The 72,089-nt window shown below is 45.6% G+C and overlaps 1 protein-coding gene across 4 annotated transcripts; it reads right to left on the bottom strand.

The window, feature by feature from the left end:
• Positions 1 to 25,952: 25,952 nt before the first annotated feature.
• Positions 25,953 to 64,230, bottom strand: LOC140458853 (uncharacterized). Of its 4 annotated transcripts, XM_072553540.1 has the most exons (8): positions 63,658 to 63,750; positions 63,512 to 63,557; positions 63,200 to 63,404; positions 53,629 to 53,757; positions 42,515 to 42,625; positions 33,417 to 33,576; positions 33,228 to 33,325; positions 25,953 to 27,572 (listed from the first exon to the last, which is right to left on the bottom strand). In XM_072553540.1, the coding sequence occupies exons 1-8, from the start codon at positions 63,665 to 63,667 to the stop codon at positions 27,408 to 27,410; spliced, it is 924 nt and encodes a 307-aa protein (XP_072409641.1). In that variant the 5' UTR covers positions 63,668 to 63,750; the 3' UTR covers positions 25,953 to 27,407. The 4 variants fall into 4 exon arrangements, with proteins under 4 accessions (XP_072409641.1, XP_072409642.1, XP_072409644.1 ...); XM_072553541.1 differs by lacking the exons at positions 63,512 to 63,557; positions 63,658 to 63,750 and adding an exon at positions 64,127 to 64,230; XM_072553543.1 differs by lacking the exons at positions 63,512 to 63,557; positions 63,658 to 63,750 and adding an exon at positions 63,791 to 63,944.
• Positions 64,231 to 72,089: the final 7,859 nt, after the last annotated feature.

Below are 72,089 nucleotides of genomic sequence, written 5' to 3'. Positions count from 1 at the left end.
GCTTTCCTGCATTGTTCTGCAGGCAGATGAGGCACTGTGACAGCAGGGCTAAGGCAGCGGCAGTGAGTCCCGGTGCATACCAGGACTGCGTTACAGTTTGTATCATGCCCCTCTTGCCCGTGTAGCCATTGCCGTGGGCTGCTAGGGCCAGTGAGTAGGTGGGCTCTTGGGTAGAAAATTTCTTACATCTAAGATAATGTGGGAAAATGTGAACTTGCCTCCCTTGGCAAGAAGAATCAAAAAGCAGATTTTTATCGAAAGAGAACTTGCAGAACTTAGAGGCGCAAAGGGGTCTGGATGTCCTGGTACATGACTCACAAAACAGCATAGAGTCTCACCAGTTCATGCCAACCATAATCCCAAATTAAACTAGTACCACCTGCCTGTGCTTGGTCCAGATCCCTCCAATCATTTCTTCTTCATGTATATGTCTTGAAAATGTTGTCACTGTCCCCACATCCCCAACTTTTTCTGGCAGTTCATTCCATACACAAACCATTCTGTGTAAAACAATTGCCCCTCATGTTATTTTTAAAATATTTCTTCTCTCACCTTAAAAATATGCCCTCTAGTCTTGAAATGACAACATAGAACAAACAACAAAGAAAATTACAGCACAGGAACAGGCCCTTTGGCCCTCCAAGCCTCAGCCGATCCAGATAGTCTACCGAAACCTGTCACCTATTTCTAAGCATCTGTATTCCTCTGCTGATTGCCCATTCATATATCGTTCTGGATACATCTTAAATGATGCTATTGGGCCTGTCTCTACCACCTTCGCTGGCAACACGTTCCAGGACCCACCACCCTCGGTGTAAAGAACTTTCCATGCAACTCCCTTAAACTTTTCCCCTCTCACTTTGAACTCGTGACCCCTAGTAATTAAGTCCACCCTTCTTGCTATCCACCCTATCTATATCCCTCATGATTTTGTAGAGTTCAATCAGGTCCCACCTCAACCTCTGTCTTTCTAATGAAAATAATCCTAATCTACTCAACGTCCCCTCATTGTGAGCACCCTCCATACCAGGTAACGTCCTGAAGAACCTCCTCTGCACCCTCTCCAAAGCATCCACATCCTTCTGATAATGTGGCGACCAGAACTATATGCAGTAATACAAGTGTGGCCAATCCAAAATTTTATACAACTTTAGCATGACCTACCTACTCCTGTACTCAATACCCCATCCAATGAAGGAAAGCATGCCGTATGCCTTCTTGACCACTCTGTTGACCTGCGTTGCTACTTTCAGGGAACAATAGACTTGAACACCCAGATCTCTCTGTGCATCAGTTTTTCCCAGAGCTTTTCCATTTCCATAGTTCGCTCTTGACTTGATCTTTCAAAATGCATCACCTCACATTTGCCCGGATTGAACTCCATCTTCCATTTCTCCATCCAACTCTCCAATCTATCTCTATTCTGCTGTATTGTCTGACAGTCCCCTTCACTATCTGCTACTCCACCAATCTTTGTATCATCTGCAAACTTGCTAATCACTTATACCTTCCTCCAACTCATTCATATTTATCTCACAAACAACAATGGTCCCAACACAGACCCCTGTGGAACACTACTGGTTGCAGTTCTCCATTTTGAGAAACTCCCTTCCACAAATACTCTGTCTCCTGTTGCCCAGCCAGTTGTTTACCAATCTAGCAAGGACACCCTGGACCCCATAGAACATAGAACAATACAGCACAGTACTGGCCCTTCCCTCAACCAAGTCTCAGTAATAGCAATAACATCATACTCACAGGTACTAATCAAAGCCCTAAGTTCATTTGCCTTACCTACTACACTTTTTGCATTAAAACAAATGTACCTCAGACCACCAGTCTCTTTGCGTTCATCATCTGCTCCCTGCCTACTTTGACCCTTAATCACGCTGACTTCATTATCTAGTTCCTTAGTGGCTTTAGTTACTACCTCCTTCCTGTCCACTAACCTCTTCATTTGGTTCCCATCACCCTGCCACATTAGTTTAAACCCTCCCCAACAGTGTTAGCAAAAGCACCCCTTATGACATTGGTTCTAGTCCGGCCCGGCCCTGGTATCGACCATTCAATTTCTAATAATTCTACCTCCCCAAAACCCGGTCCCAATGTCCCAAACATCTGAACATCTCCCTCCTGCAACATTTCTCAAGCCAGGCATCCATCCTATCTATTCTTTCATTTCTACTACATGGCATTGATAGCAATCCTGAGATTACTACCTCTGAGGTCCTACTTTTTAACTTGGCTCCTAACTCCCTAAATTCTATTTATAGGACCTCATCCCATTTTTTGCCTATATGCACCACTTCTCCCTTCAGAATGTTCTGCAGCTGATCTGAGACACTGACTCATGCATGTGGGAGGCTACATACCATTCCAGAGTCTCGTTTTCAACCACAGAACCGCTTATCTACTCCCCTTACAATTGAATTCCCTATGAATATACCCCTTCCACTCAAAAATGGCAAAAATAAAAAAAAGACACCTGCCATTCACATTATCTGTACCCCTCATGACTTTATAAACCTCTTAAAAAGTCACCTTTCCACCTCCTACGCTCCAGTGAAAAAAGACCCAGCCTATCCAATCTGTCCTTATAAGTCAAACCCTCCATTCCCAACATCTCTTCTGAAGCCTCTCTAGGATACTCCAGAAGAGGCCTCGGTAATATCCTGTACAATCTAAACATAACATCCCAACTCCTATACTCAGAGGTCTGAACAATGAAGACAAGTGTGCTAAATTCGTTTTTAACCACCCTATCAATGCTCAATGGTTAGCATTGCTGCCTCAGAGTGCCAGGGACCCAGGTTCAATTCTAGCCTTGGGCAATTCTCTGTGTGGAGTTTGCACATTCTCCCTGTGTTTGTGGGGGTTTTCTCTGGGTGCTCTGGTTTCCTCAAACAGTGTAAAGATGTGTGTTAGGTGGATTGGTCTTGCTAAATTGCCCATGGTGTTTAGGGATGTGCAAGTTATAGGGTAGGGGGATGAGTCCACGTGGGATGCTGTTTGGAGAGTTGGTGTGGACTTGTGCAGTTAAGTTGCCTCTTTCCACAATGTAGAGATTCTGTGCACATGTGATGCAAACTTCACTGAATTGTGCACTTGAACCCCTTGGTCTCTCAGTTCTACAGCACTACCCAGGCCCTACGTTTAATTTTTTAAGTCCTGCCTTTGTTTGTTTCATCAAAATATAATAAATATAATCAACATTTATCCAAATCAAACAAATTTAATGAGTGATTAAGAAGTCAAATGGGATATTGCAAAAAGAATTAAATGTACAAGGAAGGAGGTTATGTTTCAGTTATACAGGATATTGGTGCGATCACATCAGGAGTATTATGCACAATTTTGGTCTCCCTTATTTAGAAAAAGGACATAAATATATTAACAGTTAAGAGAAGGTTCACTCGATAAATGCCTGGGATGGGAAATGTGGTTATTTTATGAAGAAAGGCTGAACAGGCTGGACCTGTGTCCTTTGAGGCTTAGAAGAATGAGAGGTGATGTTATTGAGATGTACAAGATTCTGAAAGACTTGACAGGGTGGATGCTGAAAAGGTGTTTCCTCTTGTGGGAGAGACTAGAACTAGGGAACAGCTCTAAAAATAAAGGAACCTTTCATTTAAGATAGGGGTGAGGAGAAATGTTTCTCCTAAGAGATTCAGGAATTTTAGGAAATCTCTTTCCACAGAGAACAGCGGAGGTGATGTTATTAAATATTTTCATGGTTGGGGTAGGTAGATCCTTGACCAACAAGGGAGAAAATGGTTACCAGAGGTAAGAAGGAGCATGGAGTTCAGACTGAAATCTCAACAGCCATGATCTCATTGAATGGTGAAGAAGGTTAGACTGGCCAAATGGCCTACTCCCGTTCATACACACCAGTTGGATGATACTGCCTCTCCATTTTGCTCTCCCAAGTGTGTCACTTCAAATTGTAATACTTTTCCTTGTTCTTTCAAGGGGTGTGGGTGTTGCTGAAGTCCTTAATTATCCTCAAATTGAGTGGCTAGCTAGGCCACTTCAGGGGAATGAAGAGATATCCATATTACAGTCAGAGTCCTACAGCACGGAGACTGGCCCTGTGGCCCAAACTGGTCCATGCTGACTATGCTAACCCCATTTTCCTGCACTTGGCCCGTACCCTTCTACACCTTTCATATCCATGTATCTGTCCAAATGCCTTTTAAATGTTGTTAATGTACCCGCCTCAACCACGTCCGCTGGCAGCTCATTCCATATGCGTACCATCCTCTGTATAAAAAAAGTTGGCCCTCAGGTTCCCTTTTATTCTTTCCCCTCTAACCTTAAACTGATGCCCTCTAGTCCTTGATTCCCCAATCCTGGGAAAAAGACTGAGTGCATTCACCCTACCCATGCCATTATGATCTTAAACACTTCTATAAGGTCCCCCCTCAGTCTCCTACGCTCTAAAGAAAGTAGTCCTAGTTTGTCCAACCTCTCCCTACAACTCAGACCATTGAGTACTGGCAACATCCTTGTAAATGTCTTCTGACTCTTTCCAGTTTAATTACATCCCTCCTATAGCAAGGTGATCAAAAGTGAATACAATATTCCAAATGTGGCCTCACTAACATCCTGTATAACTGCAACATAACTTCCCAACTTCAATACCCAATGCTCCAACTGAGGAAGGCCAGTGTGCCAAAAGTCTTATTCACTGCCCTGTCTACTTGGGACTCCAGTTTCAGAGAACCGTGCACCTGAACTCCAAGGTCCCTCTGCTCCACTATACTCCTTGAGACCCTACCATTCACCATGAAACTTCTACCTTGATTTGACTTTCCAAAATACAAGACCTCACACTTGTCTATATTAAACTCCATTTGACATTTCTTGGCCCACTTCCCTAGCTGATCAAGATCCTGCTGCAATTTCTGACAACCTTCCTTGCTATTTTAGTGTTAACTGATTAGTGTTACTAATCATGTCTTATACATTCTCATCTAAATCATTGATATAGATAACAACAGCACTGGGCCCAGCACCGACCCCTGAGGCGCTCCACTAGTCACAGGCCTCCAGTCCAACAAGCATTCATCAATTGTTACCCTCTGCTTCCTGTCTTCAAGCCAAATGTAAATCTAATTTGCCAGCTCTCCTGGATTCCATGTGATTCCTTCCGGAGAACCTGATCAAAGGCCTTACTGAAATCCATATAGACGACGCCTAGTTCTCTGCCGTCATCAAAGAACTCGAAAAAATTTGCGAGGCATGATCTCCCACTCAGAAGGCCATGCTGACTAATCAAACTCTGTCTTTCCAAATGAATTTATTTCTTATCTCTCAGAGTCTTCTCAAGTAACTTACTCACCACAGAGGTGAAGCTTATTGATCTATAATATCCAGATTTTTCTTTGCAGCCCTTCTTGAATAAGGGCACAACATTCGCTCCCCTCCAGTCTTCTGGGGCCTCACTTGTGACAAACAATGATGCAAAAATATCAACCAGGGCTTCCACAATTTCTTCTCTAGCCTCTTGCAGTGTTCTTGGATGTATCCAGGACAAAGCAAATTGCTTGATTGGCACCACATCTACAAACATTCAATCCCTCCACTACCGATACTCAGTAGCAGCAGTGTGTACTATCTACAAGACGCACTGCAGAAATTCACGAAAGATCCTTAGACAGCACTTTCCAAACCCATGACCACTTATACCTAAAGAACAAGGGCAGAGGTACTTGGAAACACCACCAATTGCAAGTTCCCCTCCAAGCCACTCACCACCCTGACTTGGAAATATACCACCATTCTGTCAGTTATTGGATCAAATTCCTGGAATGTCCTCTTGGCATTGTGGGTCAACCCACAGCAAATGGACTGCAGTGATTCAAGAAGGCAGCTCTCCACCACCTTCTCAAGGGCAAATAGGCATGGGCTATCAATGCTGGCCAGCCAGCGACGCCCTAGTCCCACAAATGAATAAATAAAAACACTGATTTGTTTCAATCAATTGGTTCTTCAATATGTATTGAATTTCCCTTTTTAATTTTGGAGAAAGTGAAGACTGCAGTTGCTGGAGAATCAGAGCTGAAAAGTGTGGCACTGGAAAAGCACAGCAGGTCAGGCAGAGTCCAAGGAGCAGGAGAGTCGACATTCCGTGCACAAGCCCTTCATCACTTTAGCTTAACCCTTTGGGCCTAACCAATAAGATCTTTGTTTTATCAGGTCCAAGTGACGTCTATTGATGTTATGTTTGGAAAGTGAGGTATATCCAAGTGTATCTTTGCAAACTTCTTTGTTTTTTTTGAGCAATTATAATATCTCTCTGATCTCTCTCCAGTTATGAAAATAGTGTCTCAATTTTCTGAACAATTTTCTGAATTTGTTATTCCAACCGTAAAAAAATTGATTTGAGGAATTATCAATTCTCTTTGGCCCTCATCTTTTTTCTCATATCCTCCTCTGCTATATTTACAACTTGACAAACCTATACATTCTCATTGTCTTCATAATAGTACTGTTTTAACATTTTCAAATGATACAATCAGTTATTTTTCCTATCATTAGGAGTATCAATTAAATATGTCACCTTACTAACCCTTTTAACTTTGTCGAGACTACTAAACTTTGTTTTCAGTGGTTCACTTTGTAAAGACAATAATACTAAAACTTCATCTCCTGCTATAAAATTTCTGGCTGTTACATGTTTACCTGCACACTCTTTTTCACTTTGTTCTGGAACGTTATTAAGTGTTCTTGTGCAACTCTACATGCTCCTTTAATCTTATGAAAAATGTGGCCACATACTAGAACATTGAAGACGTATTTTCTTGGCTTGGCAATTTATCTCCAATCAGTTTTAATTGTCCTCTTATTTCATGGCTGTAAATTCATTCAAATGGCCTGAAGACAGTGGATTAATTTGAAGAATCTGGTTGCAAATAAGAAAAAAATCTAATACTTTGTCTTAACCTTTGCATACTCATAACAATAAGCTTTAATCAAGGATTTGAGAATTTGGTGATACTTCTCCAAAGCACTTTGATGTGCAGTAGATTTAAATTGTTTAATCTCTAAACTGTTTGTGATATTTTGAAAAAGTTGTGAAAATCATAATGAGTGATAAAGTGCCTGACCTTTTCAAATACCATTTTAACTTTGATTGTTCTGAATGAATAGCTTCTGGAAATCGAGTAGGCATATAGATGGTGGCAAAGATATGTTCATTTGTACCTTCTGTTTTAAGTTGTAGTCCTCCTCAGCCCATGAGTATAGGTAGTTCTCCAATCATGTATTGGTTGCATTTCTGTGTGACACATGTTATAGAAAATCACACAACAGAAATGACGAGACCTATGGCAAATACAAGGTTGGGGTGAATCACCAAAAATATCAGTAAAAATCAAGTAGTTAGCCTCACAAAAGCAATTGTACAGTCAAAGTAAATTTTAAAACATGTATTTTAATGAAATAATACAGTAGGTTTAACACTTTAACACTAAAATCACTGACTACAGCACTGTACCATTCACGACGCCCTTCACCAGAAAGCGCGCAAACCAACTGACCACATGCCGCCAACGCAGAATCCATGCACCGCGGCACCTCGTGTCAGGGATGGAATTCAGGATCTGCTCTTTGAGCTATAACTGGGGACATCATACCAAACATTCCACCTGGATTATCTTCAACTATCAGGAAAGTTTCAGCTGTCTATTCACTTGCTTATAGTGTGACATCAACACTTACTGATGGATTTTGTTTGCCCTGAGAGACTTTTTCTGCTCTTATCTACCTGTCAACATTGTTTTGTTTAACTCTTTCAAACTCAGTATAAGTTTTCTTGGCTGTTTCTGTAAGTTCCTAACCCTCTGCCTCTATGCTTCTGGAGTCCATTCATATGTGTGTAAAATGGCCCTTTTCACCTTACCAGAATCCTCAGAATATTCTGCTGACAGAGATGCATAAATTTCTTGTGCTTTTTCAGTTAATTTACTTTGCATACTCCAATCTGCTTTTGCCGTCTCATTTATGTTGCTATATATATCCTTCTATATCCTTCTCTTCAAAGCCTACACTACCTTAAACATATCGTGACTGATTATGATTAGAACCTTCCTCTTTCACATTTTCCCAAACCTCTGCTTCAGCTTAAGCTGTAACATTTTCAAATTAAATTCCACATCTCTCTTTCTGACCTTTTTGCATTTCTTCCCTTTCTCTCTTTCTTCCCTTTGGAATTCCAGTTATTTTAAGTTCCAACTTCCTTAAGCAATCCATTCTTTCCCTCCCTTTGGAGTTCCATCTCCAATTCTTTTCCTTAGGCCATACCTTCCAAACCCATAACAACCATCCAGAAGAACAATGGTGCCACATGAGCGGAAATACCACCACTTGCAAAATCCTCCAATTCACTCACCAGTCTGGTTTGGAAATATATTGCCATCCCGTCACTGTCAAAATCCTGTAACTTCCTCACTAATTACACTGAGAATGTACTTACAGCTTATTTACTGCAGAGTTCAAGAAGGTAGCTCACAATTGGCTTTCCAAGGGCAAATAGTGATGCACAAGAAATACTAGTCTGGCAACTCTACCCACTTGATATGAATGAACAAAAAAAAGATGTTTTAGTGTCATGGAGTCATACAGCACAGAAACAAACCCTTCACTCCAACTCGTCCGTGCCGACCAGACATCCTAACCCAATCTAGTCCCATTTGCCAACAATTGGCCCATATCCCTTTAAACTCTTCCAAATCATGTACCCATCCAGGTGCCTTTTAATGATGTAATAGTACAAGCTTCCACCACTTCCTCTGGCAGCTCATTCCTTACACTTTCCACCCGCTGTGTGTAACGGTTAACCATCAGATCCTTTTCATATCTTTCACCAAACACCTTAAACCTAAGCCTTCTTGTTTTGGACTCCTCTATTATGGGAAAAGGACCTGGCTACTCACCATATCCAGGGCCCTCTGATTTTATAAACCTCTGTATGGCTCGTTAAAGGAATTTTTCCATGATGAAAATCCCTGATTACCTTTGTGGTCTTGACTAATGAGCTGATTTTGTGAGAGCCAGTACACAGCTCCAAATTTTATTTGAAGTGTGGTTCTAAAAGTAATAGCTTGTGGAGTATGCTAAATAAGGGTATTTTTCTCACTGCATCAGTTTTTACATGTTTCATAACATGTAAAAATTAATCAGACTTGAGCCATCCACAGCTTTCCAAACATTTTTTTTATTTACATTTCCAAGAGACAAATGGTGTGTTAGGTTTTGTGACAGAAAGTTTGGGCTACCAGACTGCAGTAATCTTACAATTGTACCTAGATGAAATCACCATTGGAGTAATATGTGTAGTTTGGGTCCCTTTACCAAAGGAAGGACAAACTCACTCTAGAGGAGTGAATGGTTTTTCCAAAGAGGGAACGTATAGACCTACATTCGTTGGAATTTAGAAGAATTAAATGAGAAGCATTCTACTTGAAACAAAACATTCTTGAGGGGTTTGGCAGAGTTAAAGCAAAGGAACATTCCCCTTGGCTGAGGAACTTAGAACACAGTCTTACAATCTCAGAATAAGTCAATAATAAATCAGTAATTTTGGACAGGGTGAGAAGAAATTTGCTGAAAAGAGTTGTGTATCTTGGAATTTTCTAAAACTGAGAATGGTGGATGTTCAAAACAGATGTCAGCAGATTTTTAGCCACTAAAGAAATTAGACGTTAAAGGGGTTAGTGCAGAGGGGCATACTTACAGGTTCTCCCAAATGCTGGAGCAGGCTCTCAGGGCTGATGGCATGCTCCAGAACCCATTTGTGGGGATTGTAATGAGGCCAGCCAGGTGGACCTCATAGAATCTGAGTTCCCTGTTTGGAACTGTTATCCTGGTCCAATCAGATATAAACAGGAATATCAGAGGTTCTGTTCATTCTGAGAGCTTGCTCTGAGCTAGCTGGTCACTGCCCAGTATACTGAATGGAGTTGGTCAAAAATCACACGAGACCAGGTTACAGACCAACAGGTTTATTTGAAAACACTAGATTTCACAGTGTTACACCTTCATCAGGTGCTGGAGAGGGAAGAGATATCAGATAAAATTTATAAGGGAAAGATCAAAGAGTCATACAACTGATGAAAATGTATTGAACAAGCCTAAAGTGTCTGACTCCCTCCCATTAAATCTTTAGTCAGTTAGAAAGGAGATATGAGTTTTGATTGATTAAAATGCAAATCTCAGAATTTCTTTCAAGTCACCCCCAGTATAACTAAAGGTTATATCAGTGTATACAAGAGGTGACATCCCAAGTCAGACAATGCATTTCAGGTGTGTGGCCTTGTTTAGAATCTGTATGTGTTTAAATGTATGGGGTAAATTTGCATTGGCAGGCTTGCATTTGCAGGTACATTCTACTTTGTTCAAAAAATATGTAGATAAGGTCAGTCAGTGTGGTATTTTATACATTCCTGCTTTGGAAACAAAACCAATCACTCCAGGTTAAATCACAGACAGATTTGAAATGGCTCCCCCCCTTCCCCCCTCGTCCCCGTCCCCGTCAATTCCCAATGACTGTTTCGACCCCCTCGTCCCCATTCCCGCTGTTACCTATGACTGTCTCTCTCTCCCCCTCCCCCCATTCTCAGTGTGACCCAGTGACGGTCTCTCTCTCTCTCTCCCCCTTTCCCAGTGTGACCCAGTGACGGTCTCTGTCTCTCCCATTCCTGGTGTGACCCAGTGACGGTCTCTCTCTCTCTGTCTCCCCCCCCATTCCCATTGTGATCCAGTGACAGTCTCTCTCTCTCTCTCTCACCCCATTCCTGGTGTGTGACCCAATGGCGGTCTCTCCCTCTCTCTCCCCCCATTCCTGGTGTGACCCAGTGGCAGTTTCTCTCTCTCTCTCTTTCCCATCCCATTCCCAGTGGGACCCAGTGACGGTCTCTCTTCCCCTTCACCCCATTCCCGTTGAGACCTAGTGACAGTCTCTCTCTCTCTCTCTCCCCAATTCCTGGTTTGACCCAGTGACGGTCTCTCTCTCTCCCCCCATTCCCGGTGTGTCCCAGTGACAGTCTCTCTCTCTCTCCCCCTTTCCCAGTGTGACCCAGTGACAGCCTCTCTCTCTCTCCCCCATTTCCCGGTGTGACCCAGTGACAGTCTCTCTCTCTCTCTCTCTCCCTCCCCATTCCCGGTGTGACCCAGTGACGGTGTCTCTCTCTCTCTCTCTTCCCCCCCCCATTCCCGGTGTGACCCAGTGACGGTGTCTCTCTCTCTCCCCCCTTTCCTGCTGTGACCAAGTGACAGTCTCTCTCTCTCCCCCCCATTCCCGGTGTGACCCAGTGACGGGCTCTCTCTCCCCCCATTCCCAGTGTGTCCCAGTGATGGTCTCTTTCTCTCTCTCCCCTCATTCCCGGTGTGTCCCAGTGACGGGCTCTCTCTCTGCCCCTCCCCATTCCTGGTGTGACCCAGTGACGGTGTCTCTCTCTCTCTCTCTCTCTCTCTTCCCCCCCATTCCCGGTGTGTCCCAGTGACGGGCTCTCTCTCCCCCATTCCTGGTGTGACCCACTGACGGTCTCTCTCTCCCCTCATTCCCAGTGTGTCCCAGTGACGGGCTCTCTCTCTGCCCCTCCCCATTCCTGGTGTGACCCAGTGACGGTCTCTCTCTCTCCCTCTCTCCCCCACCCCCCCATTCCCGTTGTGACCCAGTGACGGTGTCTCTCTCCCTCCCTCTCACTGCCATTCTCGGTGTGACCCAGTGACGGTCTCTCTCTCTCTCTCTCTCACCCATTCCTGCTGTGACCCAGTGATGGTCTCTCTCTCTCTCTTCCCCCCTATTCCCGTTGTGACCTAGTGACGGTCTCTCTCTCTCTCTTTCCCCCCCCCCCCCCCCACTTCTCGGTGTGACCCAGTGACGGTCTCCCTCTCTCCCCCCCTTTCCCGGTATGACCCAGTGATGGTCTCTCTATCGCCCCCCCCCCCCCCCCCCCCCAGCCCATTCCTGGTGTGACCCAGTGACGGTCTCTCTCTTCCCCCCTCCACATTCCCGGTGTGTCCCAGTGACGGTCTCTCTCTCTCACCCCCTCCCCATTCCCGGTGTGTCCCAGTGACGGTCTCTCTCTCTCACCCCCTCCCCATTCCCGGTGTGACCCAGTGACGGTCTCTCTCTCTCTCTACTTCTCTCTCTTCTTCGCCCCCCATTCCCGGTGTGACCCCGTGACGGTCTCTCTCTCTTCCCCCATTCCTGGTGTGACCCAGTGACGGTCTCTCTCTCTCTCTTTCCCCCTCCCCCCCATTCCTGGTGTGACCCAGTGACGGTCTCTCTCTCTCCCCCATTCCCGGTGTGACCCAGTGACGGTCTCTCTCTCTCTCTACTTCTCTCTCTTCTTCGCCCCCCATTCCCGGTGTGACCCCGTGACGGTCTCTCTCTCTTCCCCCATTCCTGGTGTGACCCAGTGACGGTCTCTTTCTCTCTCCCCCATTCCTGGTGTGACCCAGTGACGGTCTCTCTCTCTCTCTTTCCCCCTCCCCCCCATTCCTGGTGTGACCCAGTGACGGTCTCTCTCTCTCCCCCATTCCTGGTGTGACCCAGTGACGGTCTCTCTCTCTCTATATCCCCCCATTCCCGGTGTGACCCCGTGACGGTCTCTCTCTCTCCCCCATTCCTGGTGTGACCCCGTGACGGTCTCTCTCTCTCCCCCATTCCTGGTGTGACCCAGTGACGGTCTCTCTCTCTCCCCCATTCCTGGTGTGACCCAGTGACGGTCTCTCTCTCTCTTTCCCCCTCCCCACCCATTCCTGGTGTGACCCTGTGACGGTCTCTCTCTCTCTATATCCCCCATTCCCGGTGTGACCCCATGACGGTCTCTCTCTCTCTCTCTCTCCCCCATTCCTGATGTAACCCAGTGACGGTCTCTCTCTCTCCCACCCCATTCTTGGTGTGACCCAGTGACGGGCTCTCTCTCCCCCATTCCTGGTGTGACCCAGTGACGGTCTCTCTCTCCCCTCATTCCCAGTGTGTCCCAGTGACGGGCTCTCTCTCTGCCCCTCCCCATTCCTGGTGTGACCCAGTGACGGTCTCTCTCTCTCCCTCTCTCCCCCACCCCCCCATTCCCGTTGTGACCCAGTGACGGTGTCTCTCTCCCTCCCTCTCACTGCCATTCTCGGTGTGACCCAGTGACGGTCTCTCTCTCTCTCTCTCTCACCCATTCCTGCTGTGACCCAGTGATGGTCTCTCTCTCTCTTCCCCCCTATTCCCGTTGTGACCTAGTGACGGTCTCTCTCTCTCTCTTTCCCCCCCCCCCCCCCCCCCCACTTCTCGGTGTGACCCAGTGACGGTCTCCCTCTCTCCCCCCCTTTCCCGGTATGACCCAGTGACGGTCTCTCTATCGCCCCCCCCCCCCCCCCCCCCCCCCCAGCCCATTCCTGGTGTGACCCAGTGACGGTCTCTCTCTTCCCCCCTCCACATTCCCGGTGTGTCCCAGTGACGGTCTCTCTCTCTCACCCCCTCCCCATTCCCGGTGTGTCCCAGTGACGGTCTCTCTCTCTCACCCCCTCCCCATTCCCGGTGTGACCCAGTGACGGTCTCTCTCTCTCTCTACTTCTCTCTCTTCTTCGCCCCCCATTCCCGGTGTGACCCCGTGACGGTCTCTCTCTCTTCCCCCATTCCTGGTGTGACCCAGTGACGGTCTCTTTCTCTCTCCCCCATTCCTGGTGTGACCCAGTGACGGTCTCTCTCTCTCTCTTTCCCCCTCCCCCCCATTCCTGGTGTGACCCAGTGACGGTCTCTCTCTCTCCCCCATTCCCGGTGTGACCCAGTGACGGTCTCTCTCTCTCTCTACTTCTCTCTCTTCTTCGCCCCCCATTCCCGGTGTGACCCCGTGACGGTCTCTCTCTCTTCCCCCATTCCTGGTGTGACCCAGTGACGGTCTCTTTCTCTCTCCCCCATTCCTGGTGTGACCCAGTGACGGTCTCTCTCTCTCTCTTTCCCCCTCCCCCCCATTCCTGGTGTGACCCAGTGACGGTCTCTCTCTCTCCCCCATTCCTGGTGTGACCCAGTGACGGTCTCTCTCTCTCTATATCCCCCCATTCCCGGTGTGACCCCGTGACGGTCTCTCTCTCTCCCCCATTCCTGGTGTGACCCAGTGACGGTCTCTCTCTCTCTTTCCCCCTCCCCACCCATTCCTGGTGTGACCCCGTGACGGTCTCTCTCTCTCTATATCCCCCATTCCCGGTGTGACCCCATGACGGTCTCTCTCTCTCTCTCTCTCTCCCCCATTCCTGGTGTAACCCAGTGACGGTCTCTCTCTCTCCCACCCCATTCTTGGTGTGACCCAGTGACGATCGATCTCTCTCTCTCTTTCCCCTTCCCCCCCCCATTCCTGGTGTGACCCCGTGACAGCCTCTCTCTCCCCCCCCATTCCTGGTGTGTCCCAGTGACGGTCTCTCTCTCTCTATCCCCCCCATTCCCAGTGTGACCCAGTGATGGTCTCTCTCTCTCTCTCCCCGCCCCCCCCGCCATTCCCGGTGTGACCCCGTGACGGTCTCTCTCTCTCTCTCTCTCTCTCCCCCATTCCTGGTGTGACCCAGTGACGGTCTCTCTCTCTCTCTCCCCCATTCCTAGTGTGACCCAGTGACGGTCTCTCTCTCTCCCCCATTCCTGGTGTGACCCAGTGACGGTCTCTCTCTCTCTCTCTCTCCCACCCCATTCTTGGTGTGACCCAGTGACGATCTCTCTCTCTTTCCCCTTCCCCCCCCATTCCTGGTGTGATCCCGTGACGGTCTCTCTCTCTCTCTCCCCCACCCCCCATTTTTGGTGTGTCCCAGTGACGGTCTCTCTCTCTCTATCCCCCCCATTCCCAGTGTGACCCAGTGACGGTCTCTCTCTTTCTCTCTCTCCCCCATTCCCGGTTTGACCCAGTGACGGTCTCACTCTTTCCCCTCCCCCCCCCATTCCCAGTAGGACCTAGTGACAGGCTCTCTGTCCCACCCCATTCCTGGTGTGACCCAGTGACGGTCTCTCTCTCTCTTTCTCCCCCCCCCCATTCCCAGTGTGTCCCAGTGACAGTCTCTCTCTCTCTCTCTTCCCCCCATTCCCAGTGTGACCCAGTGATGGTCTCTCTCTCTTCCACCCCCGCCCCGCCCCGAACAGCTGCCTGAACTGCTGTGCTCTTCCAGCACCACTAATCCAGAATCTGGTGTCCAGCATCTGCAGTCATTGTTTTTACCTTGAAGGTAGGAAGCAGAGGGTAATAGTGAAAGGATGCTTGTCAGACTGGACTTCAGTAAGGCGCTTGACAAGATTCCCCATGGGAGACTGGTTAGCAACTTTAGGAATACAGGGAGAACCAGCAATTTGGATACAGAACTGGCTCAAAGGTAGAAGATAGGGGGTGGTGGTGGAGGATTGTATTTCAGACTGGAGGCCTGTGACCAGTGGAGTGCCTCAGGGTTCGGTGCTGGGCCCACTGCTGTTTTTATCGAGATCAATGATTTGGATGAGAACATACAAGGCATTATTAATAAGTTTGCAGATTACACTAAAATAGGTTGTATCATGGCTAATGAGGAAGGTTATCAGAAACTGCAGCAGGACCTTGATCAGCTAGGGAAGTGGGCTGAGAAATGGCAAATGGAGCTTGATATAGACAAGTGTGAGGTCTTGCATTTTGGAAAGTCAAATCAATGCAAGAGTTTCATGGTGAACGATAGGGCCTTCAGAAGTGTTGTGGGGCAAAGGGACCTTGGAGTTCAGGTTCATGCTTCTCTGAAAGTGGAGTCCCAGGTAGACAGGGCAGTGAAGAAGGCTGGCGGCACACTGGCCTTCATCAGTCAGGGCATTGGGTATCGAAGTTGGGAAGTTATGTTGCAGTTGTACAGGACATTGGTGAGGCTGCACTTGGTGTATTGTGTTCAGTTTTGGTCACCTTGCTAAAAGAAGGATGTTATTAAACTGGAAAGAGCGTAGGAGAAATTTACAAGGATGTTGCAAGTACTCAATGGTCTGAGTTGTAGGGAGAGGTTGGACAAAGACTACTTTCTTTAGAGTGTAGGAGATTGAGGGGGGAATCTTATAGAAGTGTATAAGACCATGAGAGGCATGGGTAGGGTGAATGCACTCAAGCTCTTCCCCAGGGTTGGGGAATCAGGGACTAGAGAGCATCAGTTTAAGGTTAGAAGGGAAAGAATAAAAGGGAACCTGAGGGGCAACTTTTTTTACACAGAAGGTGGTACGCATATGGACTGAGCTGCCAGCGGAAATGGTTGAGGCAGGTACATTAATAACATTTAAAAGGCATTTGGACAAATACACGGATAGGAAAGGATTAGAAGGATATAGGCCATATGCAGGGAAATTGGGGTAGCACAGATGGACGTTTTGGTTGGCATAGGCCGAAGGGCCTGACTCCATGCTATAGGACTCTATGACTCTATCTTGCTGTGTGGAATATTACCTTACACCAGTGACTGCAATTGACAACTTCCTCACTGGCTGTCACAATGGTTGTGGACGGTGCTGTGTCAATGCAAACCTCTCTTCTTGCTTTTTCACGTTGTTTAGATGTTGGATTTGCTAATGCTTCTGTCAGGTACTTCGGGATGTTTTACTGTGTAAATATAACTGTCTGTTGCTGTTCTCCTCTGTTCCTGTGCAGTTTGCTATCCCAGTATAAACCACTCCCATTTGTCCCAGGCCTACACTTTCGATCTGTCTGTGATTCTTTACCTCTTAGATTAAACTGTTGGTCCTACAAGAATATGTAGGTTTCTGATGAAGGAAATTAAACTTAGCAAATTCTACTGTTCTCTAACAGTCTCTAAAAATAATGTTGTAAGGAAATATTTTTGTGTAATTTTTAATAATTCAATATGTGTTGTTTTATAACAGTGGAATGTTTTAGTCAAGGAAACGTATGTGACATTATCCAGAAAAAAACTAGGCATTTCCAACTTTGAAGGTACTCTGTGCATTCTATGTCTTCCCTCTCTATTTGTGACTCAAACTATTTTTCTGTGAGATCCCGATGATATGTTGCTATGGATACCCACATGGAGCCAGCTATTCCTGACTCATTGTGGGATATGCCCAACCTGGAAATGTGTTAAAGGCAAGTTCAAGAGAGGCACTCCAGAGGGCTTTTAATGTTTCTGTGTAAATAACCAATATGCAGGTTATGGGGAAAAGGCATAAACTCATGTTGCTCATTTGGAGAGTCAGTGGTGTCGCAATGGGCCGAATGGCCTCCTTATGCACTGTAGCAATCCTGTGGTTCTGTGATGTGAAGTATTTCTTCTTCAATTATCACTTGTTCAGATCAGTTAATGGCGATTAGTTCTGCCTGCTGCCCTCAACATGAACGAGAAAATTTAATTGACTTTGATTCCAGTTTCTTCTCTTTCTTTCCTTCACTTGGTTCATCTCTGATTCTTCCCTTTCCTTCATTCATGTCTTTGTCTGAACTCCCAGGGATAAACTATTTACTAATATTCAGCATAAGTCTGGGCATTTCCACTTACCTTGATGCACAGAATTGCAGAGATGTACAGAACGGAAACAGACCCTTCGGTCCAACTCGTCCATGCCAACTCAGATATTCTAACCTAATCTAGTCCCACCTGCCAGCACCCAGCCCATATCCCTGCAAACCCTTCCTATTCATATACCCATCCAGATGCCTTTTAAATGTTACAATTGTACCAGCTTCCACCACTTCCTCTGGCAGCTTATTCCATACACACACCACACTCTGCGTGAAAGAGTTGCTCCTTAGGTCTCTTTGATATCTTTTTCCTCTCAGCCTAAATCTATGCACTCTAGTTCTGGACTCCCCCACCCCAGGGAAAAGACTTTGCCTATTTATCGTATCCTCACCCCTCAGCCTCCGACGCTCCAGGGAAAACAGCCCCAGCCTATTCAGCCTCTCCCTTTAGCTCAAACCCTCCAACCCTGGCAACATCCTTGTAAATCTTTTCTGAACCCTTTCAAGTTTCACAACATCTTTCCTATAGGAAGGAGACCAGAATTGCAAGTAATATTCCAACAGTGGTTTAACCAATGTCCTGTACAGTCGCAACATGACCTCCCAACTCCTGTACTCAATACTCAGACCAATAAAGGAAAGCATACCAAACGCCGCCTTCACTATCCTATCTACCTGCAACTCCACTTTCAAGGAGCTATGAACCTGCACTCCAAGGTCTCTTTGTTCAGCTACACTCCCGAGGACCTTACCGTAAGTGTATAAGTACTGCTATGATTTGCTTTCCCAAAAGGCAGCACCTCACATTTATCTAAATTAAACTCCATCTGCCACTCCTCAGCCCAGTGGCCCATCTGCTCAAGATCCTGTTGTAATCTGAGGTAACCTTCTTCGCTGTCCAATACATCTCCAATTTTGGTGTCATCTGCAAACTTACTAACTATACCTCTTATGCTCGCATCCAAATCATTTATGTAAATGACAAAAAGTAGAGGTCCCAGCACCGATCCTTGTGGCACTCCACTGGTCACAGGCCTCCAGTCTGAACAACAACCCTCCACCACCACCCTCTGTCTTCTACCTTTGAGCCAGTTCTGTATCCAAATTGCTGGTTCTCCCTATATTCCTAAAGTTGCTAACCAGTCTCCCATGGAGAATCTTGTTGAACGCCTTACTGAAGTCCACATAATCACATCTACCACTCTTCCCTCATCAATTCTCTTTGTTACTCCTTCAAAAAATTCAATCAAGTTCGTGAGACATGATTTCCCACGCACAAAGTCATGTTGACTATCCCTAATCAGTCCTTGCCTTTTTAAATACATCCTGTCCCTCAGGATCCCCTCCAACAACTTGCCCACTACTGAGGTCAGGCTCACTGGTCTATAGTTCCCTGGCTTGTCCTTACCACCCTTCTTAAACAATGGCACCACGTTAGCCAACCTCCAGTCTTCCGGCGCCTCACCTGTGACTATTGATGATACAAATATCTCCACAAGGGGCCCAGCAATCACTTCCATAGTTTCCCACAGAGTTCTAGGGTACACCTGATCAGGTCCTGAGGATTTATCCCCCTTTATGCATTTCAAGCATCCAGCACTTCCTCCTCTGTAATATGGGCATTTTGCAAGATGTCACTATCTATTTCCCTACAGTCGATATCTTCCATGTCCTTTTCCACGGTAAACACTGATGCAAAATGCTCGTTTAGTATTTCCCTCATCTCCTGCGGCTCCACACAAAACGACCGCCTTGCTGATCTTTGAGTGACCCTATTCTCTCCCTAGTTACCCTTTTGTCTTTAATGAATTTGTAAAAACCCTTTGGATTCTCCTTAATTCTATTTGCCAAAGCTATCTCACATCCCCTTTTTGCCCTCTTGATTTCCCTCTTAAGTATACTCCTACTGTCTTTATACTCTTCTAAGGATTCACTCGATCTATCCTGTCTATACCTGACATATGCTTCCTTCTTTTTCTTAACCAAACTCTGAATTTCTCTATTCATCCAGCATTCCCTTCACCAACCAGCCTTCCCTTTCACCCTAACAGGAATGTACTGTCTCTGGACTCTCATGATCTAATTTCTGAAGGCTTCCCATTTTCTAGCCTCCCTTTTCCTGCGAACATCTGCCCCCTGTCAGCTTTCGAAAGTTCTTGCCTAATACCATGAAAATTAGCCTTCCTCCAATTTAGAACTTCAACTTTTAGATCTGGTCTATCCTTTTCCATCGTTATTTTAGAACTAATAGAATTACGGTCTCTGGCCCCAAAGTGTTCCTCCACTGAGACCTCACTCACCTACCCTGCCATATTTCCCAAGTCAAAAATCACACAACGCCATATAGTCGAACAGGCTTATTTGGAAGCACTAGCTTTCAGAACGCTGCTCTATCAGGTGATTGTCAGATGAGGAGCAGCGCTCTGAAAGATAGTGCTTCCAAATAAACTTTTTGGGCTATAACCTGGTGTTGTGTGATTATTAACATTGTACACCCCAGTCCATCACTGGTGTCTCCAAATCATTATTTCCCAAGATTAGGTTAAGTTTTGCACCTTCTCTGGTAGTTACATCCACATACTGAATCAAAACATTTTCTTGTACGCACTTAACAAATTCCTCTCCATTTAAACTCTTAACACTCTGGCAGTCCCAGTCTATGTTTGGAAAGTTAAAATCCCTGACCATAACCACCCTGTTATTCTTACAGATAACAGAGATCTCCTTACAAGTTTGTTTCTCCTTACAATTGTTTCCCATTGACCATTAGGGGGGTCTATAATAAAATCCCAATAAGGTGATCATCTCTTTCCTATTTCCCGGTTCCACCCAAATAACTTCCCTGGATGTATTTCCGGGAATATCCTCCCTCAGCATAGCTGTAATGCTATCCCTTATCAAAAACACCACTCCCCCTCCCTTTCTATCCTTCCTGTAGCATCTGTATCCTGGATCACTTGGAACCCGATGTACCCCTCATTCCATTACAGCCTGAAACTGTTTGTGCTACATTCCCCTGAGAATCCATCACCCCCTACATTTTTCAAAACAGCATACTTGTTTGAAATGGGGGTAGCCATGGAACTCCTGTACTACCTGCCTACCTCTCTTATCTTTCTTATAGTTAACCCACCTATGTGACTGTATATGCAGTTATTCTCCCTTCCTAAAACTGCCATCCATCACATTCCCTTGCTCTTGTAAATTCCTCATTGACTCTAACTGACGTTCCAACTGATCAATTCGATCTGATAGGATTCGCAACCAAGAGCATTTGTTGCAGTTGTAATCCTCAGTAACACGTAAACTCTCCCTAAATTCCCTCAACCGACAAGAAGAGCATATTACTCGACTGAAGGCCATTTACCTGATAAAGGAGCAACGCTCTGAAAGCTAATGCTTCCAAATAAATCTATTGGACTATCACCTGGTGATGTGTGATTTTTAACTTTGTACACCCCAGTCCAACACTGGCACCTCCACATCATGGATCGCAGCAGCAGTAACAGCCAGCACTTCGCACTTGTTTGAATCCATCTCCCCTCTTCCAGGACAGAGGCCCTTCAATCTTTATGTACGATAGAACCGAATGTTAATATATGTAAGAACTGTGTATAAAGGGCTCTTATAAGAACTGTATTTTGCGATTCTATTGCTGCCTCGAACTGTGCTGTGATTGCTGAATAAAGAGGCTATTTTTGCCACTCATTGATCCCAGTCATTACCTGAACATAATCCCACAAAGGGTTTAGCGGGATATGGGCCAAGCATAGGCAGTGGGATTAGTTCAGTTTCAGAAAACTGGTTGGCGTAGACGAGTTGGGCCGAAGCGTCTGTTTCCCTGCTGTACGACTCCGATTCACTATGAGGTGATTAATCCTGTCTCTTTGCACATTATTAGCCCCTTCTTTTTGCTGTTATATTTGATTCTAGTCTTGACATGCCTTTTTTATTGAATAAAGATTGATTCCTCAGCTTGATGGTAATCATTGAAAGAGGATATGTTGGGCCATGAGATTACAGATTGTGGTTGGATACAAGTGCACTGAACGTCCAGAGTGTGTCACGTAGGATCTACAGATGTGTTTGGAAATGAATAACAAACAATGAGTTCATACTGTCAAGTTAGCTAGCTAGAAGCCAATAATATCAACATCACAATCATACTGAGCCATAACCCACTGTTACTCAGGCTTGCTCAGGATGCAAAGTGAAACCAGCCTCTGATTTCCATCTCAAATAAAGTCACGCTCTGGATAGGCATCTGAGATGCTGGATGTAAAGAGTGACAGTCAACCAGTACCTCACTCAGTAAGGGGATCGAGGTGTGAGGGTCACTTGCTCACTTAGTGAGGGGATCGAGATGTGACGGTCAGTCACTCAGTGAGGGAATCAAGGTCTGAGAGTCACTCGCTCACTCAGTGAGGGGATGAAGGTGTGAGGGTCACTCAGTGAGGAGATTGAGATGTGTGGGTTAGTTACTCAGTGAGAGGATCGAGGTGTGAGGGTTACTCAGTGAAAGGATTGAGGTATGAGGGTCACTTACTCAGTGAGGGGATCGAGGTGAGAGGGTCTCACTCAGTGAGGGATCAAGGTGTGAGGATCAGTCATTCAGTGAGGGGATCGAGGTGTGAGGGTCAGTCATTCACTCAGTGAGGGGATCGAGGTGTGAGGGTCACTCAGAGAGGAGATCGAGATGTGTGAGTGTCACTCACTCATGGAGGGGATCGAGGTGAGAGGGTCTCTCACTCTGAAGGGATCCAGGTGTGAGGGTCACTCACTCAGTGAGGGGATCGAGGTGTGAGGATCACTGAGTGAGGAGATCAAGATGTGTGGGTCAGTTACTCAGTGAGTGGATCAAAGTTTGAGGGTCACTCTCTCAGTGAGGGGATCAAAGTGTGAGGGTCACTCACTCAGTGAGAGGATCAAGATGAGAGGGTCTCACACTCAGTGAGGGGACCAAGGTGTGAGGGTCTCTCACTCAGTGAGGGGATCAAGGTGAGACGGTCTCTCACTCACGAGATCGAGATGTGTGGGTCAGTTACTCAGTGAGGGGATCCAGGTTTGAGGGTCACTCACTCATTCAGTTAGGGGATTGAGGTGTGAGGGTCACTCACTCAGTGAGGGGATCAAGGTCTGAGGGTCACTCACTCACTCAGTGAGGGGATCAAGGTGTGAGGGTCACTCACTCAGTGATGGGATCAAGGTGTGAGGGTCACTCACTCAGTGAGGGAATCGAGGTGTGAGGGCCAGTCACTCAGTGAGGGGATCAAGGTGTGAGGGTCACTCACTCAGTGAAGGGATTAAGGTTTGAAGATTACTCAGTGAGGGGATCGAGATGTGTGGGTCAGTTACTCAATGAGAGGATCGAGGTGTGAGGGTCACTCACTCAGAAAGGAGATCAAATTGTGTGGGTCAGTTGCTCAGTGAGGGGATCAAGGTGTGAGGATCACTCAGTGAGGGGATCGAGATGTGAGGGCCAGTCACTCAGGGGACCGAGGTATGAGGGTCACTCACTCAGTGAGGAGATTGAGATGTGAGGGTTACTCACTCAGTGAGGGGATCGAGTGTGAGGGTCAGTCCCTCAGTCAGGGGATTGGGGTGAGAGGGTCTCTCACTCATGAGGGGATCAAGGTGTGAAGGTCAGTCACTCATTCAGTGTGGGGATCGAGGTGCGAGAGCCAGTCGTTCAGTCAGGGGATTGAGGTGTGAGGGTTACTTGCTCACTCAGTGAGGGGATCGAGGTGTGAGGGTCAGTCACTCAGTGAGGGGATCGAGATGTGAGGATTACTCAGTGAGGCGATCGAGGTGAGAGGGTCTCTCACTCAGTGAGGGGATTGAGGTGTGAGGCTCAGTCACTCAGTGAGGGGATCAAGGTGTGAGGATCACTCATTCAGTGAGAGGATCGAGGTGTGAGGGTTACTCAGTGAGGAGATCGAGACGTGTGGGTCAGTTACTCAAGGAGGGGATCAAGGTCTGAGGGTCACTCACTCATTCAGTTAGGGAATTGAGATGTGAGGGTCACTCGCTCACTCAGTGAGGGGATGGAGATGTGAGGGCCAGTCACTCAGTGATGGGATCAAGGTCCGAGGGTCACTCGCTCACTCAGTGAGGGGATCAAGGTGTGAGGATGACTCACTCAGTGAGGGGATCGAGGTGTGAGGGTCAGTTGCTCCATGAGGGGATCGAGGTGTGAGGGTCACTCAGTGAGGGGATCGAGATGTGAGGGCCAGTCACTCAGTGAGGGGATCAAGGTGGGAGGATCACTCACTCAGTGAGGGGATCGAGGTGTGAGGGTCACTCAGTGAGGAGATTGAGATGTGTGGGTCAGTTACTCAATGAGAGGATTGAGGTGTGAGGATGACTCACTCAGTGAGGGGATCGAGGTGTGAGGGTCACTCACTCAGTGAGAGGATCGAGGTGTGAGGATCACTCAGTGAGGAGATTGAGATGTGTGGGTCAGTTACTCAATGAGAGGATTGAGGTGTGAGGGTCACTCACTCAGTGAGGGGATCGACGTGTGAGGGTCACTCAGTCAGTGAGGAGATTGAGATGAGGGTCACTCACTCAGTGAGGGGATCAAGGTGTGAGGGTCACTCAGTCAGTGAGGAGATTGAGGTGTGAGTTTCAATCTTATAAATCCCCTGACTGAGCAAGCTTTTAAAATTTTAAAATCAGATTGAGGTGTGAGTTTTACTCAGTGAGTGGATTGAGATGTGAGGGTTACTCACTCAGTGAGGCACTCGAGGTGTGAGGGTCAGTCCCTCAGTCAGAGGACTGAGGTGAGAGGGTCTCTCACTCAGTGAGGGGATTGAGGTGTGAGGGCCAGTCACTCAGTCAGGGGATTGAGGTGTGAGGGTTACTCACTCAGTGAGGGGATCGCGATGTGAGGGTCACTCACTCAGAGAGGAGATCGAGATGTGTGGGTCAGTTGCTCAGTGAGGGGATCGAGGTGTGAGGATCACTCAGTGAGGGGATCGAGATGTGAGGGCCAGTTACTCAGGGGACCGAGGTGTGAGGGTCACTCACTCAGTGAGGAGATTGAGATGTGAAGGTCACTTACTCAGTGAGGGGATCGAGGTGTGAGGGTCACTCAGTGAGGAGATTGAGGTGTGAGGGTCACTCACTCAGTGAGTAGATCGAAATGTGAGCGTTATTCAGTGAGGGGATTGAGATGTGAGGGTTACTAACTCAGTGTGGCACTCGAGGTGTGAGGGTCAGTCCGTCAGTCAGAGGATTGAGGTGAGAGGGTCTCTCACTCAGTGAGGGGAACAAGGTGTGAGGGCTAGTCACTCACTCAGTGAGGGGATTGAGGTGTGAGGGCCAGTCAGTCAGGGGATTGAGGTGTGAGGGTTACTCACTCAGTGATGGGATCGAGAAGTGAGGGTCACTCATGTGAGGGGGTGGAGGTATGATAGCTAGGAGTGGTGGGCTTGCGAGGGGAATGAGGGGCGAGGGTCGCTCACTCAGTTGGTGAGTGTGTGAGGGGCTCATGATGTGAGGGTCAGTCAGTCTTCAGTGTTATCGTCATGTTGCCTGGAGACAGTGGATTCTGTACTTAGAGATTATAAACAATTAATCATGTTCTGCTGTTTGTGTAATGTCCTCAACAAATCCTGCTGAGCTCACCAGTCATTTTTGTTTCTCCTGTCAAAAAGTGTGGTGCTGGATGAGTACAGCCAGTTAGGCAGCATCCAAGGAGCAGGAGAGTCAACGTTTCGGTCATAAGCCCTTCAACAGTTTCTACTGTTGAGGCCGATTTCACTGAAGAAACTGGATTCTCTTAACAGACTCTCCTCTCTTTAGATCATTTAGCTGTTTGACCTAGAGCTGAGCTCATGCCCCAATTCTAAGATTGCTCGTTTCCAATTTTACATTGATGCCTCTCTCACACTAAACACTTCATGCAAGCCCTGGGTTCAATTGTTCTGGCTGTATCCATCAACTCTGATTTCTCCCTCCCACACTTGCGAACTATTCCCAGCCTTGTACATGTGCACTGTCTCCCTCATCTCTAATCCACCGAATCTAACATCTACAGCAAGCTCCAGAGGTAATCTTTTCCAGCCTTACCTCCTTTCCTATCCAATGATGTTGAAGTGTTGCACATCTCCTCTGGTTGTATCCTAACATTAGTGACTGAGCCTTCCAATCTGTTCTGAAACAGGTGGCAATGCAGAGGAACCATCAGATGTCTACTCTGTCTCAGCTTCCAAAGCTTCAGAGTGCAAAAATAAATCTGCGGCAATATGGTGTAATCAGCCTATTAGCAGATTTTCTCATTCTTTGAGGTATACAAAATACCCATGAGTTATATAAATATCAAAAAAACTTCACTGGTTTACAACTTTCCTCTCATGTTGAAAAACAACTAGAAGTGGTGAAAAGTTTTTCATTTGTTCCAGCTGACTAAATAATATTAAGATATCCTTGGTAATGATATGGTGCTTCAGATTCTACTGTGTCTCACAATCTTGGTACAAGCTTAATGCAAGCAATAAATGACAGTGAAAAACATGAGTGTATTTAATCATTTTAGTTCACAGTTTATAAGTTTCTTTGTGTTGGTTATTCTGCTCATTTCAGTTACAGAGAATGAAATGCCATACCCTACATTTTCTGAAAGCCTGCTATGAAGAAAAGATAATGGTGTTAGCCCATTCACATAGATATACAACATTTCAATTAATGTACAGGTGAAGGAAGAAACTAAAAGACAGCAAATATACTAATGGATCAGGAATAAAAGACTGTCATTGAGGAATCACGGGGGAGGAACAGGTTAATGCAAGTGGATCTCGGTTTAATTTGGATGTACAACCATATTTGAAGCAGAAGAAAAGGTTACAGCAACATACAGCCAAGCTTATCATTGAACTGTACATTGTTCATTCCAACAAAAGTCTGCTTTGCTGGGATCATGCAATCCAACAGACTAGTCTGAAGTTACCGTTTTAATGTCTTTGTTCGCATCACCTTATTTACACAATGAGGAAATTCCAATTAGAGGATTACTCTCAAAAATATCTTATACAGAAAAACTATCTCTGCTTTTTCTCTCCTTATTTCTAATCCATAAGGACAACTTCACCTGGACCAAGCTGATAATCTGTTCGTATCCCTCACCTCACCATATTTATTTTGTTCATGGACCCACCTCTTTCTGTCTGAATTTTAATCTCACAAAGCTGCTGACCATCACCTTCCCTTCCTGGCTCCTATGCTGACTAATATTATTGAGGGTTCTAAATCCTCAGGTTTGTTTCCCTCCCCTTCAGATCTGTCATTACCGCTGTCTTCATCTAAAAGAGAATTAACCACCCCTTCATTCTAACAAATTATCATGCCACCTCCAGCTTTTCTGTTCCTGTCAAAATCCTTGAAGCTAAGAAGCCAATGCATTGACAATTTATCCAATTGGATTTATCCTGTTTTTGTGAAAAAGACACAGTTGGGCAATTTTCCAAAGTGTAAGTTGATGGTGGTGTTATCACTGAACTGGATGTCAGATTTCAAAATGTTGAGGCTATAGCTATCAGGGAAGAATGGACAGGCTGGGATTCCTCCCTCTGAAACAGAGAAGGCAGAGGGGTGAGCTGAGATAGAGGTCCAGAAAATTCCACCAGAATTTGACATGGTAGATACGAAGAAAAATTACTTTGTGCAGCTACCAAAGTTGAAGGCAATCAATATTTGATAGTTATCAATAAATCCAATCAGGAATCTACCTTTATCTGACTACTTTTCCCACAGAATGGTGAGAATGTGGAACTCAGTAGCTCAGAGTGGTAATGGTGAAGAAAGATGCATTAAAGGGGAAGCTGGATAAGCACAGGAGTGTGAACGGACTAAAAGGTTATTCTGGCAGGCTGGGATGAACAAAGGTGGAATGAAGCACATGTTTAAACACCAGTGTCAATCAGATGTTTCTATGCTGTATATTTGTTTATGATTGCATTACTCTGTACTTTTCAAATATCTGTCTATGGTTCTGACCATATTTTCCAATATGTACAAAGTGAGCACACATCTAGTTTGGTCTATTTTTTGACCTTTGCCTGTATTTGTAATGGCAAACATGGACCTCTTGTCAATCCCAGTGTATTCCGACAGCTTTTCAAACTAAGAGAGAAAGGAGAAAGAGAAAGGTTTTCAACAGTAATTCTATAAACCAGTAAGATGTTAACATAATCTGGATCATCGATCTGACAATTATTATCATTCCAGTTATCATTTATCTCTTTGCTGTCCACAATTGGTTGCTGTGTTTTCTGTATTTAAATATTGGCTGAAGGCTTTTGCCTGTCAGATGCTTTGGCACATCCTGAGATTGTGAAAAGCATTTTATAAAAAGCCGTTCAAATATGTGACAGTTATGTATTTGAACAGAAACACTCTTAAATGAATCACTTGATAAATTGATTTTTCATTGTTGATAGAGGAGGGAACACCGGCCACTGCTCCAGGCTCTTTACAAATAGTGTCAGTGAGAGGCAGGCAGAGTCTCAATTAAACATCTCATTTCACAGTCTGCACCTCTGCCATTGTTGCACTCCCTCAGGATTGTAATTTCTGAATTACTACATGATAGTGACAGCAGGAACAGGAGGATAGGACAATGACTGTATGGCTGAGGAGCTGGTGCAGGAAGCAGGGAGTGAAATGTTTGGATCATTGGATCTCTTCTGGGGCAGAAGTGGCTTTTACAAGAAGGACAGGTTGCACTTGAACTGCACAGGGACCAATATCCCAGCAGGGAGATTTGCTTGTGCTGCTAGGGAGGGGGATCCAAAGCAGCAGTGAGAAAAGAGAGAATATTGAGGCTGGTGCAGTAGTTAAGGGGAGCATGGTAAATAGACAAGGTGGGCAAGAGCATGGGAGAAAATAAGGTAAAATTGATGGATTAAACAACATTTATTTCCATGCTAGCGGCCTGACAGGTAAGGCAGAAGTTCAGAGTGTGTTGCTGGAAGCGGGATAAATGTGGATTTCAACAGCTTCCTCATTTCCCATCCCCCCACATTATCCCAGTCCCAAGCCTCCAACTTGGCACCACCCGCCTGACCTGTCCATCACCTTTCCCATCTCTCCACTTCACTCCCTCTCTGACCTATCACCTGCTCCCTCACCTTCATCTACCTATCACTTTCCTACCTATCACTTCCCCCCAACCTCACCCCCTCCCATTTATCTCTCAGCTTCTCCCCACCCCCGGCCCACAAGCCTCATTCCTGATGAAGGGCTTATACCTGAAACATCGATTCTCCTGCTCCTCAGATGCTGCCTGACCTGCTGTGCTTTTTCAGCAACACACTCTCGACTCATTGATCTCTAGCATCTGCAGTCCCCACTTTCAACTACATAAGGCAGAAGAACACAGGGAATTGGTGCAAATTTAGGACTGGGATATCATATCTACTCCAGACCATGTCTGAGGGAGGGATAGAACTGGCAGCTCAATGTTGTGAGGTATACATGTTGTGAGGAGGATTGAAAGGGAGGCAAGAGAGGAGGGGGTGTGTGTTTTTCATTAGAACATACAATACAGCGCAGTCCAGGCACTTCGGCCCTTGATGTTGCGCTGCTCTGTGAAACCAGTCTGAATCGCATCTATCCTACACTATTGCATTATCATCCTTATGTCTGACTATTTAAAAGACCTTAAAGTTGGTAAGTCTACTATTGTTGCAGGCAGGGTGTTCCATGCCCTTACTAATGTCTGAGAAAAAAAAACTACCTCTGACATCTGTCCTATATCTATCAATTTAAGGTTATGTCCCCTTGTGCTAGCCATCACCATCTCAGGAAAAAGGTCTCACTGTCTACCCTATATAATCCTCTGATCATCTTATATGTCTCTACTAAGTCACCTCTCAATGTTTATCTAACGAAAACAGCCTCAAGTCCTCAGCCTTTCCTCATAAGACCTTCCCTTCATACCAGGCAACATTCTGGTAAATCTCCTCTGAACACTTTCCAATGCTTCCACATCCTTCCTATAATGTGGCGACCAGAACTGTACTCAATACTTCAAGTGCGGCCGCACCAGAGTTTTGTACAGCTACAGCATGTCCTCATGGCTCCGAAACTCAAGTCCTCCACTAATAAAAGCTAACACACCGTATGCCTTCTTAACAACCCTCTCACCCTGGGTGGCAACTTTCATGGATCTATGCACCTGGACACTAAGATCTCTCTGCTTATCTACAATATCATGAATCTTAGCATTAGCCCAGTGCTCTGCATTCCTGTTACTCTTTCCAAAGTGAATCATCTCACATGTTTCTGCATTAAACCCCACTTGCTACCTCGCAGCCCAGCTATGCAGTTTATCTATGTCCCTCTATAAGCTGTGACTTCTTCAGCACTATCCACAACTCCACCGACCTTGGTGTCATCCACAAATTTACTAACCCATCCATTTATAAAAATGACAAACAGTAGTGGCCCCAAAATAGATCCCTGTGGTACACCACTAGTAAATAAAGTCCATGAAGAACATTTCCCATCTGTCTTCTTTCAGCTAGCTAATTTCTGATCCAAACTGCTAAATCACCCTTGAACCCATACCTCCATATTTTCTGCAATAGCCTACCATGAGGAACCTTATCAAACATCTTCCTGAAATCCATATACACCACATCAACTGCTTTATCCTCATCCACCTGTTTAGTCAGCTTCTCAAAGAACTCAATAAGGTTTGTGAGGCACGACCTACCTGTGTTGACTATCCCAAATCAAATTATTCCCTTCTAGATGATTATAAATCCTATCTCTTGTAATCCTTTCCAGCACTTTACCCACAACTGAAGTAAGGCTCACTGGTCTATAATTACCAGTCGAATTGTGGTCCTTGTCATCGTATTGCTACTAGGGACAGCTGGTCGTGGTGTTTAGTAGCTAGTTGGTGTTCGTAGATGCGGATTGCTAGCTGTCTGCCTGTTTGTTCCATATAGTGGTTCATGCAGTCCCTGCATGGAATCCTGTAAACCATGTCTGTCTTGCACATGATGGGTATTGGGTCTTTTGTTCTGGTGACTTATCTGAGTATGGCTGTTAGTTAATGGTCTGTCATGAATCCCAGTGATCAGAGAGGTCTGGCTGTTAGCTCTAAGACATTTTTTTAAAAGGTAGTGTGGTTAGTCTGTTGGGTCATGGCATGTCCTCGTCCCATTGTTTGTTTGCCAGGCATCTGCGGATGAAGTTGCCGGGATATCTGTTCTTGGCAAAGACTTTGTGGAGATGTTCTTCTTCCACTCTTCACAGGTTGGGAGTGCTGCCATATGAAGTAGCCCTTTTGACCAGGATCCTGTTGCAGCTTCTCTTTTATGTGTTTGGATTTGTAATTCAGGATCTGGCAGTGTAGGTGGCTTTTCTCTCCACCTTTGTTGTGCATTCACCTGTTCTGTGTTCTTTCTAATATCACATTCAGGAATGAAAGTTAGTTGTTTGTTTCCTCTCTCTTGTAAATTTGATCCCTGTGAGGATAGTGTTGATAAGACTCAATACCCGTCATGTGCAGGACAAACGTAGTTTACAAGATTCATGCAAGGACTGCACGAACAAACAGGCAGACAACTAGCAATTTGCATCCAACTAGCCACTAAACACCATGACCAGCTGTCCCAAATCACCTGGAAAGGGGATGAACATACCCACAACTACATCACTGAAGCTTGTCTATGTCGATAGATGAGATACTAAGTGAATATTTTTGCCTCAGAATTTACTAAGGAGAAGGACATAGGAGCTAGAGAAATTGGGAAAATAAATAGTGATGTCTTGAAAGAGTCCACATTACAGAAGAGGAGGTGTTGTATGTCTTAAAGCACATAAAGGTAGATAATCTCCTGGACCTGATCAGATGTCTCCCAGAATGTTCTGGGGAGCTAGGGAAGTGATTGCTGGGTCCCTTGCAGAGAAATTTGAATCATCGACAGCCACGGATGAGAAGCTGGAAGACTGCAGGGTGGCTAATGTTGAGTCATTATTTAATAAAGACTGCAAGGAAAAGCCTGGGAACTATAGACAGGTGAACCTGACGTCTGTGGTGGGTAAATTGTTGGAGGGAATTCTGAGAGATAGGATTTGCATGCTTTCGGAAAGGCATAGACTGATCAGGGAGAGTCAGCGCCAGAGACTTTTTTGAAGAGGTCACCAAGGAGATAGATGAGAGCAGAGCAGTAGACGTTGTCAACATGGACTTTAGTTAGACCTTCAACTAGGTCCCGCAAGGTAGACTGGTTAATAAGGTTAGTTCATATGCAATCTAGGGAGAGCTAGCCAATTGGATAGAAAATTGGCTTGACAGTAGAAGACAGAGGGCGGTGGAAAAGGGTTGTCATTCAGACTGGAGGTCTGTGACCATTGATTAGATTAGATTACTTTACAGTGTGGAAACAGGCCCTTCGGCCTAACAAGTCCACACTGACCCGCTGAAGCACAACCCACCCATAACCCTACATTTACCCCTTACCTAACACTACGGACAATTTAGCATGGCCAATTCACCTGACCTGCACATCTTTGGACTGTGGGAGGAAACTGGAGCACCCAGAGGAAACCCATGCAGACACGGGGAGAATGTGCAAACTCCACACAGTCAGTCGCCTGAGGCACGAATTGAACCTGGGTCTCTGGCGCTGTGAGGCAGCAGTACTAACCACTGTGCCACCGTGCCGCCCACATGATGTCCCGCAAGATATGGTGTTGGGTCCACTGTCATTTATATCAACGATTTAGATGAGAATATAGGAGGCATGATTAGCAAATTTGTGGATGACACCAAAATTGATATCGTGGACTGTGAAGCATGTTATCTAGGAGCGCAACAAGATCTTGATTAAATGGGGCTATGGGCCAAGAAGGGGCAGATGGAGTTTAATTTAGATAAATGTGAGGTGCTGTATTTTGGTAAAGCAAACCAGGGTAGGACTTACACAGTTAATGGAATGGCCTGGAGGAGGGTTGTTGAACAGAGGGACCTAGGGGTGCAGGTGCATAGTTCCTTGAAAGTGAAGTCACAGGTAGACAGGATAGTGGAGAAGGCATTTGGTACGTTTGCTTTTGTTGGTCAGTGCATTGAGTATAGGAGTTGGGAGGTTATGTTGTGGCTGAACAGGACATTGATGAGGCAATTTTTAGAACATTGCCTACAATTCTGGTATCCCTGCTCTAGGAAGAATGTTAAACTAGAAAGGGTTCAGAAAATGCTTACAAGGCTATTTTGGGGAATGCAGGGTTTGAGTTGTAAGGAAAGGCTAGAGAGGCTAGGACTATTTTCCCTGGAGTTTTGGAAGCTAGGGGTGACCTTAATACTGCTCATAAAATCATGAGGGGCGTAGAAAAGGTCTTTTTCCCAGGACAGAGGAATCCAAAATAAGAGGGCATAGATTTAAGGTGAGAGGTGAAAGATCTAAAAGGGACTGGAGGGGCAGAAGGTGGTGCGTGTATGGAAGTGAGCTGCCAGAGGAAGAGGTAGAGGATATTACAATTACAACATTTACGAGACACTTGGATCGATGCAAAGGTAGGGGATATCAGCCAAACACATGGGATGAGTTCAGTTTTTGATACCTGATCCACATAGACTGGTTGACCCAAGGATCTGTTTCCCTGCTGTATGACTCGATGATTCGAAGAAATCAATTCACCATCACCTCGGCAACAGATGGCTGGTAATAAATATAGATCCTCCCAGAGATGGCTACACCCTGAACGAAGTTGCAAAATTTATATCAATACACATGATGCTACAAACTAAAACAGTCCTATTACCTTCTCCTGTAGCAGCTTGTAGTCATATATGTAACCATAATATTTCTCTGGTATCCCTAATTTGTCAAAGTTGGTCCCAATCACAATCCTGTAAATATCTGAAAAAGAGATATTCAGGAACAATATTAATGTTAAATAGCATACTGAATGGCAATATAGGCTTCATATCAGAAAGCAAAGCAGACTTACATTTCTGTGCCACAACAGTTTGGAGCTTATGAAACACTTTCATCTCATCCTGAGGAATATTGCTCACAGTGTTCATATCAAAAAGGAAAGCGACTCCATGGATTACATTTTCTGGATTGATTGGATACTGATCGTCGAAACTGGGATTAAATTCCTGCAACTAAATCAAAACAAACTAGAGTCATAGTGTCTTACAGCACGGAAACTGGCCCTTTGTCCCAAACTGGTCCATGCCGACCAAAATGTCCATCCTTGCTCACTCCATTTCCCTGCACTTGGCCCATATCCTTCTAAACCTTTCCTATCTATATATTTGTTCAAATGCCTTTGAAATGTTATTAATGTACCCACCTAAACTGCTTCCGTTGGCAATTCATTCCATATGCGTACCATTCTTGGTGTAATAAACTTGCCCATCAGTTCCCTTTTATTCTTTCCCCTCTAACCTTAAACCTCGGAGGGTCAGTACGGACTTGTTGAGCCTGTTTCCACACGGTAGGGGTTCTATGATGCCCTCAAGTCCTGATTTCCCAACCCTAGGAAAAAGATTGAGTGCATTCACCCAATCCAAACCTCTCATGATCACATACACTTCTATTAGATCACCTCTCAGTCTCCTGAGCTCAAAAGAAAGAAGTCCTAGCTTGTCCAACCTCTCCTAATAACTCAATCACTTGAGTACTGGCAACATCCTTGTAAATTTATTCTACACTCATTCCAGTTTAATAACATCCTTCCTGTAGCAAGGTGACCAAAACTGAACATAATACTCCAAGTGCGGCCTCACCAACATCCTGTATAAATGCAACGTAACTTCCCAACTTCTGTACTCAATGCCCTGACTGATGAAGGACAGTGTGCCAAAAGCCTTATTCACTGCCCTGTCTACCTGGGACTCCACTTTCAGAGAACCGTGCACCTGAACTCCAAGGTCCCTTTGTTCCACTATACTCCTTAAGGCCCTACCATTCACCATGAAACTCATACCTTGATTTGACTTTCCAAACTCCACTTATTTATATTAAACTCCATTTGCCATTTCTCTGCCCACTTCCCCAATGGATCGAGATCCTGCTGCAATTTCTGATAACGTTGTCTTCGTTATCTACTATTTTAGTATCATCTCCAAATTTACTAATATGCCTTGTGCATTCTCATTCAAATCATTGATGTCAATAACATTCAGCAATGGGTCCAGCACTGACCCGAGGCACTCCATTAGTCACAGGCCTCCAGTCCGACAAGTATCCTTCCACTATTACCCTCTGCTTCCTACAATCAAGCCAACTGTGTATCCAATTTGCCAGCTACCCCTGAATTGGCAGGTCTGATGTGGTGGGCATCACAGAGACATGGCTGCAAGGGGATCAGGACTGGGAGCTGAATATTCAAGGCTATGCATCCTATCGAAAACCCAGGCAGGTGGGCAGAGGGGTTGGGGTTATCTTATTAGGAAGAAATGAAATGAAATCAATTGTAAGAAACAAAGTAGGGTCAGATGGTGTAGAATTCAGGAACCACAAGATTTTAAAAAACCCATAGTTGGAGTTATGTACAGGCCTTCAAACAGTAGTCAGGAGCTGGGTTGCAAGACATACCAGGAGATAGAAAAGATGTGTAGGAGAGGCAAAGTTACAGTGATCACGGGGGATTTCAATATGCAGGTGGACTGGGAAAATCAGGTTGGTAGCGGATTGCAACAAAGGAATTTGTGGAATATCTATGACATGGTGTTTTGGAGCAGCTTGTGGTGCTGCCCATTAGGGATCAGGCAATACTGGATTTAGTGTTGTGCAATGAGGCAGATTGATAAAGGAGCTTAAGGTGAAGGAACCCTGAGGAGGCAGTGATTATAATACCATTGAATTACCTCTGCAATTGAAATGGATAAGATAGAATCAGAGGGAACGGTTATACAGCTGAATAAAGACAACTATAGAGGCATGAGGGAGAAGCTGGGTAGAATTGACTGGGAGAGGAATGTCGTAGGAAAGAGAATAGAACAGCAATAGCAGGAGTTTCTGGGAGAAATGCAGGAGACAGAGCAGGGATTCATCCCGAGGAAAACAAAGCATGGTACTAGGAGGATGAGGCAACCATGGCTGACCAGGGAAGTCAGGGATAGCACAAAACAGAAGAGAAAGCATATAATGCGGGGAAGGGCAGTGGGAAACCAGAGGATTGGGAAGCTTACAAAGACCAACAAAAAAAGAAATGAGGGAGAAGATTAAATACGAGGGTAAATTCGCCATAGACTGTTGAGTTTCTTCAGATATATAAAGGGGAAAAGAGAGGCAAAAGTGGGCATTAGGCAGCTGGAAAATGGCACTGGAGAGATAGTAGTGGGGAACAAGGAAATAGCTGAGGAACTGAATATATTTCATGTCAATCTTCCTGGTGGAAGACACGAGTAATATCTCAAAAATTCAAAAGAGTGAGGGGGTGGGGCAGAGCTGAGTATGGTGGCCATCACCAAGGAGACAGTACTAGATAAACTGAATGGCCTGAAGTGGATAAGTCACCTGGACCAGATGGACTACACCCCAGAGTTCCAAGGGAGATAACTGAAGAGATAGTGGAGGTGTTAGCAGTGATCTTTCAGGAATTATTAAAATCAGCAAGGGTCCCAGAGGACTGGAAAATTGCTAACATGACATCCCTGTTTAAAAAGGGAGTAAGGCAAAAGACAGAAAATCACAGACCGATTAGCCTAACCTTAGTTGTGGGTAAGATCCTGGAATCCATTGTGAAGGATGAGATTTCTGAATGCTTGGAAGTGTATGGTAAAATAGGCAAAGTCAGTATGGTTACATCAAGGGGAGGTCATGCCTGCCAAATCTGCTAAAGTTCTTTGCGGAAGTAACGAGCAGGTTAGACCAAGGAGAGCCAATGGACTTCAAGAAGGCCTTTGACAAGGTACCACACAGGAGGCTGCTGGGTAAGATAAAGGCCCATGGTGTCAGAGACAAGGTGCTAGCATGGTTAGAAGCTTGGCTGTCTGGCAGAAAGTAGAGAGTAGGGATAAAAGGGTCCTTCTCAGGATGGCAGCCGGTGACAAGTGGTGTTCCGCAAGGCTCAGTGTTGGGACCACAACTTTTCACTTTACACATTAACAATCTAGATGAAGGAATTGAGGGCATTCTGACTAAGTTTGCAGATAATAGGAAGTTAGGTAGAGGGACAGGTAGCATTGAGGAGGCAGGGAGGCTGCAGAAGGATTTGGACAGGTCAGGAGAGTGGGCAAGAAGTTGCAGATGGAGTACAAGGGGGGAAAGTGTGAGGTCATGTACATTGATCAGAAGAACAGAGGCATGGACTCTTTTGTAAATGGGGAGAAAATTCAGAGTCTGAAGTGCAAAGAGACTTGGGAGTTCTAGTCCAGGATTCTTTCAAGGTAAACTAGTAGGTTGAGTCAGTAGCTAGGAAGGCACATGGAATAATGGCAGTTATTTTGAGAGGACTTGAATATAAAAGCAGAGATATACTTCTGAGGAACTGTAAGGCTCTGGTCAGGCCACATTTGGAGTATTGTGCACAGTTTTGGGCCCCATATCATTAGGAAGGATGTCCTAGCCATGGAGCATGTTCAGAGGAGGTTCACGAGAGTAGTCCCAGGAATGAACAGCTTAACATATGAGGAATGTTTGAGGAGTCTGGATCTATACTCGATGGAGTTGAGAAGAATGAGGGAGAATCTAATTGAAACTTATTGAATACTGCATGGCCTGGACAGAGTGGATGTTGGGAAGATGTTTCCTTTGGTGGGAGAGACTAGGACCTGAGGGCACAGCCCCTTTAGAACAGAGATAATGAGAAACTTCTTCAGGCAGAGAGTGGGGAATCTATGGAATTCACTGCCATAGAAGGTCATTGAGTATATTAAGACTGAGACAGATAAGTTCTTGAGTATCAAGGGGATCAAGGGTTACCAGGAGAAAGCAGGAGAATGGGGTGGAGAGACTTATCAGCCAGTTTTAATGCTCTGCTGTGCAAACTCCTTTCACAGACAGTTACCTCCCAGAGAGCTCTTAAGCTAGCAGTCTCTGTGGCAGTTTTCTTTTAACTATTCAAAAACGTCTAGTTTTATACCCCAAAACATTGGATTGTTTCATTTGTTTTAATATTATCAAAATACTAAATTCAAACTTGATTGGATTTTGTTATCTTGGGGCATAATTTAAACTGAGTGGCCAAATTTGAATTTTGTTTGTCTCAACCCAGCTACTGCTAGCCATCTCCACCAAGTGTTACATTGTTGCCTTGTTCAGAACATTTTTGTGCTATGTCCGACAGGCCTTGGTAGCTTTTCAACTCTCTTCAAGGTACGAGACCTCTGCACCTTCATAACAACAGGGATCTGGTTAGAAATCCCACCTCAGGCAACTGTCTGTGTGGAGTTTGCAAATTCTCCCTGTGTTATGCAGGTTAGATGAATACAAACACAAACATACACTCTCTCAGACACGCACACAGACACACCCTCCTTCACACATGCTTACATACACACACCCTCTCACACACACACATTCTCTCTCTCCCTCTCCCTCTCCCTCACACACCCATAGTCTTTCCCTCTCCCTCAGATACAAAAACACACACACTCTCTCTCCCTCTCCCTCACTCTCACACACACTCTATCCCTTTCCCTCACACAAACACACACTCACCCTTGCTCTTCCTCACACACACACTAATACAATCTCTCCCTCTCCATCACACAGACATCCACACTCTCTCTCATTCTCCCTCACACACACACTCTCACCTTCTCCCTCGCTCACACACACAAACACACACTTATGCACTCTCTCGCCCTCACACACTCACGCACTGTCTCTCCCTCTCCCTCACACACACTCTCCCTCACCCTCACATACACATATGCACTCTCTCCCTCTCTCTCACACACACACTGTCTTCCTCTCCTTCACACACACAGACACTCTCTCTCTTTCCCTCATTCACACACATGCACTCTCCCTCCCTATCCAACACACACACACGCACTCTCTCCCTCTCCCTCACATACACACATGCATTCTCTCTCTCTCCCTCATTCACACACATGCACTCTCTCCCTCTCCAAAACACGCACACTCTCTCCCTCTCCCTCACTCACAATCACACGTTCTCCCTCTCCCTCTCACACACATACAAGCACTCTCTTCATCTCCCTCACACATGCATACAAACACATACTCTCTCTCCGTCTCCCTCTCCCTTATACACATACACGCATTCTGTCTCCCTCTCCCTTACACAGACATACACCCACATTCTCTCTCCTTCTACCTCACACACACATGCACTGTCTCACCCTCTCCCCCCTCCCACACACACACACACATGCTCCCCCCCTCCCTCACTCACACACATCCGCACTCTCTCTCCCTTTCTCTCATACACACTCCCTCTCCCTCACACACATATACGCATTCTGTCTCCCTCTCCCTTACAGAACACTCGCCCTCACACATGCTTACATACACACACACACTCGCACTGTCTCCCTCACAGACACATACCCACCAACACGCTCCCCCTTAAACATGCTTACACACACCCTCTCACACACACAGACTCTCTTCCTCTCCCACTCTCACACACACACTCTCTCTCTCTCCCTCGCAGACACATACCCACCCATACTCTCCCTCACTCATGCTTACACGCACACATGCACTCTCTCTCCCACTCCCACAGACACACACATACTCTCTCTATCCCCCTCCCTCACGCACATGCTCATCCACGCTCTGTCCCTCACACATGCTCACATATACACACCATCTCACACACACATGCACTCTCTCTCCCTCTCCCTCACACACACAGACACACACGCACTCTCTTCACAGACACATACCCACCCACACTCTCTCACTCACTCATGCTTACATATACACTCCCTCTTCCTCTCGCTCTCACACGCATACTCACTCTCTCTCCCTCATACATGCATACGCGCTGTCTCTCCCTCTCCATCACACATACGCATTTTCTCGCCTTCCTCACACACATACATGCACTCTCTCCCTCTCTCTCTCACACACACACCCTCACTCTCCCTCACACACACACACTTATGCACTCTCTCTCCTTCTCACACACATGCACTCTCTTGCCCTCCCTCTCACACACTGTCTCCTTCTCTCTCACATACGAACTCTCTCTCCCTCTCACACACATCTCCTTCACACATACATACACGCACACAGTCTCGCTGTCCCCCCCTCTCTCATACACACACACACATACAGGCTCTCTCATACACACACTCTCTCACATTCATATACTCCCTCACACTCACACATACTCACTCAGACACTCACACATACCCTCTCTCATACACACACACTCACACATTCATGTACTCCCTCACGCTCACATTCTCTCTCAGACACACACACTCTCTCTCTCTCTCTCTCACACACACACACACACACACACTCACACACACACATATGCAGGCACTTACCCACCCAAACTCTCTCCTCACACATTCCTTCATACATACACCCTCACACAAATACACTCTCTCCCTCTCCCTCACACACACACATTCACTCTCCCACACGCACACACATATATGCGTTCTCTCTCCCTCTCCCTCACAAACATGCACTTTCTCTTGTTCTCCCTCTCTCCCCCTCTCTCTCTCACTGTCCCTCACACACAAACATACATGCACCCTCTCTCCCTCTCCATAATATACACGCACGCACTCTCTTTCACTCTCCCTCACGCACACATACACACACACACTCTCTCCCACTCACATACTCACTCTCTCCCTCATACACACACACTCACTTTCTCCCTCCCCCCACACACACAGACATACACTCTGTCTCCCTCTCCCTCACACACATATGCACTCTCTCTCCCTCTCCCTGACACACTGAGACACACACGCACTCTCTCTACCTCTCCCTCACACACATTCTCTCCCTCTCCCTTGCACACACATACACGCGCGCACACTCTCTCCCTCTCACTGACATACACACACACTCTCTCACTCTCCCTCACGCACACACATTCTCTCTCCTACAGACACACACACACATGCACGCACAGACTCTCACAGGTGTATACCTTCTCACACTCTCAAGTGCGCATACACACACACGACCACACACACACACCCTTCTCAAGCACATGCATACCCACCCACATACACATAAACAGACTAATACACATGCAGGCACATACCCTCCCATACCCTCTCCTCACACATGCTTCCATACACACACCTTCATGCACACACACACAGGCACACACACATATGCACTCTCGCCCTCTCTCTCCCACACACACGCACTCTCTTCCTCTCCCACACACACACACACACACACACACACACACTCTCGCTCACACTCTCACTCTCTCTCCCTCTGCCTCACACATACACACATTCTCTCTCGCTCTCCCTCACGGACACACACAGGTGCGCGCGCGCTCTCTCTCTCTCCCTCACAAACATGCGCATACTCTCTCTCTCCTCCCTCACACACACGCATGCACTCTCTCTCCCTCACACACACACACTTTCTCCCTCCCCCCCACACACACACATGCAATAGACAATAGACAATAGACAATAGATGCAGGAGTAGGCCATTCTGCCCTTCGAGCCTGCACCGCCATTCAATATGATCATGGCTGATCATTCCTAATTAGTATCCTGTTCCAGCCTTATCTCCATACCCCTTGACTCCACTATCTTTAAGAGCTCTATCCAATTCTTTCTTAAAAGAATCCAGAGACTGGGCCTCCACTGCCCTCTGGGGCAGAGCATTCCACACAGCCACCACTCTCTGTGTGAAGTAGTTTCTCCTCATCTCTGTCCTAAATGGTCTACCCCGTATTTTTAAGTTGTGTCCTCTGGTTCGGCACTCCCCCATCAACGGAAATATGTTCCCTCCTGCCAGAGTGTCCAGTCCTTTCATAAGCCTATACGTTTCAATCAGATCCCCTCTCAGTCTTCTAAACTTAAGGGTATACAAGCCCAGTCGCTTCAGTCTTTCCGTGTAAGGCAATCCTGCCATTCCAGGAATTGACCTCGTGAACCTACGCTGCACTCCCTCAATAGCCAGAATGTCTTTCCTCAAATTTGGAGACCAGAACTGTACACAGTACTCCAGGTGTGGTCTCACCAGGGCCCTGTACAGCTGCAGAAGCACCTCTTTGCTTCTATACTCAATCCCTCTTGTTATGAAGGCCAGCATGCTATTAGCCTTCTTCACGACCTGCTGTACCTGCATGCTTGCCTTCATTGACTGGTGGACAAGAACACCCAGATCTCTCTGAACAGCCCCTTTACCTAATTTGATACCATTGAGGTAGTAATCTGCCTTCCTGTTCTTGCCACCAAAGTGGATAACCAGACATTTATCCACATTAAACTGCATCTGCCATGCATCTGCCCACTCACCTAACTTGTCCAGGTCACCCTGTAATCCCCTAACATCCTCATCACATTTCACCCTACCACCTAGCTTTGTGTCATCAGCAAATTTGCTAATGTTATTGCTGATACCATCTTCTATATCATTTACATATATTGTAAAAAGCTGCGGTCCCAGCACGGATCCCTGCGGTACCCCACTGGTCACTGCCTGCCATTTCGAAATGGAGCCGTTAATCACTACCCTTTGTTTCCTATTAGCCAACCAATTCTCTATCCAATCTAGTACTTTGCCCCCAATCCCGTGCGCCCTAATTTTACTCACTAACCTCTTGTGTGGGACTTTATCAAAAGCTTTCTGAAAGTCCAGGTACACTACATCCACTGGATCTCCCTCGTCCATCTTCCGAGTTACATCCTCAAAAAATTCAAGAAGATTAGTCAAGCATGATTTCCCCTTCATAAATCCATGCTGACTCTGTCCTATCCTGTTACTATTATCCAGATGTGCCTTAATTTCATCCTTTATAATAGACTCCAGCATCTTTCCCACCACTGAGGTCAGACTAACTGGTCTATAATTTCCTGCTTTCTCCCGCCCACCCTTCTTAAAAAGTGGCACAACATTAGCCGCCCTCCAATCCTCAGGAACCAACCCCGATTCTATTGAACTCTGGAAAATAATCACCAGCGCATCCACGATTTCCCGAGCCACCTCCTTCAGTACCCTGGGATGCAGGCCATCAGGTCCCGGAGACTTATCAACCTTCAGACCTAACAGTCTCTCCAACACCAAATCCTGGCAAATAGAAATTCCCTTAAGTTCAGGTCCTTCAGCCACTGTTACCTCAGGGAGATTGCTTGTGTCTTCCCCAGTGAACACAGATCTGAAGTACCCATTTAATTCCTCTGCCATTTCTTCGTTCCCAGTAATATATTCCCCTGCTTCTGTCTTCAAGGGCCCAATTTTTGTCCTAACCATTTTTTTGCCTTGGACATACCTAAAAAAGCTTTTACTATCCTCCTTTATATTCTTGGCCAGTTTACCTTCGTACCTCATTTTTTCTCTGCGTATTTCCTTCTTACTAATCCTCTGTTGTTCTTTAAAAGCTTCCCAGTCCTCCGTTTTCCCGCTTATCTTCGCTAAGTTATACTTTTTCTCTTTTAACCTTATATGTTTCTTTACTTCCCTTGTCAGCCACGGCCGCCCATGTCTCCTCCTGGGATCTTTCTTCCTTTTAGGAATGAACTGATCCTGCATCTTCTGCATTATACACAGAAATATCTGCCATTGTTCCTCCACGGTCTTCCCTGTTAAGGTATTAAACCATTGAACTTTGGCCAGTTGCTCCCTCATAGCTCCATATTTCCCTTTATTCAACTGAAATATTGTCACTTCAGATTGTACCCACTCCCTCTCAAATTGCAGATTGAAGCTTATTGTATTATGGTCACTACTTCCCAATGGCTCCTTCACTTCGAGGTCACTGACCAATTCTGGTTCGTTACACAATACCAGATCCAGAATCGCCTTATCCCTGGTCGGCTCCAGCACCAGCTGCACTAAAAATCCATCTCTGAGGCACTCCACAAAGTCTCTTTCTTGAGACCCGACACCATCCTGATTCTCCCAGTCTACCTGCATGTTAAAATCCCCCATAACAACTGTAGTAACATCTTTGCGACAAGCCAATTTCAGCTCCTGATTCAACTTACCTCCAACATCCAGACTACTGTTTGGGGGCCTGTAGATGACTCCCATGAGGGTCTTTTTACCCTTAGTGTTTCGAAGCTCTATCCACACTGACTCTACATCCCCTGACTCTAGGTCCGCCCGCGCAAGGGACTGAATATCCTCCCTTACCAACAAGGCCACCCCACCCCCTCTGCCCGTCAGTCTATCCTTACGATAACACATGTAGCCTTGAATATTCATTTCCCAGGCCCTGTCCCCATGAAGCCACGTCTCAGTTATCCCCACAATATCGTATCTGCCAATTTCCAAAAGAGCCTCAAGCTCATCCACCTTGTGTCTAATGCTTCGTGCATTCATATATAGAATTTTTAATTTGTTACTGCTCTCACCCTTCCCCTCAACCCTTATTTCACTCAACTTTACAGCATGATGCCTTTTCCAGTTTTCTGCCTCCTTGATACAGTTGTCTTTCTTGACTTCTCTTGTTCTAACTACCCCTTCAATTTCCTTTTTAAACATCCAGCTTGTCCCCTCCCCCCTGCTACTTAGTTTAAATGTAGCGGTGTTGCAGCAGAAAACCTGCCTGCCAGAATGCCGATCCCTGTTCTATTAAGGTGCAAGCCATCTCTCTTGTAGAATTTATGGTTACCATAAAATATACCCCAGTGATCCAAGAACTTGAAACCTTGCTTCCTGCACCAGTTCCCCAACCACACGTTCAAGTCCATTATCTCCCGGTTTCTGGCCACACTAGCCCGAGGAACTGGAAGCAAACTGGAGATAACCACCTTGGACGTCCTGCTTTTTAGCCTTCTTCCTAGTTCTGCGAAGTCTCGCTGTAGTATGTTCCTCCTCTTCTTCTGTCTCTTCTTCGCACTCTGTCTCCTTCTCCCTCACACACATATGCACTCTCTCTCCCTCTCCCTGACACACTGAGACATACATGCACTCTCCCTACCTCTCCCTCACACATTCTCTCCTTCTCCCTTATACATACATACACGCACACACACACTCTCCCTCGCACACACACTCTCCCTCACACACACATACACACACTCTCTCTCCGTCTCCTGCACACACACACACTCTCTCTCACTCTCCCTCACGAACACATATACGCACACATGTTCTCTCTCCTACAGACACACACACACACATGCATGCACAGACTCTCACAGGTGTATACTCTCTCACACTCTCTCAAGTGCGCACGCACACACACACACTCCCTCCCTCTTAAGCACATGCATGCACACCCACATACACACAAACAGACAGAGAGACACACATGCAGGCACATACTCTCCCACACTCTCTCCTTATACATGCCTCCATACACACACCCTCACGCACACACATACACACGCACTCTCGCTCACACTCTCACTCTCTCTCCCTCTCCCTCACACACACATACTCTCTCTCTCCTCACACACATGCACTCTCTCTCCCTCCCTCACACACCCTGTTTCCCTCTCCCTCTCCCTCACACACATACATACACGCACACTCTAGATCTACCCCTCTCTCTCATACAAACACACTCTCAGACACAGGGTCTCTCATACACACTCTCTCGCATTCATATACTTACACATATGCGCTCAGACACTCACACATATCCTCTCTCATACACATTCACACTCTCTTTCTCACACACAAACACACTCTCTCTCTCACTCACACACACACACACACACACACACACCGGATCCTCTCTCATATACACACACTTTCAAAGGGGTATACTCTCTCACACTCTCTCTCAAGTACACACACACACATGCAGGCTCATACCCACCCAAACTCTCTCCTCCCACATGCCTACATACATACACCCTCACACACACTCTCCCTCACACACACACTCTCGCTCTCCCACACACACACACACTCTATCTCCCTCTCCCTCACAAACACGCACTTTCTCTTGTTCTCCCTCTCCCCCCCCCCACTGTCCCTCACACACAAACATACATGCACCCTCTCTCCCTCTCCCTAACATACACACACGCACTCTCCTTCACTCTCCCTCACACACACTGTCTCTCCCAGTCACACACACGCATGCACACACAGACTCTCACAGGTGTATACTCTCTCCCACACTCTCTCAAGTGCACGTGCACACACACACACTCCTTTCTCAAGCACATGCTTGCACACCCACATACACTCAAACAGACAGATACACATGGAGGCACATGCCCTCCCACACTCTCTCCTCACACATGCCTCCATACACACGCCTTCACACGCACACACATACACGCACTCTCACCCTCTTCCTCACACACACGCGCGCACTCTCTACCTTTCCCTCACACACACACACACGCACTCTTGCTCACACTCTCACTCTGTCTCTCTCTTTCCCTCACATACACACACACACACACATGCATTCTCTCTTGCTCTCCCTCAAGGACACACACGTGCGCACGCACTCTCTCCCTCACAAACATGCACATACTGTCTCTCCTCCCTCATACACACATGCATGCGCTCTCTCTCCCTCACACACACATATACATTCTCTCCCTCTCCCTCACACACACATACTCACTCTCTCCCCCACACACACACTCACTTTCTCCCTCCCCCCCCATACACATGCACTCTGTCTCCTCTCTCTCACACACATATGCACTCTCTTTCCCTCTCCCTGACACACACACTCTCTCCCTCTCCCTGACACAGAGACACACACGCACTCTCTCCATCACACATGCATTCTCTCCCTCTCCCTTACACACTCTCCCTCACAGACACACACACACACACACACACTCTCTCCGTCTCCCACACACAAACACACACTCTCTCCCTCTCCCTGACATACACACATGCAGTCTCTCTCACGCACACATACACATTCTCTCTCCTACACACACGTACACACAGACTCTCATAGGTGTATACTCTCTCACACACTCTCTCAAGTGGTGTTACACATACATACACTCTCTCTCCCTCACACACATGCATTCTGTCTCCTTCTCCCTTACACACACATGCACACACAAGAACTCTCTCCCTTACACATGCTCACATACACACACCCTCTCTCACACACGCACTCTCTCCCTCTCCCTCAAACACACACACACACGCACACATGCGCGCGCGCAAACTCTCTCCCCCTCACACACAGACACAAACACACACACATTCTCTCCCTCACACACGCACTCTCTTTCTTTCTCCCTCACACATACACACTCTCTCTCCCTCACACACACGTGCGCGCACACACACTCTCTCTGTCCCTCACACATACAGACACATATGCATGCACTCTATCTCCTTCTCCCTCTCACTCTCTCTCACACATACACATGCTCTCCCTGCGCCTCACATACACACACGCACACTCTCTCCCTCTCCCTCACACACCCACGCACTCTCTCTCGCTGTCCCTCACACATACGCACACACTCTCCTTTTCCCTCGCACATGTACATGCATGCACACACACACTTACGCACTCTCTCCCTCTACCTCACACACTTTCTATCTCTCTCCCTCACACACACATACACATACACGTGCACTCTCTCCCATTCCCTCACACACCCACACACTCTGTCCCCCTCTCCCTTGTGTACACACATGCACTCTGTCTCCCTCTCCCTCACATACACATACGCACTCTCTCTCCCCCTCCCTCAAACACACTCTCTCCCTCTCCCTCACAAACACACACACGCGCATATATACACGCACACTCTCTCCTCCCTCGCATGCGTGCACACACTCACACTTATGCACTCTCTCTCCCTCTCCCTGACACACTGACATACATATGCACTCTCTCTCCCTCTCCCTCTCACACATGCACATGCACCCTCTCTCCCTCTCACAGTTTCTCTTCCTCTTCCTTTCTCACACACACAAAATAACTCTCTCCCACTACCTCTCACACACACACATACACTTTCACTCCCTCTCATTCACAGACATACGTCTCTCCCACTCCCTCACACACACACACACACATTCTTTCTCCCTCTCCCTCACCCTCTCTCTCATACACACAAATACACACACTTATGCACTTTGTCTCCCTCTCCTTCTCACACACACACACACTCTCTCTCCCTCTAACATACACATGCGCACTCTCTCCCTCTCTTCCTCACACACATACGCACTCTCTCCCTCACCCTCACATGCACAGGAGTTGAGTACAGGAGTTGGGAGGTCATGTTGCGACTGTACAGGACATTGGTTAGGCCACTGTTGGAATATTGCATGCAATTCTGGTCTCCTTCCTATCAGAAATATGTTGTGAAACTTGAAAGGGTTCAGAAAAGACTTACAAGGATGTTGCCAGGGTTGGAAGATTTGAGCTATAGGGAGAGGCTGAACAGGCTAGGGCTGTTTTCCCTGGAGCGTCAGAGGCTGAGGGGTGACCTTATAGAGGTTTACAAAATTATGAGGGGCATGGATAGGGTAAATTGGCAAAGTCTTTTCCCTGGGGTCGGGGAGTCCAGAACTAGAGGGGCATAGGTTTAGGGTGAGAGGGGAAAGATATAAAAGAGACCTAAGGGGCAACTTTTTCACACAGAGGGTGGTATGTGTATGGAATGAGCTGCCAGAGGATGTGGTGGAGGCTGGTAAAATTGCAACATTTAAAAGACATTTGGATGCGTATATGAATAGGAAGGGTTTGGAGGGATATGGGCCAGGTGCTGGCAGGTGGGACTAGATTGGGTTGGGATACTTGGGTTGGCATGGACGGGTTGGGCCGAAGGGTCTGTTTCCGTGCTGTACATCTCTATGACTCTCCCTTACACGCGCACACACACTTGTGCACTTTGTCTTCCTCTCCTCACATATACACACACTCTCTCTCCCTCACACACACAAACTTTTGCTCTCCCTCACACACACGAGCACACACGCAGACATGCACTCTCCCTTGCTCTTCCTCTCACACACTCTCTCTCTCTCTCTCTCTCTCACACACACACACTTTCACATTCATATACTTCCTCACACACACACACTCACAGAGACCCTCTCTCATACATATACACACACTCTCACACACATATACTCTCTCACACTCTCTCTCAAGCACATGCATGTGCACGCACACCCACATATACACACACACAGACAGACACACACACACAGGCACATACCCACGCACACTCTCTCCTCATATATGCCTACATATACACACCCTCACACACACGCACACGCACTCTCTCCCTCTCCCTCACACACATAAACACATTCTCTCTCCCTCTCCCTCACATGCAAATATGCACTCTCTCTCCCTCACACACATGCACACTCTGTCTCCCTCATGCACACATACTCTCTCACTATCCCTCAAACATTTGCAGATACATTCTATTTTGTTCAGAAACCATACAATCTGTAGACAGTCAATGTGGCATTTTATAAATTCCTACTTTGGAAATAAAAACAGTCTGGCTCCAGGATGATGTACAAACAGACTTGAAACATGGTCTCACACGTAAAACGCATTGTCTGACCTTTATTTTGAGAAAACTTTAAATTATCTTAAGGCAGGGATTTACATATTAATCAATTGAAGCCTGCGCCTCCACTCTAACTGATTAAAGACTTAATAGCCATCTGAGTTGTTCAATACGTTTGCGTAAGTTGTATGACCCTTTGATCTTTTACTGTAAATTCTGTGCCCAATGTATCCTCTCTCTCACTAGCTGTTTGGGGAAGGAGTGGGGACTCTAAAAGCTTGTGGTTTTAAATAAAACTGTTTGACTATAACCCAGTGTGGTTTTTGACTTTGTCGACTCTAGTCCAACACAGACATCTCCACTTCATGAGTTCACAGTGATCAGTCCACAGTGATGTGTAGCGAGGGCACTCTTCAGTTAAGGTACAGCACTGTGTGTGTCTCTTAGTAACTGCATACAGAGTCTGTATTGAGGCCCCACCTCAGGATGCTGGTTTCACAGGGGCTAATCCTGAAAGTAGAACAGTGCTGGACAAGCACAGCAGGTCAGGCAGCATCCGAGGAGCAGGAAAATCGACGTTTCGGGCAAAAGCCCTTCATCAGGAATCTGCAGTACCCACTTCCGCCTGGGGGTCATCCTGAAGCTGTTGAGCAAGGCCCTTTCCCTGTGGTCATTTGAAACTTGCCTGCTGAACAGTGAAGTTCCCCAGTCTAACAGTAAAAACCCATTCATCTCATTCACTCTTAATAAAAGCAAAATATTGCAGATGCTGGAAATCAAAAATAAAAACAGAAGGTGTTGGGGGAACTGAGCAGGTGGAGATCGAGAGACCTAACATTTTGAGTTCACTTACAGGACACTTTGGGACTTTGACTCTGCCTGGACTGACAACTATCCTTGTAATACTCTAACAGGAACACTGTGTGCTCAGGGACACATAACCAGTTCATGGACTGCAACAGACTCCAGGCTCTTCATTCACTGTCATTGCACTCAGTCACGTTGAGCTGACCTGGGTGCTCTCATCATTCCTGCCTCGCATTGCCTTTTTGTGTTTTGCCCTCTCAGCCTGAGATACCAGGCCCTTAAACTGCTGCCTTGCTATTCCATTTAGCACAGCCACAAAGACAGGAAGCTTGCCTCTGTTGTCATTCTCTGCAGGCCTCAGTCCGGTTTAGGAGAATAGCCTTCCCTCAGGGGATCTCAGCACAGGAAGTCAGGGACAGCCTGTAGGATTACTCCAGGGCTTACTCCAGGATCGGAGGAGCTGAATGACAGGGAGCACAATAACCCTCCTGATTCTCTTTGCCCCATTGTGGCTGTGTGTGTGGGATACAGGCATCGTTGGAGATGATGTTAGGTGACAAAGCCATAACTGTTGGCGCAGGTGGGCAGTCTCCCAGACACAGAGGGCATGTAGGGTTAGTGGGGTTGTAGATTGGGGTGAATGAGGGTGATGGGAGTGGGAAAATACTGAAGATGCCTGCAATAGAGCAAGAGGCTTGGCGGGAGGTGATTACAGAGGAACAGAGGAAACAGTGAAGATAGTGGCACTTAGACTCACAGCAGAGAAGATCATTGATCTTCCTAAAGCATTCCTCCAGTCAGCAAAGACAGCTTTAACTGGGACGGCAAGCTCAGATCTGGAGTGATTGTTACAAGGTCAGACGGGTGGATCCCATAGAATAGAAGTTCCCTGATTGGGGCTGTTAACCTGGTCCAATCAGGGAGCACTGGCTGACACATAGATAAAGGAGTGTCCGAGGTTCTGTTCACTCTGAGAATTGGCTCTGAGGGAGCTGGAAGGAGCCTCCTCGTGTAAATAAAGGGGGACTTGGAGATGGGATACTGGCCCCCCCCAGAGTTAATTCTATGGCGATGACAGAAGCCCACTCCTGAAGAAATTCACTTGCAACAGTCACCTTTTTATGGGGGTAAGCATTTCTGATATCATGCTGTTATTTGGGAAGGTTGACTTATTGAATCCTGCTGTCAAAGTCTGGATCCAGTATGTGGAAAGAATCCATCAATTTTTCCAGGTAAATGGCATTGATTTTTAAATGCCCCAATGAGTAATCTTTCTGACAGCTTGTGGACCTGCAGCTTTTTTGGTTATTCACAGCTGAACTCTCCCTGAGACACCAAATTTTAAAACCTTTGAGAAGTTGATGGATTTAATTAAGGAATATTATGAGTCAAGCCTCCTCTAATTCTGAGACATCGGATGTGCAGGAAAATCTCTGCTGGATATGAAAAGATCTTTGGGGTCTTGGACAGAGGTGAGGGGGGAGGTGTGGGCGCAGGTGGCAAGGGAAGGTGCCACCTTTCCTTGGGGGGGATGTGGACCTAACGAGGGAGTCATGGAAGGAATTGTCTCTGCAAAGCACAGATAGGAGTGTGTGGAGGGAAATATATCTCTGGTGGTGGGGTCTGACTGGAGGTGGCAGAAATGGCCGAGGATGATGCCTTGTATCCAGAGATTGGTGGGGTGAAAGGTGAGGACCAGGGGGGTTCTATTATTGTTGCGATTGGAGGAGTGGGGTTCAGGGGTGAGGTTCAAGGGTGGAGATGCGCTGGATGAGGGGAAATTGCGATCCTTGAAGTAGGAAGCCAGCTGGGATGTTCTGGAGTGGAAGTGATCCTCCTGGGTGTGGATGTGGCAGAGGTGGAGGAATTGGGAGTAAGGGATAGTATTTTCACAGGAGGGGATGTGCATATCGGTGGGTTTGAAATGGATGTCTGTGTTCAGTCAGTCACCAGAAATGGAGATGGAGAGGTCTAGGAAGGGGAGGGCGGTACCCGAGATGTCCAGGTGAACTTGTGGGCAGGGCAGAAGGTGTTAGTGAAGTTGATGAACTGTTCAGGGCTCTCAAGGCATCTCCAATACAGTCCTCAATGTAGCAGAGGAAAAGGTGGGGGATGGTGCCAGTTATACGGAAGAGGACTCTCCAGCATCTGCAGTCCTCGCTTTCTCACAAATTGAAGGTGAGCAGATCATCAGGGGCCAATATTAAAGGCATTTAAATGGTCACTGGGTGAACATATGGATAATAATGGAATAGTGTAAGTTAGGTTGGCGTTAGATTAGTTCCACAGGTCGGCGCAACATCGAGGGCCAAAGGGCCTGTACTGTGCTGTAGTGTCCTATGTTCTAGCAAAGGAGTGTCACTACAAGGACCTGGCTGCAGTCTGTAAAACCCTCACTGACCTCACAGGAGTAGTGAAGATCAGTGAGCTCATCTTCAGAGACCATTTCCTAACCACTGCTGCACTAACGCCATATGCAGCTCAGTATATCATAGCCCTGTCACTGCCTTATTGACCATGTTTAACAATCACACCTCGTGTCTACCTTCCAGAGACTCCACCTCACACCCTCACACACATCACAACAACAAGTTTCACACTCACTTCAGCTATGACATGTATATCATCCTCAACTCACCTAACAATCTTGTCGGACAAGATCAGACACAATGGAGGAATCAGTGGGTGTGCAGGAAGGAATTTCTGCATCTCCTGAGCTCCTTGGAGGAATCAGTGCAGTGAGTTATTCAGCATGCTTCACACAAGCTTTCCAAACCCAAGCTCACTATTCTGAGCATTGTCTCAGCAAGCAGATACCAGGAGGAGAGAGGGAATGTTTCAACGTCTTTGTAAATAAATGCAAGAACCCCACTGAGTTGAGGGAATGTCTTGTCCTGGATTGCACAAACTGGACAAGAATCATCTGCGAAGATACTGACCACTATTCGAGCATCTCTGACAGACTCAGATATGAAGACCTGCCTCTGCAAATACCTGCCACCCCACCTGTGGAAGGGTGACTATGACAAGGTAAGGCAATTGCTCAATGTCTCTGTTAGACAGTTCCCCCACTTGTGGCACAAACCTTCAGCTGTTATTAATGAAGACTTTGCAGGAATGATAAGACAGTGTGAGCTGTTTATGTTCCTGGTGCCTGGGTTGATGCCATGTAGTCTGTCCAGTTTTATTCCTTTTATACTGAGACTTACAGCAGTTTTATAGAACTGAATATCTTGGGAGGCCATTTCAGGGCAGGGTAAGTCTCAACTACATTGCTGTGGGTCTGGAGTCATATGTAGGTCAATCTGGACAAAGATAGCAGATTTCCTTCCCTTCACGACATGAATGAATCCAATGGGTTTTTAACGAGAATTGACAATGGGTTCATACTTACCATCACACACAAGACGTGCTGCAGAAAATTCACCGACGATCCTTAGACAACACCCGCCAAATCCACGACCATTTCCATCCAAAAGGACAAGGGCAGCAGATACATGAGAACATCACCCCCTGCAAATTCCCATCCAATCCACTAATCATCCTGATTTGGCAATATATCACTGTTCCTTCAGTGTCACTCTCTCCCTCATGGCAATGTGGGTATACCTCCAGCACATGGACTACAGCAGTTCAAGAAGGCAACTCATCCCCACTTTTTCAAAGGGGGAAACTGAGCATTGGCAATAAATACTGGGCCCAGCCAGTGACCCCGATGTCCCAAATATTCACGTCATTCATGTATGAAAGGTTGGTCACTTTGTATCACATGTGCTTCAGTCCAATTATATGTTTTACATTTTAATTGAAGTGTGAAAGTGTAAAATAATTGAAACTTACATTGGTATTTGGTGGCACTCTTCCCTCCAGGATCATCCTTAATACATTATTTACATCTGCTGTTTCTGTGAGTGCATTCCAACCAGTTGGATCCCAAAAATGTAGGAAGTTTTGCTGGTAGAATCTGAGCTATTAAATAAAAACATGTATAAACATTTGAAATAACAGTAGTTTAGGCGCTACACCACTGGATTAATTATCTCACAAAGTCAGGCTGAATTTTCTTGCAGGTGATGGGATAGTTGAGTTGGGAAACTCAGGTCTGCTCACTTGAGGGCAGTGAGGGATAGATCATGTCCTGAGGTGACTCTGAGATGGCAAAGGAAGCTAGCGAAAGCCAAGGTGAGCCAGTTAAAATGACCACTTCCATTTTCGGAACCTTAGTTGGTTATATTAAAGGCTGGTAAGCCATCACATGCCCTCACCTCCCTAATCCCACCCATTCCCCATGTTGTTCCATCACCCTAACCTCCTTCCATATCTCATGCTGGTTTAATGCGCTTCTCAATACCCCCATGTCACTTCCATGGCCCCGCTACATTTTCCATGTCCATGCTGTATCTTGTTGTATTGTCTGTAAAGATGCAGGAACTAATTAGTCAGGAACCAATTGATCTGTGTTTCATGCTCTCAGGAGCCACATTCACAACTGCTGTGCACAGTCACATGATGTATAAGAGGACACTGAACTAAAGCAGTTTTCTTACCAAGTAGCACTCTAGATAGGAGCTCCAACATTTCCAAGTCTAATGTGTGATTATTTCCAACACGTGGGAACTAAAAGACAATCAAAATATGTAATATGTGGCATAATGTCTGCAAGAAAGCCTAAAAATTTTGAATAAATTGGGAAAACCAACCCAAAACTGAGCCAGAGAAACAAAAAGAAACAGTAATTCATCATGTGAAAATGTAAAACAAAACTCAGTGCCAACATGAGTTTGCAATGTCTCAGGCTGTAGATACTGACAGTGCACATGAAGCCACAAGCAGACAGATGAAGGCACTGACTACCCAGAAACACTAGCCATCAGATAAGCCAAGAGAAAGGTAATAAGGCTAAGAAAGTGAAAAAAAATAAAAGTGAGGATACAAAACAGAGGGAAAAATGTGCAGAAGTTTTGAGTCTTCTTCAGAACTCTCTCAAGGTAGTCCACAGATTTACTCATGTATTTTAGGATGGGAATTGCTTGTGCTTATGGTACTGAGGAAGGACCGCATCATTGTGATATTAAACTCAGTTCAAGAGCATTCTACCTTAATGCCAATCCCTCAAACAGCATCACTAAAAACAAAGATGAGATTGCTTTTGGTTGTGGGAGCTTGATGTAATGCTGTGTTGCCTATATTGCAATAATGACTATTTCCAAAGCACTTTGTTGGCAGAAAAATGTTTTGGCATCTGATACTCTTGCAAGGTTCTGTATAAATGGAAGCATTGATTTTATCAGCACCCGATGTGTGACTCCAGTTTCACACTGATGTGGCTGACTCTTAATTATCTTCATAAAAGGCGTCAGCACAGGCCTTTGCTGTGCTGTATTAAACTTGTGAGTGGTTGTTCAAAGACATAGGAAAACACAGTAAAACTGGTGAATGAAATATACTGGTCTGATTGGTTTACTTCAAACTGGAGCTCCAGTATGACCAGTACATTTATTTCCAAGTGTTATATATTTTTAAACTAATTTGAAGTCTGGATCCTCATATCAGATTCAGACAATAAACAGCAGCTTTGTCAGTGGGGCCAGTACGTAAAGAATTAAAACAAAGAATTGTTGGATGCTGGGAATCTATACCAAACACAGAAATAGGATTCCAGTTAGTCTGACACTCCTCAAGTTCACTTTCCTGGTTTGTTTATCCCTTTCTTAGAATCTTGCTTCCTCACTGGAATATATATTTTTGCTGAGAATCACGAATTACCTCCTTAAAAGTCTGCCATTGCTTGCTTACTATCATTCCAGTTCATCTATCACTTTAGCTAACTCTATCCTCATCTCATTGTCATTCCCTTTATTTATGTTAAACACAATTGCTTCTGACCTGAGCTTCTCATTCTTAAACCAAATATGAAATGCTATCATGTTATGATCACTACTTCCTTGGGAGTCTTTTACTCAGAGGTCATTTATTAATGTTGCCTCATTACCCATAACCAATTCCAAAGTAATCTGCTCTCTCCTGTTGACACCATGATATATTGCTCTCGGACTCTATCCCAAATGCATTTTATAAATGTGTTGTCTTATTTGTGTTTCCAATTTGATTACCTCAACAACATGAAGATTAAAGTCACCCATAATTATTGCTCAATTCTTTTTACGTATGCCTATTATTTGGTGATTTATAGCCTTTCCCTCAGAGTGGGCACTGTTTGGAGGTCTGGATGTAAGAATGATACATTTATGATACATTTTAGCTTGTTTGTGATAATGCTCGAAACAGATACATTAAACAAAATGGTGTTGGGTCAGGGGTTGGGTCAGGGTGCGGTTAACTTGGACATGGCTGTCTGTAAATTAAGAAAACAAGGAAACTACTGTGAACAGCAAGATAATGAGTGAACAGGACAAAAGTCTTGTTCCAACATGTCCCAGCAGTAACTGAATTGAAGGGAAAACATCTGCCTATGATCTTTTTGTAACTGCCCTAATTTTGAACTGCCATTTTAAAAAGAGGTATAAAAAGCCTTAGCTTGTGTAATCACACTGGAGAGCACTTGCAGCACTGCCTAGTGTGTAAGAACACACTGGGGATTGCTGGGCTCCCCCGCCACATGGTGAGAAGCAAACAGTAAAGGATCTTTAATAATTTAAAATATTTTTCTTGTTCTCTCGTCATTAGAAGGAAAGTCAAGCGAGCTTTAAAGTGGACATTTCTCCCAACAATGTCTTCTTTCCCTTGCTGTTATTTATCTCTGCTGAAGTGAACTTTACATCATCAGAGCTTCAATTTGGTTTGATTTATTATTGTAGAAAACTATTGTTTTGCATGCTATCTAGACAAATCAAACATCAGGGTAACAGAACAGAATGCAGAATACAGTGTTATAGCTACAGGGAAGGTGCAGAGAAAGATCAACTCTAATATATGAGAGGGCCATTTATAAGTTTAATAACAGCAACGAAGATGTTCCTCAATCTATTGGTACGTGTTTTCAAAGTTTTATATCTTCTGCTCATATTGGAAGAGGGTGGAAAAGCGTATAACTGGAGTGGGAGGGGTCTTTGATGATGATGTCTGTTTTTCTGAGGCACTAGGAAGTATAGATGGAGTCAGTGGAGGGAAGGCTGGTGTTCACAGCTCACTGTAATTGCTTGCAGTTTTGGGCAGAGTAGTTGCCATACCACACTGTGATGCACCTGGATAGAATGCTTTCTATTATGCATCTATAGAAATTGATAAGACCAAAGACCAATACAGCACAGGAACAGGCCCTTCAGCCCTCCAAGCCTGTGCCACCACATTTTCCCCTTCCATATTAAAACTGCCTTCACTTACAGCATCTATCACCCTCTATCTCCTTGCCAATCATGTATTCATTCAGGTGCTTCTTGAATGTTGCTATTGTGTCTGCTTCCACCACCTCCTCTGACAGCACATTCCAGGTACTCACCACCTTTGTATGAAACATTTGTCTCACACATCTCTTCCAAGCATTCTCATCCCCGCCGCACTTTGACCCTGTACCCCCTAGTAACTGACCCCTGGGAAAAAGCCTCATACTTACCACTTTAGCCATGCCATTCACAATCTTATAAACTTCTATCAGGTCGCCCCTCAACTTTCTGCGTTCCAGTAAAAACAAACCCAGTCTACCCAACCTTCCTTCCGAACTAAAATTCCCTATACTAGGCAACATCCTGGTAAACTCTCCAAGGCATCTACATCCTGCTGGGGGTGTGATGACTAGAACTGTATACAATATTCCAAGTGTGGCTGAACTAAAGCTCCATAAAGCTGCAGCGTAATTTATCTATCCTTATATTCAATGCCCCTTCCAATGAAGGCAAACATGCCATAAGCCTTTTTTACTACCTTATCTACCTACGCTGCTACTTTCAGTGATCTGTGGACCTCCACACCCAGATCCCTCTGAATTTCGGCACGACTAATACTTCTGCCATTCACTGTATAATTTCCACAAGCACTTGCCCTTCCAAAATGCATCACCTCACATGTGTCTGGATTAAACTCCATCTGCATGTGCCCTCAACTGATCCACATCTTGCAATATCCTCTGACAATCCACCTCTATATCTGCAACTCCACCAATCTTTATATTATCCACAAACTTACTACATTTTCCTCCAAATAATGTATGTAGATCACAAACTGCAGAGGTCCCAGCACTGATCCCTATGGAACACCACTAGTCATAATGCTCCATTCCAAAAAGCATCCTTCCACGGATACCCTCTGTCTCCTATGACTAAGCCAGTGCTGTATCCATCTTACCAGCTCACCCCGATAACATGTGACTTCACCTTTTGTAACAGTCTGCCGTGAGGAACATTGTCAAAGGCTTTATTGAAGTCCATGTTGACAAAACCAACTGCTTTTCTCTCATCAATCATCTTCATCACTGTTGTGAAGGTGTAGGTATGTACTGTACCTTAAGTCAGTCAGACAGTTGCCTGAGATGGGATTTGAAATCGGATCCCTGGTGTTATGTAGGTGGAGGGGTGTACTGTACCTTTAAGAAAGTTGAAAAGCTAGCAAGGACTAACAAAGCACAGAGAGTCCTGAACAAGGTAACAATGTAACACTTGGGAAACAAATGGCTGCAGTGGTGTTGCCATGGAACAAAAACAAAGGCAGATTCGGCCAATCGGTTTAAATTATGCCCCAAGATACCAAAATCCAATCAAATTTGAAATATAATGTTTTTGATGACATCAAAACCAATGAAATAATCTGATGTTTTGAGGTATAAAATCAGATATTTTGAACAGTTAGAGGGAGAGCAGTTAGAGACATCCATAAATATAGACTACTAGCTGAAGAGTTCTCTGAAAGGTACCTGTCTGTAAGACATTTGCACAGCAGAACATCGATCATGAACTGGAGAAAATCTACAGAGGAAAAGCTACAAAGGACAATCAACAAAGTTGGCTGGTTTTTAAAATGTGATTTTATTTTTGTAAATCTTCATCAGGATATCTTTATCGGACCAGTATTGTAGAATGGGAGGTAAAAAATAGATTTAAGAGAAAGGAGTTGTAAATAGTTGTTGGTTTAAAATTCTCTGTGGGACGTAAAGAATAAAATTCTTAATTTTTATTTTAAATAGTGATCTCTGGGATTGTTCTTTGCCTCTCAAATTTTAACAGATTACAGTGTGAGGTGAACCTTTTCTGTGTTGCTGCTTTAAATTAGCAGAGGGGTTTACCCTGTCTCAGAACAGTCATCTCCTCAAAAAACCTGATCAAGTTAACGAGGCATGACTTACCCCACACAAAACCATGCTGTTTACCACCACTACATCATGCTTTTAAATGTGTTTCGATCTTGTCCCTGAGAATTGTTTTCAATCATTTCCCTCCCACTGTGAGGTTTACGGGCCTGTAATTGCCTGAACTAACCCTGCTACCCTCCTTAAACAAGGATCAACATTGGCTATTCTCCAGTCCCCTGGGACCTCACCTGTGGCCAAAGAGGATACAAAGATATACGTCAATGCTTCAGTAATTTCTTGTCTTGCCCCCTTTAATATTCTGGGATAGATCCCATTAGGACCAAGGACTTATCTACCTTAGTACTGTTGCGAAGTCGGTGTGTAAAATTGTAAAATGGGGGAAGATGATATCTCGCACCCCTCCCCATGTTTAGTAACTTGAAAGAAAATGGATGTTTGGGCTAAAATCTGTTCAAATTTAAATCTGATGGTGTTGACAACTTTCAACCAATCTGATTATAAAGAAAGCAATTCGTCATCAAGAGTATGGAGATGGAGGCATTTTGGACAGTTGGGGCAAGCCAACTGCCAGCTGAAGAGACAGCAATTTCCAGCTCTCAGAAAAAAAAGCATAAAAGCTACCATAGCACGTTTAGCTACTATTCCAGACTGCAGAATTCACACAGAGAACAGTCCTGTCACAAAAATTTGACAAAGACAGACATTTCAGAAAGATTAGCGGAGACAGCGAGGAGCATTTCGGAAAATACATTCTGTGTGAACTTTGACAGACTGAGTTCTAAAATGTTTATTGTTTTGATTTGTAAGTGGGATTTGTATTTATTTGAACAGCACCCTATAAGAATTTTGTTTTATTCTAGAATAGATAGTTAAAGAGAGATTGTTCGATTTGTTAGTAATCCTTTTAATTTGTTCACTGTTGAGTTAGATCAAAAAAATTGTTACTTGTTAGTTATGCAGTGGTTGAAGGGAATCTATTTCATTTAACTACTCCTTTATCACAGATTGCAATATCTCTTGTCACACTTCTTTATCAGCTTATGAGATGAGGTGAGCTTCTCTGAGTGTTTCAGTTTTAATTATTAGAGGGGTGTCAATTTCCCCTTCTTAACAATACTGTTTCAGATGTACAACATCTCTCCCTTTGTAAACTGCAACTTGGCTTCACACCCTTCTCTGAGATCAACCTCCACTAATTCCCTCTCTTTCGTGAATACTGACACAAAGTAGTCATTTAGGAGCTCACCTACCTACACATACACTCCGTCCTTTTGTCCTTGAGTTACACAACACTTTCCCTGGCTACCCTCTTGCTTTTGATGTATGTATAAAAAGCCTTGGGATTCTCCTTAATCCTGTTGCCTAATGACTTTTCGTGACCCCTTCAAGCCCTTCTAATTCATTGTATAAGTTCTGTTCTACTTTCATAGAATCATAGAACCCCTGCAGTGTGAAAACAGGCTCTTCTGCCCAACAAGTCCACACTGATGCATATCCCACCCAGACCCTATTACTCTACATTTATCCCAATGAATGCACCTAACCTACACATCCCTGAACAGCATGGGTAATTTCCCATGGCCAGTTCATCTAACCCATAGATCGTTGGATTGTGGGAGGAAACAGGAGCACCCAGAGGAAACCCACGCCGACACGGGGAGAATGTACAAACTCCACACAGACGGTCACCTGAGGTTGGAATCGAACCCAGGTCCCTGGCACTGTGAGGCAGCAGTGCTAACCACTGAGTCACCATGCCATCCATTGTATGCTTATGTATTTCAAGGGCTTTGTCACTTCCAATCCTCCTAACCCTTAAGTATTCCACCTTTTTCTTTCTGATCAAGGTCATCCAAGGTTCATGTAACTTGCCAAACCTATCCTTCTCTCCCAGCATGAATATGTCACTCCTGAATTCTTATCAAATGTCCTTTGAAATATTCCCACATGTCCGATGTAGATTTACCCTCAAACATCCATCTCCAATCGGAATTCTCCAGTTCCTGCCTAATACTGTTATAGTTCACCTTCCCCCAGTTTAACACCTTCATCCAAGGACTGCAATTATCTCTATCCATGAGTATCTTAAAACTCATAGTATTATGGTCACTACTTCGAAAATGCTCTCCCACACTCACCTAGTTGGACTCATTTCCCAAAACCAAGCCCAGTATAACTCCTTCCCTGGATGGACTGTTTATGTATCATGTCAAGAATCCTTCCTGAATGGTGCTGAAAGATTCTGTCTCCTCCAAGCCCCAATCACAAAGTGAATACCAGTCAATATATAGGAAGTTAAAATCATCCACCACAACAACTCTGCTGTTTTCACATCTTTCCAAAATCTGTCTACATATTCTGACCTCTATCACCCGCTGACAATGGGCAATTTAGCATGGCCAATCCACCTAAACACTCCACAATGTCCCCAGATGCTGCTCCAACTCCAAAACTCAGGCCCTCAGGTGGTGCAGCTGGAGATACTTCTTGCACACATGCAGGTGCCAGGGCACCGGAAATGTGACCAGCTTTCCACAGTGAGTAAGAGGAGCACACTATGATTTGGAGCTCTCCTGCTATGTCTTACCTCTTTAACTTAATTAATCCTTACAACGTTAAATACTTTCAATACTAAGTTGAAGCTTGTGGACATGCTGAATTTTGCTGGCCTTCTGAGGAAATAGAAGCATTGGTGTGTTTTCTTGATGGTCTGTGGTGATGATCCTCCTTTAACAAGGTTAATGTTGTCCTTGGCTTTTTTTTTCAGAGAGATCGTAAAAGACACACACTCCGAAAAGACTATATTTGAAGGGTTTAGGACCAGTTTGATTATAGCTAACAGATGTTGCCTCAGACAAAAGGCTTTCAAGTTTTTTTTAAATTACAATGAAAGGGTAGTGACCAGTTGTTCCAGATCAACTTTTCTCTGGTTTGATTTAGTTTTGGCAGTCTGGCTACTCACTGAAAGCAGGCAGGTTAGTGTGAAGCAGCAGGACCCAAAGAAGCAAATCCATGCTGATCCTCCTCTCTTTGACATCTCCCTTTTTTTTAACAGAACCCCCGTGGTCCTCACCTTCCACCCCACCAACCTCCACATAAACCACATCATCCTCCACCATTTCTGCCACTTCCAAACGGGCCCCACCACAGGGATATATTTCCCTCCCCACCCCTATCCGCTTTCCGCAAAGACCGTTCCCTCCGTGACTACCTGGTCAGGTCCACGCCCCCCTACAACCCACCCTCCCATCCTAGCACCTTCCCCTGCCACCGCAGGAATTGCAAAACTTGCACCCACATCTCCTCCCTCACCTCTATCCAAAGCCCCAAAGGAGCCTTCAACATCATCAAAGTTTCACCCATGTCATTTTTTTGTACCTGTTGCTCCCAATACGGTCTCCTCTACATTGGGGAGACTGGACGCCTTCTCACAGTGCGCTTTAGGGAACATCTCTGGGACACCCGCACCAATCAACCACACCGCGCTGTGGCCCAACATTTCAACTCCCCCTCCCACTCTGCCGAGGACATGGAGGTCCTGGGCCTCCTTCACTACCAATCCCTCACCACCGACGCCTGGAGGGAGAATGCCTCATCTTCTGCCTCAGAACACTTGAACCACAGGGCATCAATGTGGATTTCACCAGTTTCCTCATTTCCCCTCCCCCCACCTCACTCCACCTCACCCCAATTCCAACCCTCCAGCTCAGCACTGTCCCCATGACCTGTCCTACCTGCCTTTCTTCCATTCCACCTACCCACTCCACACTCCTCTCTGACCTATCACCTCCATCCCCACCCCCATTCACCTAATGTACTCTTTGCTACCTTCTCCCCAGCCCCAGCCCCACCCCCATCCCATTTATCTCTCCACCCAGAAGCTTCCTGCCTCTATTCCTGATGAAGGGCTTTTGCCCGAAATGTCGATTTTCCTGCTCCTCGGATGCTGCCTGACCTGCTGTGCTTTTCCAGCACCACTCTAATCTTGACCACCATCAGTAACCAGCAATCCTACCGTCTCCTTTACCTTTGAAGTTGTAAGTCTCCATACTGCACAATCTCCTCGCCCCTGACCCCACCAATCAGTTTCAATCTGTGGACAGAAGACATACAAAGAAATGTGCTTTAACCAAAAAAAAGGGAATGTACCTCGGGTGTTAGTGATTGCTCGTCGTTCCCAGATGGGGCAATGTTCAGCATCCTACCTTCTAGGTCCAGAGCGGAGAAGAATGTGTTAATGGTGGATGATTTACCAGCTCCCACCATTCCAAACAGCAAGATGTTTAAATAACCCCCCACACATTCTCTGGGAGGGTTGTACGAGCGCAGGTAATTCCTCAGCGACTCCAGATTCCTGTCAAACCCAGAAAGAAGGAGAAGAGTGAGATCTCATGGTGAAATAAAGGGTTCTGTCTCACGGTGACTGGCCCAAAAACTCACTTCCTGATCAAGGCCACTCACCGCTGGTCAATAATTGGGTCGTGAACAGCATCTTTCTTCGAATAAGCTGAGACAAGAAGCAAAGATAATAAATTACTTGTTTTAAAATATGAGAGTATTTTGAGATTACGAAGGATCGCAGAAGCAATATAAGGTTTTAATCTTACAGTTTCCCATCTCCGGCCTCCCTGCGCAGTTCAAACCCAGGAACTGATGAAAGTGAAACTAAGTGTCTCAGCTTTGGAAATCCCCGAATCGGCTCAGCGCTGGGGTGGGTCCCGGAAACAAAACAATACGTACAACAAAGACAGGAAGGCAGGCAGATGTCTATCCTTTTGGTATTGTTCCCCAGCATCATTAACCTGAGAGACTCAGAAACATTAACTTCTAAAAATGACATTTTTAACAGCCTATTTTCCCCCTCCCTCCCAATGGGACACAAGGAGCTGGAATTTTCGACTGGAGTCAGGAGCACTTTTCTTGGAGGTGGGGAGTGAGATTGTCAGCTCCTCACTCTGCCGATGACTGACAGGACCTCACGCTGAGCTGAGTTTGGAATCAATTCAACCAAATTCAAATTGGTCAGGACGTTACTGTGGCCAAATGCCAACAACCCATGCTGACAAAGTTCTTTACCCCATTCTGGAAATCTTGTGGTGATTTTGAAAGCCTTGATTCAATATTTCTCGGTAAACTGGCTATGCTCCCAGGGAGACAAACCCAGCTTCTCCCGGTCTCTCCAGATGAACTGAAGACCCTCATCGCTGAGAGATTGAACTCAATCTCCTCACATCCTCCGAGGACGGTCACATTGTCCCGAAACACCCAGGATCGTCAGCAGTTGTCCAGCAACTACCTGAACAATGACACATCAATATTTCTTATACCTTTCTGGTTTGATATAACGGGGCATGTTCCTACAACTGAAGCTGCCGGGACTCGTTCCACATTGGACACTTCACGAGATGAGGAGGGAGAAAGGAAGTGAATTTTAACAAGAAAATATCATTAAATATCGAAGATGAGTCATGTCTCCCAGCAATGTCACACCTCATTTGCCTGCCGTCCAGCCCCTACACCCCCTCCCTATCTCAGTAACCCCCTCCAGCCCCTACACCACCTCTCTATCTCTGTAACCCCCTGCAACACCTACACCCCCTCCCTATCTCTGTACCCACCTCCAGCCCCTACACCCCCTCCCTATCTCTGTAATCTCCTCCAGCCCCAATTCCCCCTCCCTGTCTCTGTAACTTCCTCCAGCCCCAACACCTGCTCCCTATCTCTGTAACCCCCTCCAGCCCCTTGACCCCTCCCTCTCTCTGTAACCCCCTCCAGCCCCTACACCCCATCCCTATCTGTGTAACCCCCCCCAGCCCCTACACCACCTCCCTATCTCTGTAACCTCCTCCAGCCCCTACACCACCTTCCTACCTCTGTAACCCCCTCCAGCCCCTAAACACCCCCCATCTCTGTAACCTCCTCCAGCCCCTACACCCCTTCCCTTTGCCTGTAACCTCCTCCAGCACCTACACCCCCTCAATATCTCTGTAACCCCCTCCATCCCCTAAACCCCCTCCCTATCTCTGTAACCTCCTCCATCCCCGACACCATCTCCCTACCTCTGTAACCCCCTCCCACCCCTACACCCCCTCCCTATCTCTGTAACTGCCTCCAGCCCCTACACCCCTCCCTATCTCTGTAACCCCCTCCCGCCCCTACACCCCCTCCCTATCACTGTAACCTCCTCCAGCCCCTACACCCCCTCCCTATCTCTGTAACCCCCTCCCGCCCCTACACCCCCTCCCTATCACTGTAACCTCCTCCAGCCCCTACACCCCCTCCCTATCACTGTAACCTCCTCCAGCCCCAACAGCCATCCCTATCTCTGTAACCCCTCCATCCCCTACATGCCCTCTTTTTTTATATAGATATTTTTATGAGAAATTTAACATTTTTACAAGTTTACAAAAACAAAACTCTCAAGTACAAACATTGATACACAGTTAAATCTTAAATAAATAATAACCAAAATTTAACAAAAGAAAAAACCGAGAAAGAAAAAAAAAACAAAACTCAACTAACTACTAATCTAACCTACAACTAACCAGGGTATATATTCAAGTCTCTTACATTATTCAAATAAGGGAAAGAAAAGAAAGCAACAGATAACACAGAAATTGGGTAGTGAGATACATGCTCAAAATGTGTTAACATCAAATGTAACAAAACCCGTATTCGTGTGGGATTCCTCTCCCAAGGGGTCCCGGACCAGCCAGGTTCGTAATCTCAATTAAATAAAAGCCCTTGTTAGGATAGCCGAAATATCTGTATTCATATAATTCAAGAAGGGCTACCATATTTTATAAAATAATTCGGTCTTTCGGTGCACCATATTTGTAAGGAAGTCAAGGGGAATACACTCCATGATTATTCTTTGCCAATTTGAAAGTCCAGGGGAGCCCTCAGCCACCCAGTTTACCAAAATATTTTTCCTTGCACAGAAAGAGAGAATAGAAACTAATCTCTTCCCATGCATATCCCGGGAGGGTAAGTTCAAAAAGCCCAAAAGGAGAGATACAGGGTCCACTTTAATTTCCGTTCCTAAAATTTCTGTCAGGGTACTTGCTACTTTAGTCCAGTATCTACAGATCTTATGACAGGTCCATAGGCAATGTACAAGAGTGCCCACCTCTATTTTACATTTGGGACACATTGGAGATGATCCTGCCTTAAATTTTGCCAATCGATCCAGTGCTATATGGGCCCTATGAAGTATCTTCAGCTGGATAGCCGGAGTTCTGTTACAGATGGTGATTCTTCTGGCATTTTCCCAAATGTCATTCCACGATTCCATAGAAATTTCTAGTTCCAAATCCTGATCCCATGTTTTAAGCAGATTGTCCATATCTCCCGATACTTCATCATGTAGTAAATGATAAATAGTACTGACGGAAGATACCTCCATTGGTCGTAGTACTCTACATTCTCCATCTGATTTATAAAGACTATCTAATAACACAGTCTTCTTCTGTATATAATCTCGAATTTGGAAGTATCGAAAGAGGTAATTTGAATTTCTGACGCAGCTGTTCAAAAAACATCAGGATCCCATCTTTAAATAGGTCCCCTAGACATGAGATACCCCTGGATTTCCAGAGTTTAAAAGTGGCATCTGTAAACCCCAGTTGGAATCCCCATGCTCCCACTATCGGTGCATAGGGGGATGTTTTATGTGAGTTGCCCTCATTTTGCCACAAGCTTTAATTGTGTTTAGTATTATAGGGTTTTTACAGTGATCCGTAATGATTTTCCTCTTGTCTGAAAATAAAAGGTTAATAAGTGGGCATTTTACTTGAGAAGCCTCGATGTCCAACCAGATTGACAAGACCCAATCAGCAGATCAGACAAGACCCAATCGGCTATGTAACTTAATAGGGAACTTAACTGATATTTCCTAAAATCCGGGAAGTTCAATCCTCCCCTTGCCTGTGGAAGCTGTAGCTTAATGGGGGCCATCTATGATTCCAGATCAAGGAACCCAACCATCATATAATTTACGTAGTGCCAGCCTCGGCAGCATCACCGGAAGCATTCTCATGGGGTATAGGAGACGGGGCAGGACATTCATTTTAATTAGTGCTATTCTACCCAGCCAGGAAATTGGAAGGTCTCCCCATCGCTGGAGGTCCCGCCTTATCCTTTCCAGTAAATGCACAAAGTTAGCCTTGTATAACTGACCAAATACTGGGGTAATAAAAATGCCTAAATATAAGAAACCCTCCAGGGACCACCGAAAGGGAAAGTGGGATCCGTCACTAAGTGGGGTATCATAGCAAGGCCACCCATTGGCATAGCCTCTGACTTTGAGAAATTAATTTTATAGCCTGAGAATGCACTAAATGTATTAATAACTTGGATTAAGCGAGGTATAGACATCAGAGGATTACTGAGGAATAGAAGAACATCACCTGCATAAAGGGTAATTTTATGTTTACCTGTACCAATCCTCGGGGCTGTTATATTAGGGTCAGCCTGTATAGCTTCTGCTAGTGGCTCAATTATTAGCGTAAATAACAATGGCGAGAGAGGACATCCCTGACGGTAGCCCCTATCCACACTGAAGCTATCTGAACCTAATCCATTGGTAATCACACTTTGGGATCACTATACAATGTTGAGACCCATTTGGTAAACACCTTTCCAACACCAAATCTTTCCAATGTGTAAAACAATTATGACCATTCAACCCTGTCGAATGCCTTTTCCGCGTCTAATGAGACTACTACTCCTGGTATCTTTCCCTGATGACAGGCTTGAATCATATTCAAAATCCTTCTTATATTATTGGATGATCTACGGCCCTTAATAAACCCCGTTTGATCCTCCTTTATGATGTGTGGCAATACCCTTTCTAGCCTCAATGTTAACGTTTTAGAAAGGATTTTAAAATCTACATTTTAGCAAGGATATTGGTCTGTATGACACGCAATCTTCTGGATCCTTTCCTTTTTTAAGGATAAGAGAAATATTTGCCTCTTTCAGCGAAGGCGGGAGACAGCCCTGACTGTATATGTTGTTATACATGTCCATAAGTGGATATTATGCCAATATTCCTGTACATTCTTTATAGAATTTAGCTTGAAAACCATCTGGGCCAGGTGCCTTACCGCTCTGAAGTTGCCTGATTGCGTCAAGTATTTCTTGGACTGTTAGGGAAGCATTTAAGACCGATACCTGTTCCGGAGTTAGGTCCAGAAAGGTCAAATTTTTAAAAAATGATTGCATCCTCCTAGTCCTGTCTTCACAATCCTGCGATTTATATAAATCAGAATAAATTTTTCTAAAGATTGCATTAGTCCTTATATGATCATGAGTCAAAATACCCGTACTTTCCTTGATAGACGTGATAGTTTGAGGGGCCTTTTTCTTCTTTGCAAGAAATGCTAAGTATCTACCCGGTTTGTTGCCAAATTCATATAACCTTTGTTTTGCAAATAATATTTCCCTCTTAGCCGTTTGGGTAAGCGTGGTGTTTAGAGCTGTCCTAAGGGCCGTAATCCTTTGCAATTTGATGATAGATGGTCTATCAGTGTATGCTGTTTCAGCTGCTTTTAAGCGAGCTTCAAGCAGACGCTTTTGTTCTCCCTTTAATTTTTTCTGGGTCGCTGAGTAGGAGATGATCAAACCTCACGTGTAAGCTTTGATGGTCTCCCACATCATTGATGGGTTGCTAGCCATACCTAAATTAATTTCTAAAAAAGTTTTAAATTCTTGAGAGAAGTACTTTACAAATTTACTATCTTTCATCAGGAAGGGGTCCATACGCCAATGCCGAGGGGATGTCCCGTTGTTCCTCGCCTTGGTTTCCATATATACAGCAGCGTGGTCGGAAATTGCTATACTACCTATTTTACAGGATGATATGGAATATAAAAAAATCAAGGGGGCAAAAAACATATCAATTCTGGTATGACATTTATGTGGATTGAAGTAAAAAGAAAAATCTCTGCCCTGTGGATGAAGACATCTCCATACATCTACTAGTCCTAATTCTTTGTTCAGATCCACCAATTGTCTAGATCTGGGAGATACTCCTGCAGTACTCTTGGGAATCCTATCTATTTGCGGATCCATAATACAATTAAAGTCTCCCCCTATAATTGTATGATGGGCACCAACAGCCATCAATTTTGAGAAGGCTTCCGTTATAAATTTAGAGGGGTGTGCCGGGGGGCAGTACAAATTTAAAATCCCATATTCCTCTCCATTTATAAGGGCTTTAATCAGAATATATCATCCAGATTCGTCTTTTATCTGATTTAGGATTTTGAAAGGGAAATTCTTCCGAATAAGAATAACAACTCCCCTACTTATTGAGCTAAAAGAAGAAAGAAAGGCCTGATCAAATCCACCCTGTCGTAATTTCAAGTGTTCTTTATCCGACAGGTGTGTCTCCTGTAGGAGAGCTATATCAACTCTTTCTTTCTTGAGATTTGATAATATTTTCTTCCTTTTGACTGGTGAATTACTTCCCTTGACATTCCAGGTGCACCACTTAACCGACTGATCACCCATAATCGTCCGGGCAAATCCGAGACCCCTCGGGAGGGGAAACCCTATCCAGAACATCCCGAGCATAGAGCATATAAAATTCACAAAAATAAAGGCTCTCTAATATACTCACGACAGTATAATAAAAAACTATTTCTAAATAATAAAAAAATATAAAACGTATTTAAATGGAGATTTTCCTCCTTGTTCCCAGGGGGTGTCACTTCCTTTCCAAAGGTCCATCATATCCTCTCCCAACCAGTGCCCCACCCTTGACCCAGGCGCTCCTCAATAGAATGAGGAGAATTCAAATATACTACAAAGCTAGAGCTAACAGTGAGCACCCTACCCCCACACCTCCCCCCCCCCCCACCCACACCAACACCTGGATATATTTGGTAATGTTAATACCATGTATAAACATATATAACTATAAAATTACAACCTCAACAAATAATAATTAAATATAACAAAGTAACAAGGGAAAAGAACCCCGCTCCTAGAGACAGAGGTAAAATAGAATAAGGTAACCATCTCCCCCCACCAACATTAGCTAGACCCCCCCGGCTGATATATATATAGAGAATAATAAAAAAAACAAAAAAACCGCAAGGGGGGAGAAAATTGTTAAATAGAGAACAAATAAATAAATCCCTCTTCCTACTCCCCAAGATAATATTAAACAGTAAGGTAAAAAAAAGGGGATATAAACCAGAGTGGGGGGAAGGCAAACCAACATCCATTATCTCTTACAATTTATGTAAGTGAGTCCAAAAATTCCTTAGCCTTTTCCAGCGATCCGAAGTTATACACGGATCCTTCATGGTTAAAGCGTAGTGTTGCTGGGGATACAGAGATAGAGAGGGGTTGTAGGGAATGCAGGGGGTTAAAGAGTGAGAGAGGGGGTGTAGGGGGGATCCAAGATGGCGGCGACCCAGCAAGTGCTCCTCCCAAGACTTGGGCAAAGTGGGTCACCCCCCCCCCCCACCACATTCACCAAATCATTTAAAATAACTGTTCAATTTAATTAGTTGCTTAGTATTAAATTTAAACAATCTAATCTTCAGTAAAAATGACTAAAGGGGAGGGAGCCCGCAGCTCTCAGCAAGCAGGACCCCCCTCCCCCACCCTCTCCAGCTGCAACTGAGACGTCCACAGCCGCCCCGGGAGACTTACCTACGGTGGGAGCCTCGTGGAAATCAGCTCCAAACTGGATGTGAAGATCGACGCTTTTATTGAAGAATCCTGAAGTCGATGGGACTCACTCTCGGCCGCGCTGCAAAAGCACGACTGAGACATCGAGGAAATCAAGGGCTGAGTCGGAGGGGGTGGAGCTAAAGGCCGCGACCTCCGAAACTACAGCACAATCGGCCGTGGGAGTACTGAATATTTAAGTCCCTTAAACACTTCTTCGCCTCATCGAATGCCTTCCTCTTTCGGACCAGAGCTGGGGAAAAGTCCTGGAATAACATGATCTTGGATCCTTTATAGATCATGGCTTGGGAATCTTTTCCAAGATTTCTCGAGGCTTCTAGGAGTATCTGCCTCACCTTATAGCTCTGCAGCCGAAACAGGACCGGGTGGGGACACTGGTTCGAGCTAGGCCCACGTATTGCAACCCAGTAGGCCCATTCCACCCTTACCTGGCCTGATCCAGCCTCCAGATTTAAAAGCTGTGGCAGCTACTGTTTGAGAAACGCTGTAAGCTGGCCTTCCCCTTCCCGTTCGGGAAGGCCCAGCAAACTAATATTTTTTCAACAACCTCGACTCTCGATATGATTCTCTAAGGTCCAGACTCGCTGTTCGAGAGTCCGGACCCGATCCACGGCCGATTGTGCTGTAGTTTCGGAGGTCGCGGCCTTTAGCTCCACCCCCTCCGACTCAGCGCTTGATTTCCTTAATGTCTCAGTCGTGCTTTTGCAGCGCGGCCGAGCGTGAGTCCCATCGAGTTCGGGATTCTTCAATAAAAACGTCGATCTTCACATCCAGTTTGGAGCTGATTTCCACGAGGCTCCCACCGTAGGTAAGTCTCCCGGGGCGGCTGTGGACGCCTCAGTTGCAGCTGGAGAGGGTGAGGGAGGGGGGTCCTGCTTGCTGAGAGCTGCGGGCTCCCTCCCCTTTAGTCATTTTTACTGAAGATTAGATTGTTTAAATTTAATACTAAGCAACTAATTAAATTAAACAGCTATTTTAAATGATTTGGTGAATGTGATGGTGGGGGGGGGGGGGGGGGGGGGGGGGTGTGACCCACTTGGCCCAGGTCTTGGGAGGAGCACTGTAGACCCAGACTTGCTGGGTCGCCGCCATCTTGGATCCCCCCTACACCCCCTCTCTAACTCTTTAACCCCCTGCATTCCCTACAACCCCTCTTTATCTCTGTATCCCCCTTCAGCCCTGACACCCCCTCCCTATCTACATAACACCCTCCAGCCACGACACCCCCTCCCTCTCTCTGATACCACCTCCATCCCCTACACCCCCTCCCTATCTCTGTAACCCCCTCCATCCCCTACACCCTTGCCTAACGTTGTACCCCCTCCAGCCCCTA

The sequence above is a fragment of the Chiloscyllium punctatum genome, chromosome 34 (genome assembly GCF_047496795.1).
Source record: "Chiloscyllium punctatum isolate Juve2018m chromosome 34, sChiPun1.3, whole genome shotgun sequence".
NCBI classification, from domain to species: domain Eukaryota; kingdom Metazoa; phylum Chordata; class Chondrichthyes; order Orectolobiformes; family Hemiscylliidae; genus Chiloscyllium; species Chiloscyllium punctatum.
This window is presented reverse-complemented; position numbering and strand designations above follow the sequence as displayed.

Excerpts from the sequence above, each read along its gene's own strand:
- LOC140458853 (XM_072553540.1), bottom strand. Across the intron at positions 53,758-63,199 it reads AGCAATCACTAACACCCGAG|CTCAGATTCTACCAGCAAAA; the intron begins GTACATTCCCTT and ends TTTATTTAATAG. Across the intron at positions 27,573-33,227 it reads ACAAGCTGCTACAGGAGAAG|TTTGAAAAGCTGTCGGAATA; the intron begins GTAATAGGACTG and ends TTTCTCTCTTAG.